At 33.2% G+C, this 72,089-nt stretch overlaps 1 long non-coding RNA gene across 1 annotated transcript; it reads left to right on the forward strand.

Moving 5' to 3' along the window:
- Positions 1 to 1,311: 1,311 nt before the first annotated feature.
- Positions 1,312 to 5,662, forward strand: LOC105377410 (uncharacterized). The gene is made up of 4 exons (XR_939182.3): positions 1,312 to 1,539; positions 1,636 to 1,723; positions 2,443 to 2,648; positions 4,746 to 5,662. It is a non-coding gene; the product is annotated as an uncharacterized LOC105377410 (long non-coding RNA).
- Positions 5,663 to 72,089: the final 66,427 nt, after the last annotated feature.

Raw genomic sequence — 72,089 nt, forward strand, 5'->3', positions numbered from 1 at the left:
GATTTCTTGGTGTAAGGTAAACAAAATAATTCAAAACTTGGTAAGATTGGACTGTTGGAATGCTTATATCAAATCAAAGGTTTTATTTGAAATGCATTTTAAAATTATATTTTATGCAGCTTATATACTTCAGATACATTTCTTTCATTTTTGATATTTGTGAACAAAGACAATTTGTTCTTTTTGATCTGCAGACTTTAGTACTGATCACCATCAAAATATATACCTACTAATGTGATTAAATAAATGACTGTATTCAGTCTACCTAACAAATAGATTCAGTACTAAAATGATTCCTGAATGAGCTGTATAACAGTAGTAAGACCAAATGACAACCACAATTTTGATATTTTTAAAACAAAAATCTCATCATATTACTTTCCACTTAAGATATCTCTGGATCATTCATTGTTCTAGAGATGAATATTTTTAAAATGAACACCAGGATGTATATAAACTACTTTCTGCCTAACCTTAGAATATCTTCATGCTACATTCCCCTCCTTGCTCTTCGTCAGCTGACATTCTTTCCCTTTCTGGAACACGACACCTTTTTCATATCACACAGTATTTGCACATATTATTCTCTGTCTGAAATTTTTTTTCCTCACCCTCCTTTACCTAGTTACCTCTTAATTTATCCTCAGATCATAAGTATTATTTGCTCAATGAAGTTTTTCTTACCACCAATCTAGATACATATCCTTTTGTATTCATTGTCATAGAACTAACCTTTGCAGTATTTAGGCCTTTCATAGTTATATATTTATAATAATTATTATTTATGATATTTAAAAATTACATATTTTTATTAGTAGTCATGTCAGTATTAGAATTCCCCAGAGAAACAGAACCAATAGTGTGTGTGTGTGTGTGTGTGTGTGTGTGTGTGTGTGTTTGCTAGATCTTTATGATGTGTCTATCACAAGAGAAAATTTTAAAAAATCATACATTTGCTAATACGAAGAGTACTGTGATAAACATCCAATGGTAAGAGAGGGGAGAATGATGAAAAATTACTTAGTGGGTACCATGTACACTAAGGCCCAGACTTCACCACTGCTCAATACATCCATGTCACAAAACTGCCCTTGTACCCCTTAAATTTATACGATTTTCTTAAAAGACAGCTTATAAGTTAATAGAGATGTTTATGCAGAATGCTGAGTAAATTACTCATTTATTTGAACTTAAGCCACTCTTTGGAAATCATTAGCAAATGCCATTTTACTTCATTATTGTCATTGTTTTATTATTGTCATTTCTTTTAATATTAATGTGATTCTTATAATTGTATTTTTATATCATTAGAAGAAAAAAAAACCCTGAATTATACGACCAATTTGCATTCTACTAGTGATTTTGATGAGAGATGAGAGGAAAACTCCATTTCCCTTAAGGAGTGCATGTTACTGGGGAGGTATGGTTTGAAAAGGTTCTCAAAGTGATTATGTTGTATTCACCTCTGTGACTCTGTGAAGAGGACATCCCTCTTGAGAATCATTACTTAACGCCAAGGAGATTCCTCTTCTGTTCAAAGTGAGTGATGCTTATGTGTTGGATTAATTTGAGGAATTCAATTGTGTCACTTATTGCCAACTGTGCTTCATATAATGTATTTACTTTTACTTCAAGGACCCTTCCATGTGCTCCTGCAGCCTTAGACATGTGCCATTCATCACTTTAGGGAAAGATTATTGGAGCCAAACCGGAAGACAAAGAGGTGAAAATCTTAGTTTGAAAATTATTAAAGGTGAGGCAAAAGCGCAAAAAAATATGGTAGGATACTTAATGCTGTTCGTTTGCTCACATGGTCATGAAATAGGTAAAGTTTTTATGTGCTGGAGGTATGGCAGATAAATTATTAGTCATATTAGTATTAGTCAGGTATTAGACAGATGGGGCTGATTGAAAAGTGTGAGAATCAGTAGAATCAGTAGAAAGATCTTGTTGAGCTCTATCTGAGCAAGCTCAGCCTACTCTAGTACCCAGAGACCCAGGTGCACCCCTGTGCAATGAGTTGGCACTGAACATCCTCTGTGCTCACACTCCTAATGCTATACTAGATGCCATTCATGTGGCTCTCTGGGGAGAGGTGCACTTCACCCAAAGACCATCAAGCAGGAATGATGTGCTTCTGTGCCCTGACATTTCTCTCAGCATCCAGCTAATTCTCTTACTCTGGATAACCCTCCTTTAGACATCCCAAGAAGATATTCCTAAATGAAATGTGGGGTCTCAGACAATGCAGTATCTAGAAGGGTGTTTGTGGCATAGAAACATTTCCTGTAATTGGCTAATCCAGAAGAAAATGGGATGTCCCATTGTGGTTCGAATAGGGTACTCACCCCACTGTTACCTATTCTTTTCCAATGTTCAATAGTGACCAATGACAAGAAATCTTTGATGCCAATGTAATTTTATAACGATTTTATTCTGCAGCTTCAGTAGTATGGTGATATTTTATCTGTGGTACCAGTGGTGTTTCCTTGATATGTTGGTGATGGTGGTGAGAGGAAGAGTCATGCCTGGAAAGTCTGCAGAACAAAACTGCCAGGTGACAATGAGCAAAAGGAAAAAAAGGAGCCTCAATTGAAAGAGGCCTTCACCAAGGAAAAGCCAGTTGAGGTGTTCAAGCTCCATCCAAGGTATGGCCACAGGTGGGTGATTTGAAGGGAAGTTGAGTGTTAATCACTCAGATTGACCTTAGCTACTTCCTCATAGACTCATGTTTTTTCCTTTCCATTGAATTAGGAGAATGGGTTGCAGAATCAAACAATTTTATTAAGGTATCTGCAATGCATTAGAAGCCCAAGGCTCAAGTATTGAGGTGTTGGTGGAGATGTGTTAAAGCAATTTTGAAAAACAGAATTATATGACAATTGCCATACCAGCTAAGAGCTAGAATATCCAATATTAGTGCCCTGAACAGGCTATGTCAATTTGCTGCCATTGCAGGGTTAATAGCCGTAATTTATTTGCAGTGCCTACACACCATCATTGCCATCTTCAACTTTGGAACAGTAGACATCAGGGAGCATGGAAGGGATAGGGGAATGGCTAACACTACATGTAATCATCTGTATAACAATATAGGAGAATTCAGATGTGTGTGTAATATTAGAGTGTTGGGAGGTCTCACAGAATTGAATGGAGTCAAAGCCAAGGAAATATTCCAACTCTGTGATTTCAAATTCCACTGAAACTCTGTGCTTCTATGGATTATAAAAGGTCATTGCAAATAGCTGCTATTAATTTACTATATTTAATAGAATATAAATCAAGGCATAGTTATTTTGTCACAGAGAAATGAGACATATGTGTTTTTCCTTTCCATTGAATTTTTTTAGACTCAGAAAGTATACTTATATCAACATGTTGTGTATCATAGGTCTTCATAAGGCAAAACATTTTTACAAACATGTTACAGGTGATGATTGTTTGGAATGCAGATTGCTCCAAACTATGTCCCATAAAAAACTAATTAAAGCATATAATCTCATACTATTCTTTTTATATTTTTAAGGCAGACCAAAAGTTTCCATGTGAAAGAAGGAGCTCTAAAAACCATCTCCACTCCTTCACACATGATTTCCTTGTTCATTGTTAACCATATACTGTAGGGTATAACATGATTGTGAAATATTCTTAAAAACTTTTAGTTCATAAAATTTGCCAGAAAAATTTTGATCCCCAAGGATAGAATACATTGATAATGAGAAGAAATTATTAGCATCATCAGGCACCCACATACTCCCCTATCATGTGTAACTGTATTATCCATATGAACCAATGTCTACTGCAGCCGTGAGCTCAGCACTCTTTTTACATGGCATATGCCAGGCAGAATACTTGGAAGCTTCTAATTTCAGAAGAACTGAAGACATGCTGGTAGCACCTATGCTTTCTGATCCTTTGAAAATTTTTTCTTCGTTGTGTTGGTAGATAAACACATCTAGGAAGTATAGAAGGTTGAGACATTATTTTTAATACATACAATGTATACATCTATAAATATACTATTTAACAGTGAGTTTGTGGTAAAACGTTGAATTGAACACTGAATCTTAATTTCTTAGCTCAACATAAACTGCAAACATGGAAACTTTTTAAGCCTTGGTGCCTGTGTCAGGACATGTCTTGAGATAAATATACTAGTCTCACAAAATCCTTGAGAGAATTCAATGAAGTAATGTCTAGAAAAAGATTAACACAATGCCTGACATAGTAAATATTCAATAAATTGTCAGTAGTGTTATCATCATAAATTATTAATAATAAATTATAATTTGAGAATAGATTTACATTAACACTTAAAGATAATAACCTTTTTGAGAACAGACTGTGCTTCATAAGTTTGTATCAGTAAAAAACATTCTCAATGTGACTCACTCTTTTTTCACTCTACTTTTTTCTTTCTCATTCCACTATTACAGTTAGGGTTTTTCTTTAGCTTTTTCATAATTCATTTAGTTTTTCCATCAATTTAATTATTTCAGTAGATAAGCCAACTAGCTCCTTTAAGAGTTTACTCACTTTTTTTTCCAGATAAAAATATGTTTCTCAACTATGGTTTGCTTGCTTAGCTGGTCTAATTTAGTGCATATTTTATAATGCTTACCTCCCCATGATGTTTACATTTTTAAATGTTACATGGAGATTACATGCATGTTGATACAAAAATTTAAATTCATAGTTTAAAGATTTTTATAAGCCTCAAATTCATGATTCTCATTTGTTTTCAGGTTAATCCAACTATTGCTATCTAAAGATTAACCTATTTACTTTATGAAGAAGTATATGAAGTTCATGCATCCCATAGTTCTTCCATATAAATGATGACACAAGAAGTCACCCAGCACATGATAAGCAGAATTGCATTGAGAATTTATACATCCTTAGCTTCTTCTGTGACGTTGATCTGTGGTATAGTAGACATTTAGTCTTACTCGTGTTTAATCCTGATAAAAGAGCCCTGGAACCAAAACAAATTTGAACCTCACTTGGTAAGTTGAGTTTGCTTTGGGCTTGTTCCATTCAATCCTAATAAGTTTAACCTTAATAAAATCTTGAAGTGTATCCTGTACAAGTCTAGCAAATTGACAGCTAAACATGTGTTCCCAATTCCTCTTTCAGTGTATTCTGATTCTCAGCGCTGCTTTTCCTTCTTTTCTAGATGCCTCCTTAACTCTATGTTATTCTCAGCTACCCAATTCTTGTATTAAATTAATTAATTGTATTTAATTTAGATCAATTGTATAGCCAAAGAGAAAAGCTGAAATCTCCCAGTCATTATATTTCTTGGCCACAGGAGTTGCCATGTTCTCTACTAAATGTATTATTCATACATAGCAGGAATAAGTGAAACCATAAAGAGCAAAGTAGCAATGAATAGAAATTTGGAAGATCAGAGAAGATTGCAATAATCCAGAACCACCTTCACAATAACTTTCGTAAGTTTTTTAAGAGTAATCAGAAATTTTTAAAGATAATTTGTTAAAATCTGGAGAATTATGTGACTCAAAGCGTGAAACAATCTGTGCAAATTTTTTTAATCACTTAACTGGAGGATTCTGGGATAGAATGCAGAATGTGAAAAAATTATCTAAATGTATTACAAATGTACAAAACAACCTCAGTCTTAGGGGTGTAGAAAAACTGTGTTGATCTAAATAACTAGAAATGAGTGGAGTCTGTAAGAATAAAGTCCAAAGAAACCACACATAATCTACATAAGCATGTATGTTAGTTGACAAAGTGGTGTCTCATGGAGCACACAGATCAACAATTCTAAAACCACTACACATGTAAACTGGAATTGAACAATTAAGTAAATGTATGGCAAATATTGGGAGTCCAAAAACTCAACTGTTGAAGTGGGAAGTTAGATTTAAGTAAAGGGAGTAAGCTTGAATAATTCACATGGTATTGGATTAGAGGTATAGACATCAGTATGAACTTACCTTCAGCTTAATGTAAATGTAGATGTTTATCTATAGAAATATATATAAATATGTGTATATGCATGGGTGATTATGCGCACACACACATTTCCTTGCTTTGTCAGCTGAGAGAGCCCAAAACAAGGAGTTGCAGCAGCAAAGAGCACGCCTCGCATCCTGCTCTTGACTGTTAATACCATTATCTAATTAAAAGAACCAAGGCTCCTTATAGAAATAGCTGACTCTTGGATTAGGACAGAAAATATGGATTATGAGCCTGGAGTATCTTGTAGTACAAGAAAGTAGGAAAATTTTCAAAACAAACAAACACATTTTTAAAAACAACCTACAATGTTGGAGGTATGTCAAAGGGACACAAGATCCAACCTTTCAAGCTTCCAAATGGCCAAAGCTAGAACAGTTGAGTAACAAAATGTAAAGTATTATTGAATTATATCTCAAAAGATGAAATAAATATCCAGATTCCATACTAATATAAATCGTTGAATAAATAAACACATGAAGGATAAGAGATCTCCCATGCCAAAGAATTCCAATTAATTTATGTCATTACTGTACCCTCAAGGAAGTGGAATGTAACTGCCCATTCCTTAAGTGTGGGCTTCATATGTGGACTTATTTACAAAGAACACAGTATGGAAAGGGTTATACAAGGGTAACTCTAGAATGGAGAACCTGGAAAACACTATCTCAACCAGGATATCAAAATTAGCATCAATAGTGATGAACCATGTTAACTGTATGTACACTTGACATGGTCTAATGAAAAACAGATTGTTACTTTGTGTTCTTCTTTCCCCCAGATTATAACTTCAGTGTAGTCATGAGAAAATCAATGGGCAAATCCCAAATGAGAGACATTCTATAAAATACCTATTTAATATTCCTCAAACCTACCAAGTTAATCAAAACCAAGAAGATAGGATGACTAAATGTAATGTGGTAATGTGGATAGGATGTTAAAACAAAAAAGGGGCATTAGGTAGAAAATAAGGAAGTCTAAAGAAACTATGGACATTACTTAACAATAATGTACCAATATTGGCTCTTCGTGGCAAAAGTACCATACTTAATGTAAGATGTCAATAATGGGGAAAACTGTGTGGTACAAGGGAAATTGCTGTACTATTTTTGCAATATTGCTAAAATAAAAACTTAGTTTTCTAAAATAAAAACTATTTGAGGAATCTACATTGACATTGCGCTGAGTTGACAGGCAGGTTACAAATAAATCTCCACACTGAGTTGAACAATAAATTGATTTTCTCTCTGTAGAAAAAATACTTGGCTTTCTAAAAGCAAGATATATATAATATATATTTAGAGATTGTTTTAGGGGCATTGTCACATACATTTAGAAGTTATTGTGTGCTTTCGACAGAGAAAAAGTAATTTATTTTCAAGTTAAATAAAAATAGAAATGTGCCTTCAAGTTTTAAAATGCTTTGCCACTTACTGAGTGATTTCATATAAGGTTTCTCATTTCTTACAAATGGGTTAGAAAATATGCTGCTATTTATAACTTTATAATGAAAAACTAAGGCTCAGAAGTTAAACAACATGTTTAGTGCCGTAAAAGAGCACATGGGAAAGTCAAACGCAAAAATTATCTCTTCCAGTTCAGTAATGTATTTTTCAACTTTCCTTTGAAAAAAACATCTAATGAGGTTCTTCAGTCTTTTGAAAGGTAAGGGCATGTTGGAGTGCTGGAATTTACTTCAGCTGCCTTTAAAGAGTACAGTGTTAAATAATGTTCAACGACAAGGAAGCTTAAATATGTTTGTACACTTTCTACTTTCCCTTAGTGTCAGAGGCTAATTTTTATTTTAATACAAAATAAAGCAACTTTTCCATGTCAGGAAGAAGATCCACAAATTTTTCGCATCAGGACTGTGGATCAGTACATCTTTGGATCTCCATGTCAGGAACTAAACCGACCTGTCTACAAGACTAACATCCAATGACAAAAAGTCCAAATGCCCTAATCTTCTCCATGCTCCCAATATAAAGATTTCTGATTCTCAGATAACATCTCTACTTCTCTTTACTTCTGATATTGATCTAATAGCTACTGGTATTTTGCCTTCCATTTCAGCCTAATAAAAGTAAATGCAGTTCTCTAGGTATTCACCGAGGATTGTTTCTAGCCCTTCCCCATACCAAAATCCAGAGATATTCAAGTCTATTATATAAGATGGTGTAGTATTTGCATATAACCTACCTACATCCTCTCACGTACTTTAAATCATCTCTAGAGTTCTTAAAGTACCTAATGCAATGTAAATACTGTGTAAATTGTTGTTGTACTAATACTATGTTGTTTAGGGAATGATGGCAAGAAAAAAGGCCTGTACTTGTTCAGTGCAGACAAACAATTCATTTTTCTTGTCTGAATATTTTCAATCTGTAGTTTCTTGAATCCACAGATGTGGAACTCATGGATACAGAGGGCTCATTCTACTTTGCTTCAATTAAAATAGAATTTCACATTCGTTTAAAAGTAGTGGCATTCTTGTTCTTTTTCTTCCTTTTTAGTATTTTTACTGGTAAACTAACTCCTGCATCCTCTCCCTATTAACCAGGAGAGACTGTCCATAGGCTCCAGATCCATTTGGCCCACAATTTATACCTGACTATTGTAAACCCCTTCCCCATAGGTACAGTAATTATTTCATGAGTGGACATGTAATAAAAGTTGATGAGATTAAATTCAATCCTGAAATTTGTAGGTTTTAAATGGCAAACAGAGCTTTTCACTCACCATTATTTTTTCACAGTTTTATTGAGTGATAACTTATAGGTCATAAATTCTGTCTGGAAGTATACAATTCCACAATTTTTAGTATATCTATTCACCTTGTGCAACTTTCACTCAAAATTCACTGTTAGAACATTTCTACTAACCCAAATAGTCGCCTCATACCTGTGTGCAGTTAATTCCTCCTCTAACTACATCCTTAGAGAGCCACTTATCTGCTGTCTGTCTATAAATTTTTCTTTTCTAGACATCTTATGTAATTAGAATCAAGCAACTTGAGGCCGTTTGCATCTGATTTATTTCATTAAGAAGAACGTTGCGGGCTTTTTGCTTGTTTTTTTAGATGAAAGCATGTTGTGGTATGTATCGATAAAAGGAAAAAGTGTGTCTTTCCTATTACTGATTAGTTACTCTATTGTGTGGCTAAGGCACCTTAGTTTATGCATGCAACTATTGATAGACATTTGGATTAGACCCTTCCAGTCTTCAGCTTCTATGAATAATGCTGCTATGAACATTTACTGACAAAAGCTTGTGTGGACATAAATTTTCAATTCTGGTAATTAGATTTTTAGGAGTGGCATTACTGGGTCATATGGAAAGCTTATGCTTAACTTTTTAAGAAACTGAGGAATTATTTTCTAAAGTGGCTGTACCGTTTTATATTACCCTCAGCAATACACAAAGATTCCAGTTTCTCCAAACCCCTGCCAACACTTGGTGTCGCTTATGGTTTTTAATATAGGCATTCTCATATTAAGTGGTACTTCATTGTGGTGTTAAGATTTCTCTAATAACTAAGGATTTTAAGCGATTTTACCTGTGCTTATTAGCTATTTATATGTGCTCTTATTAGCTATTTATATATGCTCTTTAGTAAAATCTGTCTTTAAATAGCATGCCTACTTAAGAAAATTGTTATTTATCTCATTACTGTGTTTAAAGAATTTTTCAGTTACTATATACAAATTCATCATGATATAAAATTTGCAAACATTTTTCCATTTTATTGATTGTTCTTTCTTTTTTAAAGATCTTTTGAAATACAAAAGTTTTTAATTATGAAAAAAATCAATTTTTTCTTTGTACTATGAATTTGCTTTTGTTACCATATCTAAGAGCCCTTGACTGGCCCAGTTTCATGAATATTTTCTCCTGTGTTTTATTCTAAATTCCTACTTTTTCTCATACATTTAGGTTAGACTATTTGTTAATGTTTGTGTTTATATGGGGTGAGGGTCTAGGTTCCTTTTTATGTCCAATATTCCCAGAATCATTTGTTGAATTTAAAGTTTTCCGCATTGGCTTATCTTGAAGAGTTTGTTGAAAATCAATATACTTTAAAAGTAAGCATTTACTTCTGAACTCTTGAGTCGGTTTTATTGCTTTCTCTGTCTATCATTATGCCGGTACCACGCTTTTTTTTTTTTTATTACTGTGGCTTCATCATAAGTTTTAAAATTGGGTAGTGTCAGTCCTTCAATCCTATTATATTTTTTACATATTGTCTTGGCTATTCTATGTCCTTTACATTCTCATGTAAATATTAAAACCAGATTGTAAATTTCTAGAATTTTTATTGGGCTTGCAATGAATTTACAAATTCATTTGAAGAGAATTGTCATCCTGAATGTATTTTTCCTTTAATTAATAATAACAGATTATCTCTCAATTTATGTGGACCTTCTTTATTTTCTCACTGCAAACATTTTATACAATTCTGGGTATAAACCTGAAACTTTGAAAAATGTATTCCTGTATACTTTTACCTTTCTGATGCCATTATGAATGAAACTTTTTCTTAATTTTATTTTTAGATCACTCTTTAATAGGCTTTAGAAATACAAATGATTTTTATATTGATCCAAACTAGGTAAACTGACTTACACATTTTAGGAGATTTGTGTGTGCATGCATGTGTGTGTGTCTTCTTTGGATAATCAGCCTATTAGATCCTGTCATTTGCAAGTAAAGATAGTCTTACTTCTTTCTAGTCTTGATGACATTAATCTTTTTCTCCCTTGCTTTCTTCTTTTGTACCCACATTTACACACCTTATTACAGTACCTGTAACTAGTACTATTTAAATAAAACTGGTGGCATGGACATCTTCGATTTCTTCTTACTTTTAGGGGATTAAAAGCATTTTTGTTTCACCATTAAATGTAGCTTAGCTGTGAGTTTTTCAGATATTTGTTTTTCTTTCAGATTGAGGAAGTCTCTTTCTATTTATAGATTATTGAAGGTTTTTATATACAGTGTTGAATTTTGTCAAATTATTTCTCTGCCTCTGTTGAGATATTTGTGTATGTCTCCTCCCTTTTTTGTTAGTATGACAATTATATTAATTGGTTTTAGTAAGTTAAATACATAACTGGGTTATGATATATGATCCTTTAAAAATGTTTCTGGATCCAAGTACTTTGTAATGATCTTTACGTTTACATTCATGGAGCGTATTAGCCTGTAGCTTACTTTCCTTGTGATGTCTTTTTGTGGCTTTGGTATATGGACAATAATGACCTTATAGAATGAGTTTAGAAGTCCTCCCTCCTCTATATTCTGAAAGAATGCTATATACCCTTGATTTACGATTGGCAACTCAGGTAATAGATGCCTGCCATCCAGGCTCATGAAACTTAATTGTAAAAGTAACAAAGTTATATAAATACTTGATTAACCAAACTAGAATGAATAATTGCATGTTAGTGATATGGTGGTGTCAATAATTATAACAAATTTATCCATAAAAATATTTAAATTTTTATTTCTATTTATTGAAACTAATTGAGACAGGCATTTTAATGCATACACTGGGTCTTAATTAGAACATTTTTGAATTTTGTTTATGATATAATAAGATATAAAAACTCTGAGATGGTTTATTCCAGTTTTATATATACATTTAATAGAGTTGATAATGTATTTATCTTGAAACACAAAAGATGATTAAAATATTGAGGGAATAATTTGAGTGTTACCTCTTTCTTGATGGATGTGTAAAAGCAAATTTCTAGCATTAATTTGCAGTAAAACTTTCCAATTTTGTTTAGATGTCATAGGGGTTTTGAGCAAGAGAAGCATTTGTATAACTTCTTTAACTTTTATTATATTTTATTACTTTTCTGGTAAATTCATTAATATAAGTCATTTACCCTGTTCACAGGTATTACTTATAGTAATTGGTGGTTTCCACTCCTTGGAAATTAAAGCTTGGCTTCATAATGCTGTTGCTGTACATTTATATTTGATGACATTTAATGTACTTGAAATGATGAATAACTGACAAATAAAATGATTTTTGGGGCATTCCTCCATAAATATTTTGACTAACAAAATATTTAAGAAAAATACCCAGCATCATATCCAAGCTTTAAAACTTTTACAAAAAAAAAAGTAAACTACCTACTTTTAACTTTATTGAAATGCAATTAGCATACTATATAATACATCCATGCAAGGACATAATTTAATGGTATTTAATGTAGTCACAGAGTTGTGCAATCCTCATCACAATATTAGAACATTTTATATCTCCAAAATAAAGCCCACGCTCATTCATAGTTACTTCTCATTTATCTCAAGTAATGTCATCCTTAGGAGAACCCTATTCTGCTTTCTCTTTCTATAGATTTTTCTGTTCTAGATATTTTAGTAGAAATCTAATCATATGATATGTAGTCATTTGTGACCAGCTTCGTTCACTTAACATAATGTATTCAAGCTTCATTCATGTTGTAGGGTATTTAAAGACTTCATTTCTTTTAATTTCTAAATGATATTCCTGTGTGTGTGTGTGTGTGTGTGTGTGTGTGTGTAATTGTATTTATCTACTCAGTTGACTGACACTAGGGTTTTCTTTACTTCTTTGACATTCTTAGGAATTATACTGCTATGCACATTCATGTACGAGTTTCTGTGTGGGGATATCTTTTCAGTTCTCTTGGGTATATACCTAGGAATAGAATTGCTGGGTCATATGGTAACTCTATATTTAACATTTTGAGGAACTGCCAAACTGTTTTCTAAAATGGCTTTACCAATTAATATTCTCATTTGCGAGGAATGATGTTTCCAATTTTTTTACAGTGTCACAAACACTTGTTTTCTTTCTTTTTGATTATAACCTTCCTAGTGTGTGTAAAATATCTTATGGTGGATTTTATTTGCATTACTCAAATGGGTAATTATTTCATGTGCTTATTAGACATTTGTATGTATTCTTTAGAGAAATGCCTATTCCAATCCATTGTACTTTTAAAATTTTGATTTATTGTCTTTTTGTTATTGTGTTGCATTATTTAAATATCCTGTATACAAATTCCTTATCAAATAAATTATTTTCAAATGTTCTGCCTCATTCTGAGTTGTATTTTCATATTTCTTTCAGTGTCCCTTGAAGCATAAAAGTTTTTAATTTTGATGAATTTCAGTGTATTTATTTTTCTTTTATTGTGTTTTTGGTGTTAAATCTAATAGGAGCTTCTCAAACCCAAGGTCATAAAGATTTACTTGTATGTTTCCTTTCAACTGTTTAATAATTTTAGCTCTTAGGTTTTGTTCTGTGTTCTGTTTGACGTTATTGTTTCTGTCTGACATAAGCAAGAGATCTAACTTCATTCTTTTGCATGCAGATATACAGTTGTCCTAGAACCATTTGTCCTAGAACTTGTTCTGTGTAATTGAATTGTCTTGGTGTACTTCCCTTGAAAGTCAACTGTTGTATATCATTTACTTTCTTTTATAATCTCAAATGATGACTTTTCAATTGGACTTTATTGTTCTGTTCTATGTTAATATACTTAATGTTGTCAAATGGATCTAATAAATAACATTTGCTTTCTTGTCTCATTTCTTATGTATTTTGCTTCTGGATCTACTATCTTTATAAATGTATATGTCAATTGTGTGCTAAATTTTAAGTCATAAAATATGTACAGTGATTGTCTTCTTTGATAAATCAGGCATCAAACATTTTGAATTGATAAATTTTGGAAGTATTTGACTCGAGCTTTTGCTAACTATAATAAAAATGCAGATTGCTACCGTAACTATAAGGGAACATTTTTAGGTTCAAGATCCTTCTTGATCAAGGTGAAACAGAAAATTCACCAGCTTCCTTGACAGCTAGTACAGAGGCAGGTAAGTTTACACGCAACAGTCAACTGTTAGGGCATTTACGTTCCTAAATGTGTAATTGAAGACATTAAGCACTGGGCCTAATCTATTTTCTTTGTCATGGTGGCAGCAGAAGCATCTGTAATTAATTAGTATCAGAGTTAGCAATGTCTCAGGCCTATGCAGAGATGTTTTCATGAAAAGGCCTGAAAAAAGCATCATTGCTATTTTCTCTAGAGCTTGGCTGCTAACTAGCAGGAGGGCAGTGGTATTTTCATTACGCTATATCTACAGTGGTGTTTATGACATGTTTCCTGAAAGGTTAGCCTTAAACTCATTCTCTAGAAAGTTCAACAATTCTGTAAACTACTTAAATATTCTCTAGTAAATTCCTTTTCTATTTACAGAGATAAAGATATTTTTTCTTGCTTTCAAGTGACAACTTAAAAGATATAATATTCTATACCATCCTGGAGTATATCAATAATAATCCTATATGAAGCCATGATGTCAATTTTGTAATACAATTTAATTCAAAATAGACTTGATTGAAAAATATTATTGAAGTAAGAGATGTCACAGAGATTTCAAAAATAAGAACATCTATCTATAAGTTATATTGTCTCCCTGAAAGATTCATGAATCACGCACAAATACCATTGCAAATTTAATTTTGGCATAACTTTAAAAAGACAGTTTTAAAATATTAACATATCAAACACAAATGATATTAATACATTTGCATATTTAGGTGAGTTGGTACCCATACACCTGGGATAAAAGTTACTAGTTACTCCTGTAGACTCACTGAACAAAATTCAGCTCAGAAATTTGTATTCTTCTGAATTCTTAAACAGTGAATTAGATAAGTATAAACGACTTTAAGTGTTCTCAATCATTTCTGACTCTAGTATAATCTTGCCAAAAATAATACATAGATAAAAAATAGAGATTTTTATTGTTCACTACATGATATCAAACTCTTCAAGAAAAGCCAAATTTCAATCAATATTCCACAAACATTTATTAAATGGCTGTCAAGTATAGTGTAATGTATCATCATTGTACTTATTTGGAACTATAATTTATAGTTTATTGTCTTTGATTTAATTTTTTATTCTCAAACGTAACAGAAGTATTTACAAATTATGATATTCCATTTTGTGTTCTCTGAAGTATAAGTATGTGTTAATGGTTTGTTTGGCAGTATATATGAAAAGCCAACCATGTTTACTGAGGTTTAAAATATTCTTGTAGGCTCTGAAGAATTTTTTTAGGTATAGCTACAAAATTCAATACACTTAAAGATTATCTTGTTTCTTCTTTTCTGCGGCTTGCCACACAACATCTACAGGATGAACTAGAAACCAAAGTCACAGATGGAAACAGTGATTGAATTCCTCAGCCTATGAAGATCACCTCATTGGCAGTCTTAGGCTTCTCTTTTTCTACATGATTTGAAACTGCAGCTAAACTTTAAAGCAAATAGTATATAGAAATGTAATGTCAAGTTTATTGTTAGGGCAATCAGCACCCTTAAAGACAAGCTTCACAGAGAGATCCTAAGATGAATGGTGACATGGTTCAATACTCTTGAAAGTTATCAATTGAAACAGTGGTCATACAAAAATCTCATTTCCATTTCATTCTTGCCTTTTACAGTTCATTATTCTATTAATAAATTTTTGTTGCTTTTTCAAGAAAAAGGGAGGTATACAATAAATTAAAGGGATTAACATTTATAGAATGCAACTATGTTGTAACTGCGTTAAGTTCCTAGACGTTAAGATTACTTTATAAAACACTGAGATTGCTTTGTCATTTTGGGAACTATCAGTATGAGTTGGAGTGAAAAATTGAAATATTTCGAATATATATCTTTTAACTTCTATTTTAAGTTCAGGAAGTACATGTGCAGGTTTGTTATATAGGTAAACTTGTGTTATGGGGGTTTGTTGTTGTTGCATGACACAGGTTTTAAGCCTAGTACTCATTAGTTATTTTTCCTGATCCTCTCCTTCCTCCCAGCATACACCCTCCTATAGATCCCACTATGTGTTGTTCTTCTCTATGTAGCTATGTGTTCTCATTGTTTAGCTCCCACTTATAAGTGAGAATATGTGGTATTTGGTTTTCTGTTCCCGCATTAGTTTGCTAAGGATAATTGCCTCCAGGTCCATCCTTGTGCCTGCAAAGGACATGATCTCATTCTTTTTTATAGCTACAGGGTATTCCATGGTGTATATACACCACATTTTCTTTCTCCAGTCTATTGTTAAGGGGCATTTAGGTTGAGTCCATATCTTTGCTATTGTGAATAGAGATGCAATGAACATACGCGTGCATGTGTCTTTATAGCAGAATGAATTATATTCCTTTGGGTATATACCGAGTAATGGATTGCTAGGTTGAATGGTATTTCTGTCTTTTGAAAATAACAATGAATTAAAATATTACAAACATCTACCACTCAGAAATAACCATTGTTAATATTTGGAGTATAAGCTTTCAGTTTTTTATATCTAGTTTTGTCTATCTATTCATTTATTTATTTGTTCTTCCATGTGTCCATTATTAGTAAACTTAATATATCCCTACCACTGGGAATTAAATTGTCACTTTTGTTTGTTCCCTTATTGAGTTATTTTGCTCTGTTCTGCTATTGTAGAGGACAGAAATAAACATTCCTAGAGCAAAAACTTGGTACACATCCATGAAAATAATTTCTAAATTTTAAATTGTGAATCTAGGGTATGGATATTTTTACGATTTTGTGAAACTGAAGGTTTTTAACCACTCAATAATACAGCATGAGGGTATTATTTTCATAACGGTGTAATTTTCTTAACACTGAATATTATCATGCCTTTTACACCTTACCACGCTTCAAAGATGTCTTAATTTTTGTTCACCTATGTCCAACATAATGCTTAAATTTTGTAGTCTCTCAGACATGTGGCTGTTTTTCCACCTTCCTTACCTCATGGAGTGGTTCTCAAACTCTTTGGCTTCCTTACCATCCATTGACTACTAGCAATCCAAATAAGACTCTGAATGTTTCTCAATGCTTATGGACTCCTGATATCAACTGTTGGTCCCAACTGTTGATTACTTCATACTTCTTCAGTGTTCTTAACAACCAATATGGCTGCAATTGCAACACATTTTAGTAGTGGTTAAAATATTTATCTCTTTTATGATACTTCCCAGGTTCTGTGATTTCAAGATAGATAATCTTGGGGAAACAGGTACATTCTTATGTTATTGTTTAAATGTTCTCATTCAGCTAAAAAGTTTTATTCATATTTCTCAGCGGAATATTGTTTTTTAGGACGTATCAGCAGACAACCCAACTAAGCAGACTTGTGGAAAGGAAGTAAATTAAAATATGGGCAGTAAATTGCTGAAGTTGAATAAAAATTGAAAGCAATAAATCAAATAATTTCCAGTGTCATGCCATGGTTATATTATTTTTTATTATTCTTTCATAAAAATTCAATAGATCTTTCTGTAAATATAAAAATGTAGTAATTGTGTCTTGACCACTTAAAGGAGCATTAATATGCTTTTTAATGAGAACTATGGCTATAGAAAGAAAACAATTAGAAATTATTTTTGCAAACACCAAAGCTTAAGAAGAATAAAACCTATTGGTTTATTGGAGACCTTATAACAGCTGCAACACATAAACATTTCCTTACACATACCCTCTTTAATAGAGTAAATATTCACTGAAGGACTAATAGGTGTCAGGCACTGAGGTAGTGGCTAGAAATAAATGATAATAAAACAGACCATATTCTTACCTTCCAAATACATGTAGTGTGTTAGGAATTACAGATAATAGAATACAAACATGAGAGTGCTATATCAAAGAAGTAAAGTGTCTGGAGGCCACAATGGCTTATAACTTAGTCTAGAAGAATTAATGAAGACTTCCATAAATAAACAATATATAAGACTAGGACTGGCATGGTGACTCACGCCTGTAATCCCAGTACTTTGGGAACCCGAGGTGGGTAGATCACCTGAGGTCAGGAGTTCGAGACCAGACTGGCCAACATGCTGAAACCCTGTCTCTACTAAAACTGCAAAAATTAGATGGGCATAGTGGTGCAACCCTGTAATCCCAGCTACTGGGGAGGCTGAGGTTGGAGAATGGCTTGAACCCGGAGGTGGAGGCTTCGGTGAGCCAAGATCGTGTCACTGCACTCCAGGCTGGGTGGCAGAGCAAGACCCCATCTCAATAATAATAACAATAATAATAATAAAAATACCAGAATGAGAAGTAGGCAGGATAACACAAACAGTGGGCATATTAGGAATGAATGCTCAGAGCTTAAAAAGTTTAGTGCATGGATAAAGTTAAATGGGGATGTAATTTATTGAGTATGGGATGCTAAGTGAAAAACAGAAATGCCAGGAGAAATCAGCCAGGTCCAGTACCTCTGGGGCTGAATAAGACATCATAGTTTTTCTTTTATTCTAATAAAATCGGGAAAAATTTTGCAATGCTTTGCACAGAGTATTTACATGAGCAGATTTGTGTATTTGAAAGATCACTTCCACTAGTGTTGAGTTGTGATTGAAGAAAAACACAGCTTGAGGTGAGGATACCTGTTTGAAATCTGTTTTGTTATTCAAATAACACCAAATATTAGCATAATAATTATACGATTGTGGCTTGGAATAAATGGGAAAGAATGAAAACAGAAACAAGTAAAATGATTTTGAAGACATTTTGAATGTTTAATTATAAAGCTTTGGTGGATTGTGTATGCGCAGATTGGAAAAGAGGTAAAATCCATGGATTTGTCCTAACATTCTGGGTTGGTCATCCAGGTATTTGGCTGCACCAAACATTAGGCACCCATGAAAGAAAGAACCAGCACATTAAAAGAAGAAAAATAATGAGATTTCATGAAGACCTGGAAGTCCTTGATCTCACCTAGAGAGATGACACGGGATGAAAAGGGAAAAGTTTTCTGAATAGAATCATGAAGGAATTCAAACTTGGAGATAAAATTTTCAAACTCAAGTTTCTTCTGGGGCAAGTAAGGTGATATAAATTAATAAAACAATGTAGATTTTAAAAAATAAACAACAGCATATGCTGATTATATGTGGCCACTGACACCATGATTCAGTCAGGATACAAAGCACGTGATGGAGACTATGGTAGACTCCAGAACAAATGCCTTTAATTAGTTGTCACCAGTTTTTCCAATTATAAAATTTATCAAGAAAATGTCAAACTCTGGACATTAGTGTGATGTTTCAATAGGACAACTAATTAATTGTAAAAAACAAAAGCATATGTGAATCACAAACAAAACACAATGGTGGACCAGATTCTACATAGGGCCATTCCATCTCACTTTAGGAAATACAATGAGAAAAATAATTTAAAAAGGAAAGTGGAAATGGATGAACAGAGATGTACAAATGCAGGGATCCTAAAGAGTTAATAGACATCCTTGTTCTCAATCAAGTAGTGATAAGCTATGGGTTAATAAATCCTTGTGCTTGGGAAAGGCTTTGAATATTAAACAGCCTGTATTGATATTATTTACAACATTGCCTTAAAGTCCTCCATCTCCTACCACTCTTCTTCATCAAGCAGGATTTGTTATCCTACCACATGCATAAGTCTCAGTGTTAGATGTTCTACTAGTAAATGGAAGAGATAGTTGATCTTTTTCAGAATATTTTTCATTAGTGATTTAGCACTTTTTATACTTCCTTTATATTATTGCAGGAACACATTTGTCCTAATTCTTTTACATGTAAGATATTTTCTTCTACTTTTCTTTCCTTAAAAAGCACTGCAATGCATTCTTTTTGGATAGTTTTCTTGATATAATTTTGCAAATGCTCCAACTAGAACAGAATATGGTTGCCAAGACCATGTAGCTGGAATGACAGAAGCACATTTATCTGGGGTGGCGGGGAGGATTATTGGATAGAAGTCAAACACTATATTGACTTGGCTCTACCATGCTTTCTCTTAGGCACCCTATAAGATATTATGCTTTCTTGGCATATGAAGTGCTAACTCCTCTCTCTTGGGTTCACCCCTGGCCAAGCAGAAGGGTGAACATGATAACCTAACAGGTATTTTTCCAACCATGACTACTGTGATCAAAGTCCAATAGTAATCTAGAAATTTGTAAGCATTTCATTTTAAATAATCACACTTAAATTATCTTAAAATACATCAAGTGAAATAAATCTTTGCTTTAACACATACTTCAGTGTTCTGAACAATTTCTTTCAGTTTTATTTTGCTTTATCTAAAAGTTTTCAGAAAGGAACTTGGGAAAACAAATATCCTATGTATATCCATGAGCATATTCAGGTTTAGTTCAATTTGAGAAGGATAATATTTTCTAAGGAACCATATTAATGTATGAGTTTCTCAAAATTCATATATTTTCTCATAACTTAATTCCAAAATTTATAAATATAGCATAATCTGGACTTTCCTAGTAAAATTTAATAAAAATATGATGAAAAATCAAACCAGTGTATGTTCCATATTTTTATTTCTACCATATATTGAATCATTTAAATAAATTTGTCATTAAAACCAATTTCTTTTGAACTCTGTGCCCAAGTAAAATACATAATTTTGTGAATTTTTTTTTTAAATGGAGTCTTGCTCTGTCGCCAGGCTGGAGTGTAGTGGTGCAATCTTGGTTCACTGCAACCTCCGCCTCTCAGGTTCAAGCGAATTTCCTGACTCAGCCTCCTGAGTAGCTGAGACTACAGCTGTACACCACCACATCCAGCTAATTTTTGTATTTTTAGTAGAGACGGGACTTCACCATGTTGGCCAGGAGGGTCTCAATCTCTTGAACTCGTGATCCACACACCTCAGCCTCACAAAGTGCTGGGATTACAGGCATGACCCACCATGCCGAGTCTGTGCAAGTTTTTACTACGTATATACTTTAGTTAAATATCAACATAGCTAGGTGTATCAATCTATTCTCATGCTCCTAATAAAGACATGCCTGAGACTGGGTAATTTATAAAGGAAAGATGTTTAATTGACTTACAGTTCAACATGGCTGGGCAGGCCTCAAGAAAATTTTATGTTGGAAGGGGAGCAAACATGTCCTTCTTCACATGGTGGAGGGAGACAAAAGTACAGAGAGAAAAGGGGAAAAGCCCCTTACAAAACCATCAGATCCTATGAGAACTCATTCACTATCATGAGAACAGCATGGGGAAACCGTCCTCACGATCTAATCACCTCCCACGAGGTCTCTCCCCCAACAAGTGGGGATTACAATTTGGATTACAATTCAAGATGAGGTTTGGGTGGGTACACAAGCCAGACCATATTATTCTGCCCCTGTCCCCTCCCAAATCTGGTCTTCCTCACATTTCAAAACATGACTATGCCTTTCCAACAGTTCTTCAAAGTCTTAACTCCTTTCAGCATTAACCCAAAAGTCCAAGTTCATAGTCTCATCTGAGATAAGGCAAATCCATTCTGCCTTTGAGCCTGTAAAATCAAAAGCAAGTTAGTTGCTTCCAAGATATAATGGGATACAAGCATTGGATAAATGCACCCATTCAAAATGGGAGAAATTGGCCAAAACAAAGTGACCATAGGGTCCATGCAAGTCGAAAATATAATAAGGCAGTCATTAAACCATAAAGTTCCAAAATTATCTCCTTTGACTCTATGTCTCACATCCAAGTCATGCTTATGTAAGAGTTAGGCTCCCGTTGCGTTGGTCAGCTCTGCCTCTGTGTCTTTGCAGTGTACAGCCTTCCTTTTGCTTGCTTTCATGGCTGGCATTCAAATCTACCATTCTGGGGTTTGGAGAATGGTGGTCTTCTTCTCACAGCTCCACTAGACAGTGCCCCAGTGGGGACTCTGTGTGGGGGCTCCAACTTCACATTTCCCTTCCACATTGCCCTAGAAGAGGTTCTCCATGAGGGCTCCTCCCCTTCAGCAGACTTTTGACTGGACATCCAGGCATTTCCATACATCCTCTGAAATCTGGGTGGAGGTTCTCAAACCTCAGTTCTTGTCTACTATGCACCTGCAGGACCAATCCACATGCCAAGGCTTGGGGTTTGCACCCTCTAAAGCAAGGACCTGAGCTGTACATCGGGCCTTTTTAGCCATGGCTGAGTAATACAGTACCAAGTCCTGAGACTGCACAGAGTAGGAGGGAGGTGCTGGGCCCAGCCCATGAAACCATGTTTCCCTCCTAAGCCCCTGGGCCAGTGATGGGAGGGTCTGCCTTGAAGTTCTCTCACACGCCCTGGAGACATTTTCCTCATTGTCTTGGTGATTTATATTCATCTCCTCATCACTTATGCAAATTTATGCAGTGGGCTTGAATTTCTCCCCAGAAAATGGGTTTTTCTTTTCTATCTCATCATCAGGCTGCAAGTTTTCCAAACTTTTATGCTCTGCTTCATCTTGAACCTTTGCTGCTTAGAAATTTCTTCCACCAGATATGCTAAATTATCTCTCTCAAGTTCAAAGTTTCACAGATCTCTAGGGAGGGGCAAAATGCTGCCAGTTTCTTTGCTAAAGCATAGCAAGGATCACCTTTGTTTCAATTCCCAACAAGTTCCCCATCTTTATCTGAAACTACCTCAGACTGGACTTCACTGTCCGTATCACTGTCAGAATTTTGGTCAAAGCCATTCAACAAATCTCTAGGAAGTTTCAAACTTTCTCACATCTTCCTGTCTTTTGAGCCCTCCAAACTGTTCTAACCTCTGCCTGTTATCCAGTTCCAAAGTCACTTCCACATTTTCAGGTATCTTAACAGAAGTGCCGCACTCTCTGCGGTACCAATTTACTGTATTACTCCATTCTCACACTGCTAATAAAGACATACCTGAGTCTGGGTAATTTATGAAGGAAAGAGGTTTAATTTACCCCAGTTCAGTATGGCTGGGTATACCTTAGGAAACTTACAACCATGGTGGAAGGGAAAGCAAACACGGCCTTCTTCACAAGACAGCAGGAGAGAGAAGCACAGAGTGAAGTGGGAAAAGCCCCTTATAAAACCATCAGATCTCATAAGAACTCACTCACGATCACAAGAACAGCATGGAGGAAGTGGTCCCATGATTTAATCACCTACCATGAGGTTTGTCTCCAACATGTGGGGATTACAATTCAGATTACGAGTCAAGATAAGATTTGGATGGGGACACAGAACTAGACAGTATCACTAGGTAAGCTGCTATGTTCATATATCAGCTAAGTAGTTTATCCCTTCACACCATGCTTTCAGGCATATGAAATTCATATTTGTACTACAGCAAAATTAATACTATGTTTTATAGATTATTTGTGCTCCTATAAATGGAAAGAGCTGGAGATGAAATCCTAAATGGCAAGGTTTAAGGAATAAATGAGTAGATCAGGGAATAAGTAGTAGAAAAGGCCACAGACATAATTATTATTATTTTATCTTCAGAATGGTTTATGATGTGGTTACCACAAATTACATTTGTCTTTAGTCTCTCTTCATGCCCAAGTGATTCTTCCTCGACTCCCACATATTTCTTAATGTCTTTTTGTATCTCTCTCATTTTATTTTCTTATTTTTAATTCACCCAGACCTTGGGCAAATGTGGGAAAGAAATGGATGAAGCAGAGGAGAATTAACATCATTGAGTACACATTATGTGACAATAACTGTAATATCAGTTTCCTAGCAACCTCTTCTGACTTCACATCAACCTGAAGACCTCAGTGTATCACACATTATTCTTCTTTACCACTTTCCACACTCAGTCTAACACCAGACCCTGAATACTTTTCCTATATCTTATGAATATCTCAGTTTTCATACCGCCTCTATTCAGCCTGTCAAGTCTAGACCACTATCATTTTTCACTAAGAAATTCCTAATTATCTCTCTCTGTAGAATCTTATCTCATCTTATTCTCTTTGCTGTATTATTTTTGAGGGATTGTTAAAGATTCATGTTTGCTGTGTCATTTAAACAGCTTAAACCCTCTAGTGGCTCTTATATAAAACTGATATATTTCCAAATATGTGTCAGATTCCCAAATGATTTGCTCAACTTAGTGTCATTCTATAACATGGTGTCTAGAATTATTCAGTTCCTCAAGTATTCCAAACTCCATTTTCTTGTAGAGCATTTTCACATGTCTCTCCATCTTCATGGAGTACCCTTTGCCTCACTCTCCCAGAATATACCACCGCTATCTCCACACATTCGATGTGTCCTTCAGGGCTTTCTGCTTCTATGACAAGCCTTTCTCCAAGATTCCTTCAGGTCTTTCAGCCTATACTTTAAATGAACTCAATTCTTCTTTCTGAAAATTAGTTAATGGTGTATTTAACTGTTTATATGTGTCTCTCTGTTCCAGATTGTAAGACCCACACATCCCTAGTAGTTATATTGTTTTATATATATGAGACAGTTAACAAATTTTTGATAATGAATGAATTAAATAATAAATTGTCATATTTAAACAACTTAAAATCACATTTCAGGGTATGAGATTTCTAAATGACCTTTCTATGTATGAATCAGGATTAGGTAGCTGGGATTCAAAGCAAAACATGAAATCTATGTTTGAGCTATATATAGTGCTTCAATTTTAGAAATGATTTTAGTCAATTTTAAATATTCTGCATTATTATTTGATGCATCCAAATGGCATGTATCAAATAAGGCAAATCTAACTCCCTTTTCATTTTAATTTAAGCTATGAACAAATGGACTTATACCCCAAATGAAATATCAATACTATGACTCATTTAGTTTTTTATTATGAAGCCATGACTTCCACTGAATCTTCTGACTCTTTGATCAAAAAATGTTTATTTTGGTGTATTTGAGGATGTTTTAAAAATAGAACAAATTCCCAAGCTGTTGATGAAAATCTTTAATTTTAGATTGCAAGAGACAACATCTTAGTTTTATTCACTAACAAAACCTTACACAATTAACTTATGTAAATATTACAAGGGTTGGGAATGAACAGATAAAAATGTGGAAAAGTGAAGTTCATTATCTTTTACGTGCCCAGGTGGTTGCTCATTCAAATAAATTACTATAACACTTTTTGTTAAAAAGCAGCGTATATAGTAAATTGGTAGATTACAAGTGCTGCTGTTGAAATTGAGAAAAAGGAAAGGACAGCTTAGTACTATCAACAACAGGATTATATAATAATTCACACCTATGCCTACGAATTGGAGAAATAACAAAATAAAATTCATTTTTGAATATAAAGATTTGTAAGAATGATAAATGCCTATATGTAAAATGGAAAACAAACTTTCATGATATGAAGTAAAACAAAGAAAGGATAATAATGGAACATAAACTGAATTAATGTGTTCATGCTCATACCAAGCCTAATGCTTAGCAAATGCACACGCCTTTCACCAAGAAGTTACTCACTATACATATATGTTTACATTTTTGAGTATCACATGTGGAAAATCTGGGCTAAGTCTCCTATTAAAAATCTTAATTTCACTTTGTAACTTGGTAGTTCATGACGTTTTAAAACTAAAAAAGCAGACATGTCTAAAGGGAAATTATAAAACATGTAAAGTTTATCTCTAGCATTAAACTATGTATTATGTAACCCCCAATTGAGCTCCATTTGAACACTTTTTATTCGTCCATTTATTACTTACTCCTCCATTTTTTTATCCTCAAGTACCCGCTAACTTTTATTCTTCCTACTATTCTTTCGCTTCTCAGGACTACGGGACTTTGTCAGAATACTCCTCCGATTTTGTTTATCCTAGTGCAGTCAGAGAAGCAATGCTGTATTATCGTTAATTGTGTGGGCTTTGCAGCCAGGCTGCCTGGGCTTAAGGCGTGGTTTAGAAATATTTCCTGAGCCTCAAAACTATGGAGCAATAATCTGATGGCCTTTGGCTCAGAATGCGAGTGCTTATAAAGTTGACACTATGCCTGTAAGCCATGATAAGTAATCTGCCAACCTCAATGCTAACCAAAATCTATGAGAGAAAATATACTAAGACATAGTGTCACCTCAACAATTTCAGACTTTCGGTTTACACCATGATTGTTAAAATTTAAGGCCTATTTCCTTCAGGCATTTCCTTAAAAATGGAAAACTATGCACACACACACACACATGCACACACACACACACACTCACACACAACAAATAAAATTTTGTGCTATGCCATTATACTGATTATTTGGACAATTTTTATCAATGCTTATCTTTTACTATTTTCTCTTAATGTAAATAAAACTAATTTACTTTTTTTAATCTTGAACTTTAAACTAGCGGGGAGTCAATTTATAATTTCAATGTATAATACTACTTTTTCTTGTAACTATAAGGATTAATAATTATCATATAAGTTGCATTAGATTGCAATAGCAATAATAGGCTTACTGAATTAATATGAATACACTTCTATTAATCTTATTTCATTATTTTATTAATATAAATTATTTTATTTTAGATAATATTTTATAGGTAACTAGAAAAGAGGGAAATAAATGAAGTGTATTTGAGCAACATAGTGAAATATTTAGAAACTCCATAGTTATTATAACCTTTAAAAGATCCAAATTATTTGGAGCAAAAAATACAATTTCATTTGATATTTTCCTATAAAATCTGAGTTAACTTTACATAATGAAAAATGACTTATCATTGTTTGGGGGCTAAGATATATATTTCCTGATATAAGTCCTCATGCAAAAAAATCTAAAATGCATTATTTGGCTCTGTGCTCTCCCACCTATATGGTTTATGAAACAGATAACTCAAAATATTGTCAATGGCATGATGATAGTCTAATTTTAGAAGGATATCTCAGCTAGTGCACTATAGCCAAGGTTATTATATACCTAGTTCAAAGAAACATTCAGTAAGCCTATACACTTCTTTGGGTGAATATCAGTCACAAATGATTAAAGTCAAGAAGGCAAGGCCCATGTCAGAGTCAAGAGGATTTTGGTTGTCTGATTTTAAAATGTCACTCTAGTAACATGACGGATAAAGAAGGAATAGAAGCATTTATCTAAGCAGTGTCATTACTGTACAGTAGTTCTTTTCTTTCTCCCACAATGTGGTCATTAAAGGGCTTGTAAATATCTTTGTGTTGATATCACAAAGATATTTAGAGTCCTAATGAACTGGAAGAAAAGAAAAAAACCTAAAATTTGACAATACAACTGGCTTCCTTAAGAAACAATGATTCTGCAAATTTAATGAATTCAGAAGGTAAACAGACAATCTGCCAGATTATAGAAGGATTTATTGCAACCAAGTCTGTCTCCCTGTATGTTTCACTAGCCTATTCTGTTTTCCCTCAACTCCTAACTCGTCCCAGAAAATAAAGAAAATCAATGTCATCACTTATCAACATGAAAGATCTCAAAACATTTTCGGTCAATTTTGGTACCCCATTGCCCAGTTAATTTGGGGCAATACCCATATTCCTATTCCCAAAGAATACTTAATTGTGGGACAAAAGACACAGTATAGAATCTGGTACGTCTAAATGGCAGATACTTGCAAGTATCTTCATTTTCTTCATCACCAGTGGCCCTCTCTCTCCTCAATTAGGAGCAGAGCTCAGGCTGTCTGAGAATTACGTGGCAGTTTCCCAAGTCACTCATAATTCCAGACCAATACATCCTGTATAATAAATGATCAGCTGCTGATTCGAGTCACTTTAAACTAATTCTCTAAATGGCTTCTCTTTGGTGTAGCTAAGAATCACATGTCCCACTCCTCTGGCCTTCTCAGAGTCTGGCACACTCCGTGGAAACTCTGGATATTTCACAATAGAAGTCTGGCAAAATAACTCTCCACCCAAACCAAATAGTGGTGGCTCTGGAAGAAGAGTTTATGGTTGTTTCTGAAAAAAGCATGATTTCAGGAAGCCTTTATAAAATGTCTGTTGCACTATTGTGGCAAAATCAGCCATAACCACTAAAATATGACATACTCCTCTTGTGCCTAATCTTCCCTTGAATTAATTTGGAGGAATCAACCTTCCCAAGTTAATTATTCTTATCAATCAGCCCTCCACTTACTCCCTTGAAACTCATAGTACTCTTCAATTAGGGTACATAATGTCCTTTCAAAGGCCCCTGCCGTATTCTCCTGAGCATTTTCTGAGATTCCTGGAACATGATTGAAATTATGTCCCTATTTTAACATTCACAAACTATTAGTCTACTCTTTTGACTAATGCCAAAAGTAAAGTTGAAAATTACAAAAAAAATTCGCTTTTGTAAATTATAAAACACTGCATTTTTCTTCAATATTCCTTGGTCAGCTACCAATGATGAAGCATGTTTTCATCAAGGTACCGCTTCCTACTTTTCATGCAGGCTTATTTGGAAGATGAGTTAAATGGAATATACACTTCAAATCTAAAGAAAAAATTTTTTTTAACATGGACGGTATGCTGATATATTTTTCTTATGGAATAATTCAAATTGGACACAATTATTTATTGTGAATAAAATAATACTTAAGATTTTGTATAACTTTATCTGAAAGTATAACCATATAACTATAAAGAATATATAAAAAATTATGTAAACAATGGTCCCAAATGTTTAATTTTTAACAATCAATATAATACCTTCCAACCATGTCATTTTATATTATTCCTTACAATATTTGTTTAGCTCTTTATCCACATACTAGTAATCCTAATTAAATGAAAATTCTAGGCCAGGCATCGTGGCTCACACCTGTTACCCCAGCAGTTGGAGAGGCCGAGGTGAGCAGATAACTTGAGGCCAGGAGTTCAAGACCAGACTGATCAACATGGCAAAACCCTGTCTATACTAAAAAAAATTAAAATTAAAATTAAAAAACAAAAAAACCTACAAAACAATTAGCCAGGCTTGGTGGTCCCATGTACTTGGGAGACCTTAGGAGGCTGACGCACAAGAATGGCTTGAACCTGGAAGGCAGAGGTTGCAGTGAGCTGAGATCGTGCCACTGCACTCCAGTCTGGGCATTAGAGTGTGACTCTATCTAAAAAAGAAAATAATAAATAAATAAATAAATAAATAAATAAATAAATAAAATCCGAACTTTTAAGTTCATCAAATTAGCTTATGTTACTATATGGGTTCTTCCATCACATAATATAATATTAGACAGCTCATAATCTGCCATTACTATCAATTGTAGCTGTTTTTCAATAATTTACATTAATTTCTTCTAACATAAGTCATAATAACTATAGCATTCTTTGTAATGTGTAGTCAATCTAGAAATATTGGAAAAATTTGAATGAAATCTGGAAGAATTGGTTTCTTAATACACATCAAAATATAAGACCAGATCTCATGTGAAATTATTTAAACCAATCATTCTTTGGCTCCAAATTATGAGGCATTCCTGGTTTTGAAATATCTATCACATATTATTTGTCCTTAAACTATTGGGATGATTTACTACTGTATAAGTAAATTTAAAATTTATAATCCAATTCTCGAAATTACATGAAACAATATAATCATAAAAATTTATGTTAACAATTTTGGTAAAATTCATGAGATGCCATCCTATGCAAATATGATAGTGGATAGGGAAGGCAGAAAAACAATAAATCACATATTTTTGCAGCCATGATATTTATGTATGTCATATTTTCCTGCTTAAAAATTAAAAATGTTGTGTCTCCATTAAACTGAATCTTTGAAGCAAACAATTCTGTATCCGATCCTATACAAAGATGGGAATTAAATAAATTGAGACCATTCTAATTTCAATTCGAAGAAAGTATTACCATCAATGTTTTGGGCATCATTGGATATCTTCTTCTGAACTTGATTAAATACAGATATTGGCATTTGCAAGTTGCAAAATAAATAGTTTCTAAAACCTCGAATGATTTCAGTTTATTAAAAATTTGTTTATTAAAAAAAGAATTTTTTTATCGACAATATGTGGTTAATTTTAGAGTGTTCATGTGCAGATGAGAGAAATGTATATTCTGTTGTTGGGTGGAGCATTCTGTAGATGTTTGGTGCACTGGGTCAAGTGCTGAGATTATGTTTTGAATATCTTCTTAAATTTTTGCCTCAATAATCTGTCTAATTATGTCAGTGGGATGCTGAAGTCATCTACTGTTTTTGTGTGATTATTTCAGTCTCTTTGTAGATTTCTAAAAACTTGTTATATGAATCTGGGTGCTCCAATGTTGGGTGCATATATATTTTGGATAGTTAAATCTTCTTGTTGAATTGAACCCTTTATCATTATGTAATGCCCTTCTTTGTCCCTTTTGATCATCACTGGTTTAAAGTCAATTTTGTCTGAAATAAGAACAGCAACTCCTGCTCATTTTTGTCTTTTGATTGCTTGATAGATCTTTCTCCATTCCTTACTTTGAGTCTATGGGTGTCCTTGCATGTGAGATGGGTCTCTTGAAAATAGCATAATGTTGGGTCCTGCTCCTTTATAAAACATGTCAACCTAGGCCTTTCAAGTGGGTCATTTAGCCCATTTACATTCAAGGTTAATATTGATATGTGCAGATTTGATCCTGTCATTATGTTGTTAGATGGTTGTTATACAGACTTGATTGTGTAGTTACTTTAGTGTCAGTGGTCTCCCAACATAAGGATGTTTTTGTGGTGGCTGGTAATAGCCTTTTTTGGTTATGTTTATAACTCCCTTGAGGAACACCTGTAAGAGAGGTTGGGAGGTAAGGAATTCCGTTAGCCTAGAGTGCAATAAAAATGGAAATCAATAGCAATAAGTTCTTTCAAAATAATAAAATCTCATGAAAATTTAAAAATCTGCTCCTGAATGAGCTTTTGGGTAAACAAAATTAAGACAAAAAAACAAAAAAAATTTTGAAACTAATAAGAACAAAAATACAACTTATCAAAATTTGTCGGACATAGCTAAAGCAGTGTTAAGAGGAAAGATTATAGCACTAAATGCCCACATCAAAAAGTTAGAAAATTCTCAAATTAATAATCCAGTATCATACCTAGAGGAACTAGAAAAACAAGACCAAAATTACCCCAAAGATAGCAGGAGAAAAGAAATCACCATAATCAGAGCTGAATTGAATGAAATGGAGACAAAAAAACTATATAAAATATCAATGAAATCAAAAGTTTGTTCAGTATAGTAGTTCCATGTACTTAAAACAAAACACAACATTGAAAATAAATAAATTCCCAGAACTGACTGGAAATGTTTCCATTTCACAGGTTGTTATGCAGGACTTTTTCAAAGGTCATTATGTAAGCCGGGGTTAACTGGAAGGCAACAAAACTATGACTAAAAAACTCATGGTTTGATCCAAAGATGAGTTGTTTTCAGTGAGTCTGCTGTTTTGTAACACAGATCTAAGTTCAGCCTGCTGAGTTGAAGGGATACAGAGTCACTTTATGATACTGAATGGGCAAAAGCTGGAAGCATTCCCTTTGAAAATCAGCACAAGACAAGGATGCCTTCTCTCACCACTCCTATTCAACATAATATTGGAAGTTCTGGCTAGGGCAATCAGGCAAGAGAAAGAAATAAAGCGTATTCAAATAGGAAGAGAGGAAGTCACATTATCTCTGTTTGCAGATGACATGATTGTATATTTAGAAAACCCCATTGTCTCAGCCCAAAAACCCTTAAGCTGACAAGCAACTTCAGCAAAGTCTCAGGATACAAAATCCACGTGCAAATATCACAAGCATCACTATACACAAACAATAGACAAGCAGAGATCCAAATCATGAGTGAACTCCCATTCACAATTGCTACAAAGAGAATAAAATTTCTAGGAATACAACTTACAAGGATGTGAAGACCTTTTCAAGGAGAACTACAAATCACTGCTCAAGGAAATAAGAGAGGACACAAACAAATGGAAAAACATTCCATGCTCATGGATAGGAAGAATCAATATTGTCAAAATGGCCATACTGCCCAAAGTAATTTATAGATTCAATGCTATTCCCATCAAGCTATCATGTATATTATAATTTAAAAATCAATATTTTAAAAAATAGATGAGGAAGCATTTGAATTCTTAATAATGTTTTCAGGTATTATGTACATTTATAAATTTCTCTTAACTTTTATGGCCTTTTAACAATAGACTATTGAAGAATTTAAATCAGAGATATCCAAAAAGGAACAAGTTACTTTAACACCATATCAATTTTAAAATAATTTCTATATTATTCTACAACTTTTTATTTGAAAAAGTATTATGACTAAAGTTTGTTCATATGATGCATGAGATAGTAATACTACAAAAAGTAAAAATTGGTCTAAAAAACTCTTAATATTCATGGATATTTGATGAAGTTGAAAGAATGGTCAACAAAATGAGGCCCATAAAACTGGAAAGAGATTTAGTTGTTTATAGCTAATATATGATCCCCAAGACACTTTCACCATATTTGCTACTTTGACAATATCAGAAGGAAATCAAAATATGGACTACAGTGGCAAGATTATAGCTCACTGTATCCTTGAACTATTGCTAAGCTCAAGCAATCCTCCCACCTCAGCCTCCAAAGTATTAGGTTGGTGCAAAAGTAATTGAGGTTTTTGCCATTAAAAGTAATGCCAAAGTAACTGCAGTTTTATCATTAAAAGTACTTAGTTATAATGGCATGAACCCCAAACAATTTTTAAAAATAGAATCATTTTGAGGAGTTAATAATTTATGAATAGCTGATTGTGTTGTGTAATACATAATTTATCTCTAGCTGTACACAATCAAATAAATAATATCTCTCCCTTGCAGATCCTTGTCCCATCTTCTATCTAGTTCTGTAAATATCTTCAGATTAATCTGCCCTTGAATTACACAATTTGAGTAAGTCTTATCTATTTTCTGCTGGGGTGCTGGCTAATACAACCATATAGAAATAATTTTTAAGAGTATGTAGGATATTATCTATGATATTACCGTAAACCAAAAAAAATTAATATTTCCTATATAGTATATACATGTGTAAACATAATAAGCTTTATAAAGGCAAAGGAACTAGAGATGACATCTTGAAACTCAATCCCTCTGCTCTATTTTTAATGCCTCCGTATAATATATTTTAAAATAATTTAGGGAAAATATAATGAATAATAATTCAGCAAAATGTCAGCAAATTTTCTTTTTTTATAATGTTTTCACTGAGAAAATGTTTTGTAGAATTTTTTTTAGTTTTGTAGAACTTTAAAGAGTGAGTTTGATAGGAATTACACTGGATCTGTAGATTGCTTTGGGCAGTATGATCATTTTTAAGTTACCAGTTATTTTGATTCATGAGCATAGGATGTTTTTCCATTTCTTTGTTTCATCTACAATTTCTTCCATCAGTACCAATGACATTTTTCACAGCATTAGGGAAAGGAATCCTAAAATTTACATGGAAACAAAAAAGCCCAAATAGCCAAAGCAATCCTAAGGAAAAACAATGACAACAACAAAGTTGAAAGTGTCACATTGTCAGACTTCAAATTACACCACAAGGCCATAGTAACCAAAACAGTATGGTATTGATATAAAAATAGACATAAAGATTAATGGCACAGAATGGAGAACCCAGAAATAAATCCACATATTTATTGTCAACTGATCTTTACCATAGTTGGCAAGAACACACAATGGAGAAAGAACATCCTTATAAATAAATAGAGCTGGATAAATTGGATTGCTATGAGCAGAAGAATGAAACTGGACCCCTATTTCTCATTGTATACAAAAATCAACTCACAATGGATTAAAGACTTAAATGTAAGCCCTAAGACAATAAAAATTATACTTAAAGAAGAGCTAGAATAGCCAAGCATGGTGGCTCATACCTGTAATCCCAGCACTTGGGGAGGCTAAAGTGGGTGGATCACTTGAGCCTAGGAGTTAGAGACCAGACTGGGCAACATGGCAAAACTGCATCTCTACAAAAATACAAAAATTAGTCAGGTGTGGTGGTGCAAGCTTATAGTCCCAGCTACTCGGGAAGCTGAGGTGGGACTATCACTTAAGCTTGAGAGGCAGGGGTTGAAGTGAGCTGAGATCACACAACTGCACTCCAGCCTGGGTGACAGAGTAAGACCCTGTGTCAAAAACAAACAAACAAGAAAACCTAGGGAAAACTCTTTTAGACATTATTCTTGGCAAAAATTCATGACTAAGACCTCAAAAACACAGGCAACACCAACAAAAAATAGACAAATGTGGCTTGATTAAACTAAAAAGCATCTGCACAGCTGAAGAAATAATCAACAGAGTCAACAGACAACCTGCAAAATGAAAGTAAATATTTGCAAACTATGCATCTGACAGGAGACTAATATCCAGAATTTATGAGGAACTCAAACAACTCAGCAACAACAAAAATAAATAATTCCGTTAAAAAGTGGACAAAGGACGAGTAGACATTTTCAAAAAGAAAACATACGAATGGTCAACAAGCATATGAAAAAATGCTCAACATTACTAATCATCAGAGAAATGCAAATTAAAATCACAATATCATCTTACACCAGTCAGACTAGGTACTACTAAAAAGATGAACAGTAACAGATGTTGATGAAGATTCAGAGAAAAATTAGTCTATTTTAGTCTGTATTACTCTGTTTTTATGCTGCAGAGTCTCTTTTCATGCTGTAAAGACATACCCAAGACTGGGTAATTTGTAGAGGAAAAGAAGTTTAATGGACTCACTGTTCCACATAGCTTGGGAGGCCTCACAACCATGGTGGAAGATGAAAGGCACATCTTACATGGCAACAGATAAGAGAGAATGAGAGCCAAGTGAAAGGGGAGACCCCTTGTTAACATCATCAGATCTTGTGAGACTTATCCACTACCATGAGAACAGTATAGGGGAAACTGCCCCCATGATTCAATTGTCTCCCACTGGGTCCCTCCCAAAACAAATGGGAGTTATGGGAGCTATAATTCAAGATGAGATTTGGGTAGGGATACAACTAAACCATATCAGAACCCTTAAACGCTGTTGTTGGGAATGTAAATTAGTACAACCTCTATGGAAAACAGTATAAAGTTTTTTTTCAGAAAACTAAATATGGAAGTAATCCTTAAATTAGTAGATACCATCGGATCATACTGAAAGTATATATCCACTACTGGCTATATACCAATGAAAATAAATCATTATATCTAAAAGACACCTGCATTGGTATGTTTAAAAAATTGCAGCACTGTTTATCACAGCGCTATTAATGTGTGTCCACCAGTGGAAGGCTAAATAATGTGTCATATATAAACAATGAAATACTATTCAGCCATAAAGCGAATGAAATGATATCTTTTGCAGCAACATGGATGAAACTGGAGGCCACTATCTTAAGTGAAACAACTCAGACATAGAAAGCCAACTAACGCATGTTTTCACTTATAAGTGGGAGCCAAATAATGTGGACATATGGACATAGAGTGTGTAATGATAGACAATAAAGACCAGGAAGATTGAGCAGGTGGGAGTTGAGTGGATGATGAGAAATTACTTAATGGAAACAATGTAGATTATTCTGGTGATAGACATCTTAAAAGCCCTAACTTCACCACTACACATTCAACCTATGTAATAAAATTATACTTTTACACCATAAATGTATAGAAATCTTTAAAAATGTCAAAAAGTGAGTTTCAACATCTATAATCCTTCCGATGTATCAAACACAGTTCTTGTTCTCCATATCATCATTCACTTTATTTTAAAAAAATACAAAGAAGTAGATGTAATCAGCTGAGCAAAGTGAGGCTTTCATGGATTATTTTGGAAGCAATCCCTGAGCTTTGTGTTCAAGGATATTCTATTATTGGTCTTCATACACATTATATAAGGGTGCATTTCTGTGTGTCATTATTAAACTTAATATTATTGAGATAGATTTATGGGTAGAATGATCCATCCTGACAAGTAGAAGCATAGTTTGACATTAAAATGAGCCCAGAGCTAAATATTGTAAATGTCCAGAATAACTGGAGTTAGGGAGATCTGCAACTATAAGATTGCTATAAATAACGATGTTCAATGGCAGAGCAGAGTAGGAGATAAGGGCCTATATATGTTTTGTGTAGGGGTGTGTGGGAATTTGTGGATATATCTATAAACAACCTTTCTTTTATGTTTATTACTGCCTATTGACTATGTAATGATTGATTTTGTTGGTGTTCATACTTTCTTAATGTCACTAATGAAACTGCAGAGAATTACTAAATTGCGGACTCATGCTGATATCCACTTCAATTTCTCAATTCAGAAGTTAAACTGTGTTCAGTTTTGGACATTTTAAAATCTGCTGTATTTTTTAAGTGAAGACAATTAAGATGTATTTTGTCTTGTCCTATTTATGCTCAAAGTTAAATCATATGGCTCTTCCCACTGGACCTATTAGTTTTATGCCTCCTTAAATAGGTTTGTGAAAATCATACAGACAGTAAGAGTCAGAAGTGATAAGTGTACCACAGAATTACTCTAAAACCTAGTTAATCACACTGCTCCTTTGCCTCCTGGTTAATTATCTAATTCTTTTACTGCAAATGGTTACTTGCTTTTGACAGAAGTTAATAATATATCCATTAGAAACCATGTATAAAACTGTGCTTTAGGCCTTATCTCTAGTGGGAAAAAAAAGGCGCTGCCAAATATTCTGAACACTGTGTTTAATATTTTGGCCCAATTATTCTGCTAGATGAGAAAAAGCTCGTGCATTGGCTGTTTTATTCAAGTTCTATGTGTTGATTATGGAGAAAACTCAGAATTCTATGTTGGGCGGGATGTTTCTGTGGGGTTTACAATCTACAACAAGTAAAAAAGACATACAAAAAGACAATTCCCTGGACATATTAGTTTAAATTGTCTACTTCACCTAGTTTCAAGCAGGAATACAAGCTCATCAATCAGTAGATATCATTGGATCATACTCAAAGGTAAAATATAGTCTTAATCTTGACAAAGGCTAAGATCTTTCGCCTAAGCATTTCACGGAAGATGGAAAATTTTAGGTACGATCATATATAGGGTGATGAATCATACATAACCTCATTTTGGGCACAATTTAGGACTTGCCTGAATTTCAAAGGCATATAACTGATTTTATTTGGTTTCTACTGTCAAACATGCATTTCTTATCTTAGTAGTTTTACAACTTGATGTTTGTCTAGCAGTCAACATTTCAATTTTTCTAGTACAGAAAATAAGTAAGCAGTGGCCTGGTTCAGATACATTGTATTACTAAATCTATAAGACAGAAAACTATGATATATGTTGACTTTTTATATAAGCTTTTATATTAGTAATTTCTCTTTCTTTTGATCTTAAGTTACACTGTTTCAAAAAGTTAAAAAACCTTTTTGGAATTAGAAGTATAATAATGTAGAAAAGATAAACCAATCCATTTGTGCAGCATTATATAATTTAGTTAATGTCAAATTAGTCTGCTTGAAGTTAGTTTTTATAAAAATACTAACAAATTGAAACATCAGAAAAAATAGATTGCTCTCTAATAGTAAAGATTTATTATCTATGTCTGTTTTCTTTCTTATGAACTTAAAAAAATCTACAATGATGCTTATGAACTTTTTTTTTAGTCTCGCTCTGTCACCCAGGCTGGAGTGCAATGACACAATCTCAGCTCACTGCATCCTCTGCCTCCTGGGTTCAAGCGATGCTCCTGCCTCAGCCAGCCAAGTAGGTGTGATTACAGGCGTACACCACCATGTCTGGCTAATATTTGTATTTTTAGTAGAGGCGGGGTTTCGCCATGTTGGCCAGGCTTGTCTCAAACTTCTGACCTCAGGTGATCTGCCCGTCTCGGCCTCCCAAAGTGCTGGGATTACAGGCGTGGGCCACCGCACTCGGCCATGAACTTTTAAAATAATATAAAAATTAAATATTCAATTAAGTTAGAATAGTATAACATAGATCAGAAACATAGTTTCTTCATTTCACTCTTATTTTATAATGAACTAAGTCAAACTGGTTTATATAGAGGCTGACTTTAGAAATATCAAAATAGTGTTGCCTTTTAGTGAATGTCAAATCCTTTTGATTAATAGAACCCTACGTTTCTACCTCATATAAATTTCTTAAATTTTAACCTATATAATAATGTGATATTACTGTCATATGTTAGAATCTTGCCTTACTAGACAGTTAACCATTTGAAATATGCAATTAGTTATCTTATTATTCCCAAGTATATAAAAATATTTATTCAATAAGTTGATACCATCATTTACAGAATATTTAGATGTTCAAAAACAAGGAATAATATCCACAGATGATAATATGCCCAGTGCTTAATAAATCCCTAAACCATACCTTTGATGGATATGTAGATAGATAAATACATAGATACGTAGCTCCTCATTTTACAAATGTTTGCATATGCCATAAGGTTAGATATTAATTAAACTTATTCTTTGATCATATAATTGCTAAAAGTTTTATTAAAGTTTAAAACCTTCATTCTCTCAAAGGTTAGCATTTTTGAATGATGCAAGCTAACTATGCAAATTATGAATTTTCAGTTTGAAACTCTTTTATTCTTAGGAGTTATAACTGGAGATGCTAGAAACAGAGTATTTAAAGGTGTATTAATCCATTTCTCAGATAAGTGATCACTTCAATCTACAAGAATATAAATTAATAGTTCATCCATGTTAAGGATAGTTTCCTTTTATACCCTAAATTAGAAGTAAAATTGGATGTTTAAAAATTAATTAAAGATTTTAAACCAAACTAACAAACTATCAAATAAAATTAGTTCTGTACTTTGCCATAAAAATTATGCCTTCACAGCAACCTGGAAAGCTAGGTTTGAATTTAAAGTTCTCAGTCCCTTGGATGTCTGTGTTTGCAAATGCTGACTGAGGAAGAGCTCAGACCCAGCCCTATGTCTTTGGGTCAGAGCTTGCCCCATTATATTCCCATCTCCGGCCTTGTACCTGAAGGGACTTAAGGCTTGCATGTGTAAACATTCCAACTTTTAATTTTAGGGTCCATCTAAACAGCCTTTGTAAAGAGCATCCCCTTGATCATTCCTTGGAATGTTCCCAGAAGTATATACACAACAGTGTGTTCTGCCTTAAGGAAGGCAGACTCAAAGAGGCCCACACAGGAACTGGTAACATGGTCTTGGGCCGTTTGGGCAAGACCTTCTAGGGTCTTGGATAACTGGAACATGATCCAAAAGAGGAACCTGTGAGTTTTGGGTGGTCATGTCTTCTTGGCCCTACTGTCTCCTCCTGGGGCATGGCACCTTTTTCCTTGATCTAAAGATGGTAAAATTTAAACTACATATTAGGCATAATTGTGTTTTCTTATCCTATTTGCTGGCATGGCCCAAATTTCCTAGCTAGTATGGGTAAGCGTTTGGACACATGGTTCATACTCATTATAATAATATTTTAGTAACTAATTCTTCTTCTAGACACATCAACCTATGTATTTTGGGGGACTCTTTATTCTGCCTTTTAACCATTACTTTATAGTGGGGACTGCTCTTTTTACCACATGTGTAAGGATGGACACATAACTCATCCTGCCATAGGATGATTTGAGCTAAAGCTAGGTAAATAGATTAGGTCCCATTGTAGTAGAGAAATGTGAAGAGGGAAGCTATCTGGAAGCCATTATTTCCAACCATATGGACAAAATCTAAGAAAATATGCCAATATGCAGAAGAGAGTAGGACTCACACATGTTAGGACTGAGCAAAGCCACAATTTAGTGCTTTTCTCCAAGGCATAAGGACTTTAAAATGTGATCTCATTGAATTTTTCGGGTCCCTAAATTATATGGAAATTATCAGAACAGTATAGGAACTGCAGAAATAGCCATCAGCCTATTGAAAAAGCTGTTTCTCTTCGCTTTAAATGGGATATCATTTATTTTCCACCAGTTTGAGAGCAGTTCGATTCTTAATAGTGTGACAGATTTTTAATCCCTAACCTGTGAGTGCTGAGGATCCTTGTGAGTGTGTGAGGCCATATGGTGCTTTTCTGCAGTCATATGGAACACCAGCTGGGCCGACTAAAGATTTATGATCAATTATCTATGCTCAAAGGGCATAAACCCATTGAACAATGGCTCTTTCTGGGTTGTTATGTAAGGGGGAACTCTCAGCTATTGTGGAGTTCCTTTGTCAATAGAAAAAGTTATTAACTCAAATTACAAAAGTTTATGCTTACAATAGACTATAGTTTATAATAAAATTAATGAATGTTTTGAAAGTTTTGGTCTTCCTATGTTAAACATCCACAAACAAAAACACACACACAACACATAGTCAAACCCACATGCACAAAAACTATTAAAATTTATTGAATGATTTAAATACTGCTCTAGCACTTATGTATAAAAATCATATCGTTTAAACTTGTTTTCCTTTTATATTTTCATGATCGTTTTATTATAAATGGGACAATCTGGGACAACATTTCATGACTCTAATTCTAATTCATGTCTTGTTATTATCCAGTCCTCCATTGTTGTCTCTAATCTGGTAGCTGACTGCTTTGGGGAAAATATTATAATCTCTCTATGTTGTCCTTAATGTAAAGATAGTTTTGTTTATTAATAATTTGTGTGTGTTTATTGTGACTATTGGCAAATATACATGATTAATAATATCCCCATAGTTCTAGGAATAATTTGAGAAATAATCCCTATAAGCTGTTTGTACTAGTTTGAGTAAAATTCTCATTTATTAGGTATTCGTTTAATAATATTCTTCCTTTATAAAGGAACAGTTCTTCCTTTATAAAAATAATTGAGTATAATGACTCCCAATTCTGCTGAAAAAGGTGCACATAGAATGATGGAAAGACTTAAAATGAGACTAAGACTGAATTGGAAATTAAGCCATTAATCTTCCCATTTTCTAATTTTTTAAGGGTGAAATTCTGGGGTTAAAAAAATCAATCTTTATCTGTTACATTGCTTCAAATGTCACATTTGAATCATTTACTTCTAAATCTTTGATAAATTAGAATGAACTCTGAACTATAATACTTTCATGTGTCTAATATTTTGTATCATGGATTTGTGATATGCAGTCAATTACGTTTATGATCATGCTAATATACTACATTAAACCCTAGCTGATTTTTTATACTGTAAATATAGCTTTGCTTATTTTTTATTTTTGTAATGAATCTCTACAGTTATCCTAAATTATGATTCATTGACAAAGGTCAACTGAATTACAATATAGATGATTTTTTTTGACTAAATTTAAAGCAATCACTAATTATTTATGCCCTGCCAACCTCAACAAAAAAATGAATCAGATTACCACTCTTACAAAGTTAATTTAGTTTATATATGCATATCTCAATACCATTATAGACAGAGAAAATGAATATCTATTTTATAAGTAATTTAAAATCTATTTACTGTCATAACTAGAATCAATGAATTTTTAATTATGATAGCATATCTTTTCAACTAATAGACATTTTTTAGTAATATAATGCCAGTAATCAAATATAAATTTATGTTTTGTCTGTACTCACATTCACATATAACTTTCTGTTTGAGATATAATTAATATTAAAAAATTATTTTTCAACTACAGCCAAAACCAATATTTTCTTTACTAAATTGGTTTATAAAATTATTAAATTTCATGCAACAATCCTTATTTGCTTTCCATAAATAGTAAAAAGGCTGAATGCAAAGAAATTTTTAAAATATATACACAGGTACTAAACATCACTAATATTAATAGGTTATCAAATTTATGAAAGTATTTGGAAATTCAATGAGATCTTTCTCTTAATAATTACTTTACATTTTTAAAGAGTTTTCCAATGTCTTTCATTTTCACATAAGGCAAACACTTTTTTTCTAAAATTTACCTTAGGCATGGGTTTGACCCAGAAAAATATTAAGTATATTACATTTTCTTCCACTGTAGTATAATTTATTATTTACTTATTATTTATGGATTTTTATATTGGAGGAGATTGTTGAATTGGGGAGAGAAGAAAAATGTGAAGGGGTGAATACCAGATAAATATTAATTGAACGATTTATCTGTTAGGACATATATGCTCTTTAACAAAGCCCAGAGCTTCCCTCGGTACATCTGTTATTAAACAAAACAAAACAAAACAAAACAAAAAAACCCTCCTTATCTGCGGAAAATCTATACTATTTTGAATTATAATGGCAGAATTATTCTCTTAGAAAATATATGCTCAATATGACAAAATAAATTTGGTGAGTAAATAGTAAAGTTGTCTTCTACACTAAATTTATCATAATATACACGTAGGCATGCAGTAATATCAAATGCAAATGGGATTCATGAACACTGATTAAGGTGTGTAAAATATTTTGAAATATTCATGCTATAAAATTAATTATTAACTGCGTTATTTAATGAGAATACACAACTTGTATTTTCCTTTAGATTTTCAAAGTACTAAAACTCTATCTACGCAGGTAAGCTTTAATTTGAAAAAGCTTTAGTGTTTATATTAACTGCTGTTCACTTCTCTGCCTTTATTGCCACTGCCAAATTGGTAGAACAAGTTAAAAAATTCAGACTTTGGAGTATAGAAATGTTATAAAAATAACCTTTAAAACTGTAATAACTAAGTATGCACATTTTTTAAACTACAAAATATGATTAGAGAAGATGAAAATAATATTTGAAGTTCATGTCTATTTATACTCCTTCAGTAAAATTAGACATAATTAGCTCCCTATAGTCATTAAAAAATATGAGAGGTGATTTAATTGTTTGGGGGGCTCCCAATCTGATGGTTATCCCAGAACTGCAGCTCAGACAAAGCATATTTATCATGTATCATAACAAGTGAACCTATAAAATCTATAGAGTGAAATGATATAAATCACCAGGCAGTAAATACTCACTGAACCTCTGGAATTTTAGAATTCCCCCTTCTACAGTGAAGCAATATGGACTCTATAAGAATGCTAGGAGAAAATATTTAATGATCTAGAATACAAAATGACAAACTGGTGGATTATGGGAGTACATATTCACTGCACTCATGGGACTTTGAAAATTCTTGTTTCTTTAATGAAGAAAATGAACTCTTTATGTGGCCAAAATATACATATAAGGATGATCTATGTTAGTGGTTGGACACCAGTGGCTTGAGGGATTTGGTATAATAATGTAATAAGTTTGCCCTGAATTGATTCAGTGGGCAGCATCAATTCTAAACTTAATTTAGTAACCAACGTTTAAAAATCCACAGTTTTTCTGTAAGAATCCATTTTCTAACTTATATTATAATTAAGAGAATCTGATAGCATGGGTATCTCATTAACACACAGTGACAACCTATTAAGTTTGAATGGACAGCTGCATCTTAAACAGGGTGCCCATTTTTTCCTTTTTCATAATTCAGACCCCTTCTTCTCTGAGTCATAAAGGTTAGGCTTCATATGGAACTGCCTGAGAGCCTCCCTCACCATTTTCCTACTCAGCTCCATCTCCGTCCTGTTTCTCTCTTCTGTATTCATGGCAATTATCACTAATGGACATTTCTTCTTTGTTTAGATCACTCAAATTTTGGCTGTCAGGTTCTCCAGGACCTAGAATAAAGCCTGTTGAATAGAAGAGTCTAAATAATTTTATTAAATGAATGTCATGTGTCTAAGTGTAGGTTGTCATTTATTTGTATAGTGTTTCTGCTGCTTTGCTCACACAGGAAATGGAAAATTTTTCTTATGGTTAAAATTATATTAAAAGTAAGAAATACAAGATTAACCAAGATCATGATAAGTTTTATATATTAAGGTTGCTTCACGTTTTGTTATATTCCTTTTTGAGGTTTTTAAAAGAGTATTTCTTCTGAAAGTGAACAATTGTACCACTATCATTAATGGTCTCTATTTCTTGGTGATCTGTAAAATTTGTTTATTATACATTGCTCTTTAAAAATATGTGTTTAATTGATTATCATATTCTTGAAACAATACTATTTTAAAATCATTATAGATTTATCATACATTGCTCACATTTGCCACTTTTGTTTTTTTTTTTAAGACACAGTTTCACTCTGTCACCCAGGCTAGAGTGCAGTGGCATGATCTTGGCTCATTGCAACCTCCGCCTCCCGGGCTGAAGCGATTCTCCTGCTTTAGCCTTTCGTGTAGCTGGGATTACAGGCATGCGCCACCATGCCCGGCTAATTTTTGTATCATTAGTAGCGGCTGGATTTCACCATGTTGGCAAGGCTTGTCTCGAACCCCTGACCTCAAATGATCTGCCTGCCTCAACATTTAATACTTTCATCTAGAATTTTTTTATATTACTACCTCTTTATCTTGTTAATTTTTTTCTAAGTGAGTGCAACAATGACTGCCAGAATTGTGAAACATTTACTTATTTATTGGAAACAATTCGTTCTATTTATGTGATATTATAGTATAGTCATGAATGATGCTATCGTGATTAACTGGGTGAAGAATATACAGGATATCGCTATTATTTCTTACAAGTGCATGTAAATCTACAATAATTTCCAAATTAAAATATTAAAAATAAATCTAATTCCTGGAAGAATCTTCTGTATAAATTCAGAAATTATTGCTAAAAGACTAAATTTATAAGTAAATTGATAATTTCTATTCTATTTATTCATTAAAATAACTCTAAATCTAAAACAAATTATATCGAATGCTATATTGATTGGATGACAAGAATAATATGCATAGCCATTGTTTCAATAAAATCTCACTCTCCTGGCCTCTACAGATTCATCTGCCAGAACACAAAAGGAGGCTCTTGTAGATAGTCCACAAGGTCGGGCAAGGCCTCCTTCTTTTCCCTCAACTTTTCCTGTTTCACTAGTATCATCCGTTTAGAAAACAAATCTCTAAAAACATATTTACAATGAGAACTGATAAACCATCTCCAAACAAGATTAAAGCAGAATTAATCTTGTTATAACCTGCATCCCTTTTCACTTATGCTACAATTAGAAGCTAAGACTCAACAGGCTATCTCCCATCTTCTACTCTTTCACAATCAAGCACCCCTGTTTGACCTCACTAACTCTTTCACTGTCATCTTGAGAACACTTCACTAATTATCAGAAAAATTCCCTATAAAAATAATTTTCTTTCTAAGTATTACCTCCATTTTTTTTCTACCCAAAGCAGGTTAATAAAAATGGCTCCACTGGTCAGAGATTAAGATGCATAAATTGCAACTCTATCAGGTATGCATGTGTGAGTGAGTGTGTGTGAGGGTGGAAGGGGTCATTCTTTCCCAAACTCTATTACCATAAGCCTAGAATACAGTATACAACCTCAAGCCTTCTCAAATACCTCTTGTGTAAATATATTCTCTGTGTCTCTTAAAATCTTCAAAACTATGGAGTTGAGAAGAGAGAATCATATGTTTATACATTTTTTTAACTTTAACTTATCTGAATAAAATACAGTCATGAAATTCCAATCAATACCACAAGTCACAACTTTACATTTTTGCATTTCTGCACTACCATACTTAAACAGAATACATCAAATTCATACCTTCTTTTAATGTCCTTCAAAAATGCTACAGTGCATAAAAACAAGGGAGGTGAACTTGATTTTTCACATGTAAACTTTATAAATAATCATTATAATCATCTGTTAAAATGACATTGAAAAAGAAAATACTGTTCAATACTTCATAAGTAAGAATTCACTTTGTATGCTTTGTAAAATTTGTAAAAAGGTCATATTTAATTTAATTCTATTATTTTACAAATTAAAAATTGTCTAAAATTGACACGGAACTAGAAATTGTAAGGTATTTATTTCAGTATTTTGTTTTAAAAGTTGCCATTGTCAAGTGTTTTTGAAAATGTCATAAAATCATGCTAATGCACCTAATAAACTACACTGCAGGGTATGTATTTCTGTAAGCCATCTGGAAAGCAGTTAATGCCCTAAAGCACAAGAACCGATAGCCCCTTTATTTTCATCCTTGCTAGTTGTAGGTCTTTAAACCGTTGTACAGCTTCTAAATTAGATATGTCAATGTTCACATGAGAATTAGAGATTACAAAAAGCCATATTGAAACCTCAAGAACCTACTATTCAACAAAATTTCTCATGCTACATATTGCATACTGTTTTGTGCTGTAATTTATGTGAAGATTAAAACAAAACAACATGAAACAAATTGAAATTTGTATATTTTAATAGAATTTTTACCTGCAGTATTCTACATACCTAAAGGCATACCTTGGAGATATTGTGGCTTCGGTTCCAGACCCCTGATATAAAGGAAGTCACATATATTTTTTGGTTTTCCAGTTTACATCACACTGTAGTCTACTAAATGTGCAATAGCATAATGTCGACAAAAATTATGTACATACCTTAATTAAAAAATACTTCATTGCTAAAAAAATGTTAACAATTATCTGAGCCTTTCGCAAGGGGTCCTCTTTTTGTTAGTGGAAGGTCTTGCCTCAATCTTAGTGGCTGGTGACTGTGGTGGTTGCTGAATGTTGGAATTGCTGCAGCAATTTCTTAAACTAAGATGACAACGAAGTTTGCCACTTTGATCGACTTGCCCTTCTATGAAAAATTTTCTGCAGCATTGATATTGTTTGGCTGTGTCCCCACCCAAATTGCATCGTGAATTGTAGCTCCCATAATTACCACATGTCCTGGGAGGGACCCAGTGGGAGATAACTGAATCATGGGGGCAGTTGCCCCATACTGTTCTCATGGGAGGGTACAAGTCTAAAAAGATCTGATTGTTTTATAAGGGGATTCCCTTTTTCCTTGGTTCTCATTTCTGTGTTGCCTGCTGCCATGTAAGATGTGCCTTTTGCCTTCTGCCATGATTGTGAGGCCTCCCCAGCCACATGAAACTGTGACTCTATTAAACCTCTTTTTCTTTATAAATTACCCAGTCTCAGGTATGTCTTTATTAGCAGCATGAAAATACAAGCATTCAATGTGGTTTGATTACACTGTATCCATAGTAGAACTTCTGTCGAAAATTGGAGTCAATCCTTTTAAACCCTGCCACTGCTTTATCAACATTTATTTGATGTTCTAAATCCTTTGTTGTCATGTCAGCAATGTTCATCAGAATTCAAATCCACCTCAAGAAACTACTTTCTTTGTTTAACCATAAGAAGCAACTCCTTATCTGTTACAATTTTATCATGAGGTTGCAGCAAATCAATCCCATCTCCAGTTTTACTTCTGGTTCTCTAGCTATTTTCACCATATCTGCAATTATTTCCTCCATTGAAGTCTTAAATCCCTCAAAATCATCCATGAGGGTTGGAGTGAACTTCTTCAAAACTCCTATTAATGTTGATATTTTGACCTCCCATGAATCATTAGTGTTCTTAATGACATCTAGAATGGTGAATCCTTTCCAGAAGGTTTTTGTGGAGCAGTCAGAATACACATATTTATCAACTGATTTGGCCATCTTATATGGGGGTGTTTTATTGGGTACCAAAACAATAGTAACATCAAACATCACTGATAATAGAGCATCTTAACAAATATACTAATAATAAAGTTTAAAATATTGGTAGAATCACTGAAATGTGACACAAAGATGCGAAGTGAGCACATATTGTTGGAAAAATGGCACTGACAAATTTGCTCCATGCAGGTTTACCATAAACCTTCAATGTATAAGAAATATAATATCTGCGAAGCATGATAAATTGAAATACAATAACATTACGTGTGCCTATACAAAATCTATGTTGTTAGATGGTTTAAGTTTTTTTTTTTTTTGCATTTTTCTTTGTTATTATTTGACTAAAATCTGTCCTCCCAATAACTAGTATTGGTTTTAATTCTCCTCTTTATAGAAACACATCCGCCTTACATTAACCCTTTTTCAGAAAATCTAAAGAGTGTCACATCTCAAGTTTGTTTACTTCATTTTCTCGAAACTTTCTCATGTTGAGCAGTTCCTAATATCTTTAGTGTTGATCTCAATCATCCTTATGTAGTTCGGTTTACCAGTGTCTCCTATAAATGTGGTGCTTTAAATTGACTAAAATGGTGCCCATGCAGTCAGACCAACATAGCAAGTATTAAACATTTTTACATTTTTATTGGGAACCTTACTGTTAACTTTATTTAGGATTTCAGTGTCTTGTTTCCACTAAATTTTCAAGTATTTCAATGACATTCCCTTCCTAGCTTTTTCAGTAAAATTAATTACCCCATCCTCATGTATTCGCCTCTGAATTATTTTTTGGAAACTGTACATTCCTCTCTCTACTGACAGCATTTTAAATTAATTATCTACCTATTTGACTGTGTCTCTTATAAGACCTTGGGTCTTTGAGTACAAGGACAATCACGTTTGTCTTGATATGTCTGGTGTTTAATGATAGAACAGATTGGCAAATTACTGGATGATAATTCAAATTTTAAAAGTTCAAGACCTAGCCATTTTGCTTCTACATCCGTATGCTTTGTAATAAAATTCCCAGTCATAAAACTCTCTTCAACAATTTATTAAAAATAATTAACCATAAGGTAAAAGGTAGCTACATTATACTTCTATAATACATAAAAAAAGAACATTTTGTTCTTTTAATGTGAGACACAAAATTATTTCAAATATTATTAATATGGTATAGTGCTACACATATTACTATAAATAATATAATCATATTCAAAAATTCATATTTTAATATCTCATTTATAGTGCTACATGAAATAGAAATTATAAAGAATACTTTTTCCAGATCAAATTTTAAGTTACTATGACAAAATAGCTTTTAAGATATATATATGTCTCAATTTCCAGAGCAAAATAACAAATTATTAAAGCAGAAAACTTCCCATCTGTAAATGTATATAAATAAATAATAATTGTATTAATAAGCTAGAGATCCTAGGTGTTTTTTTTTTCAGTTGCATCATGGCATTTACAGATGGGAGAAAAGTTGGACTTTTAAGAGCCATCTGTTGATGAAAATCCCTAATTTGCTATTTGTTGGCACTTTTTCATAATAAATTCTTTCAATTTTTATCTATTTTTAGCGAAATAATTTCATAAAATTCTGCCCATATAAGATGCTTTCAAATGTTAATTTTAAAAAAAGAAAACTTTATTTTCAGTAATATTAGTGCTGGAAAATGTTTTGATGACAGATTTCCACCTAAAATTATTTATTTTTAGTATGTAAATTATCATTTTATTTTTTTCCACACTGAGACTGAGTACATAACGCCAAAGTAACTACCTAATTCAATCAATTTGATAAACTCAAAAAATTTTGAGTTTTTAAAAAACTCAATATATAACTGTATCTTAGAATAAACAAAATAACAACAACAAAAACTAAGCTGATTTAACCAAAGTTTGCATTTTCATAAATATGCAATATTAGTCTCTAAGTTTCAAGGGCATTTAGCCTCCAGATACTCGAGTTTTATTTATAAGATTTCAAATTCTTTAATGACTTTAAGAATACCATCTCAAAATTAAACAATTGAGTTTCCACATTATTTTTAGACTGCTAATGCTTTTTTCCCATTTTATTCTCCTGAATTTGCGGTCTTTTTTTGATATAATGAAAAGTCAAGTGAAACTGGCATGAAAAAGTCTTTGGAAGGCATGTCCAAATAGGTTTCCTAAGTGCTGATTGTAGGCACTGAAAATTTATTGGACCTTTGAAATACCTTCTTTGATCTGTGTAAGAGACTTACTGACTTAGAGATAAGTCTCTTTCAGTACACACTTCTGTTCCTTTATCCCTAACTTGTTTCTGAAACTCAACATTTATAAAGAAATTTAAGATATAGAGATCATTAGGATTTATACCTTCAGAACACTGAGACAGTAGCACTCTGAATAAAATTTTTATGTGACATGACTTTAAATATTAACCATGCAAACACAAGCTAGTATTCCAGTTCTATACTGAGGTAGCAACTCATCCATTGTTTTCTACTCGAGAAGCAGATTTTGTAAAATTTTAAATACTTGCTAAATAATTAAATAAGCCTTTATTAATTCAAAATATTAGAACTGATAAAATGCTTTTCTTACTCTCATATAGTCCAGAGCTTCACACCAGTGTATTCTTTTCTAATTTACAAAAAGAAACCATTTTCTTCATATCATTTTAAAAGGGGGAGCAGTTTCCTTTGCACCTCATACTTTATTCCCATTTTGTACCTCCTCAATGAAGACTTATCTGAACACTTCAGCCATACACATTTTCTCCCACCACTTAACTCATTTCATGTTAATAATCTGCATGTTTTTTGAATCAGAGATCCCCTGATCTTATGCAATAATGAATCTATGAGGTTTTTACAGGTTTTGCCATCCTCCTTCCCTTCCACTAAGCAACTGGAAGTCCTCAGAACCATAGGCCACGTAGTCAATTTCTTCACATGTGTTACAGCACCAGCACTGAATAATGCACAAAACAAGTGACTTAAAAATACTTTCTGAATTAACTTATGGTTTTGATGAGTGTTTATTGAAACTAATTTTATGTCACATGAACAAGTATGTGGGGCAAACAGCATTTAGTCTCTAATAGGGATTGGCATAAGTGGTCATAAGTCTGGCAAACATCATGCTGCCAGTCTAAAAGAAAACAGCTGGCTAACAACCATCAGATTAAAATTTTCAGTTTTTTTTCTCCAAGGGTAAACTTAGGGTGAATTAAAGCTCTGAAGTCTACTAAAACATGTAAATTATACTTTTTTCTCCTGTCAACTAAATAGGCATGGTTTTATAAGCACAGTTTAATCCAAAAAGCAGATGTAGTTTTTCCTTATGATACAAAATAGAGCCAACTGGCATGCTTAGTAGTTTTTTTTCTCTCATGCCATTATTGGAAGGGGCAGGTTGAAAGAACTAAGAATTATAATTTCAGGACATGGCAGTATATGCAAAGAACAAAGTTCCAATTCTTTAGAGGAAATAGAAAAAAAATGGAGAGAGAAAAAAGATGAACTTTTATGGAAAAAAGTAGTGGCATAAAAAATGATGTCAATCAGAAATTACATTACGAAATAAGCAAGTGCAATACTAAAAACAAGTATTATAAGTCCCCAGATAGTCTTTAAACATGTATGTATTTTATGTTTTTAATAGATACATTTCAATTCAACAAATTAGATATTTGCGATCATTTGATTAGCCTCCCCGCAAATAGCTAAGTGCCTTCCTCAATGCACCCAAGAGACACCACATTTTCTGGTGTAATGGCCTGTGAGGCTATACTTGAATCTATATAATTTTCTAGATCGAACTATTGATTTTAGCTTTCACATGAGAAAGATGATTTCTTAATATTTTCTGTACCCTTATCACATAAATGAGTGCTTGCTGCTCCATAAGTATTTTTTGGAGTGCTTATATACAGAATTGTAATAATCAGATGGGTCGACTATATAGTTTTATAGTCAGAAAATAGTTATTCTGAATCCAGTGCTGATACCTGTCAGCTGTATGATTTGGTCAAAGTGGCATCAATTTTAGACTCTTTATTTTTTTAGTTTTTGTATTATTTAAATTAAATTTATGTAAAACACTTCATTCTATACCTGGTGCATATTAGATTAATAAATGGAATCTATGTTATTGATAATAAAAAAGGACGTTACAGAATTTGATCTCATATAGAAGTAGGAAACATGTAAAATGCCAGCTCTCTTCTGAGTCGCATAAGAAAGAGTTTAAAGTCCTGGTAAGCTGAACATTTAAATTTTATTTTGCTTTTCAAGTCCACAGTCTCTAAACAAAACCACAATGTGGAAAGCCAGCAGAGTCCTTAATAGGGGTTTTAAAATTTTAATTAGTGAAAAGAGTGAGACACTTCCTTAGAAAGTTTTAATTATCAATTCTAATTATCAGCCTTACATACTTTTGATTCAGATCACTGTCTAGATCTAATCCAGAACAAGTCATTCAGGTTAGGTAGTCAAGGCACTAGTAAGGAAAATTAGAACTTGAGTATGTATTTAAGAACTCGTGGCTGCAAGCAATAGACTGGGAATGAACTGAAATGTTTCATAACTACTTCTATCCTATGTATTCCATTCTGCATCAGGATTTCCATAGTGTTTAACAAGAAACATGGGGCATTTTTGGTTTTAATTTGGATTTCATTATGTAGCTAAATCTAGTATGGAATGCATAATTACATTTCAGAGTAGAAGCCAGGAAGCCAATGCTCTTTGTGTCTTCTAAGATGTACAGTGTACTGGGAAAAGGAAGCCAAAATATGGGAATCTTAAGTATGCACTGCAGGCTCTTAAAAGGCTCAGTAACAATGACAACAATTAAAAAAGCAACTAAAATGTTGAGTGTTTACCATATATATTACAATCACATTTCTGGGTTATTTTCTATTAACTCATCTTTAATCACAAGAACTTTATACATTAAGTACTCTTATTATACAAATTTTACATATAGGTAAACTGAGGACTGGAGAGGTTAAATAATTTCCCAAAGAGTAACACTTGGTAAGTAAGTATGCCTGAAAGGATTTTACAAATGTGAATACATCTTTTGAGATTGGGGTAGATAACTTGTCTAATCTCTCTGGAGAGAAATGCTCTACTCCTGCCAGAATTAATTATGTGTTTATTTATGTTTGACAGTATTTCAGAGGTCACACTATATTTTAATAGTTAATATCTAATAATCCTAGATTATTTGCTTAATTTTAGATTTTGATTGCTATTTGTACCACATGGTATATCAGAAAAAACACAAAATATTTTCATCTCTTAATTATCTAACTTTGAGAGAGGAGACTTGGGGGCTTCATGTAGTCTCTCACTCAGGAAATGCATATTGCTTAAGAGAAACACAGCACAGCATGTGGCTCATGTCATCTGATGGACAGGACACCTCCCAGCGACTGCCTACTGAGGTCTGATTAAGGTCTCTTATATGGCTGCATCTTGACCTGGGTCACTGCTTATTTCCACAAGGAAGGATCAGATCACTTCTCATTACCAGAAATGTTCTGGTATCCACATTTCTCATCATCTATAGTTTTTCACAGCAAGCACTGAGAGGAAGACATTATTCTATCTCTACAATTCATATTTTCTGCCCCATGATAAATTTATTCCCATAATGATTGACATTGGGAAGGTTAACTCTCTTCTGAGGAAATCCCAAATTTGTAGGGATATAGTCTACTTAGAAGGATATGGTCTGCTCAGTCCCTTAAAAGAAGAATCACATGGCTCTCACACATGGACCTCTTTTCACAATATTGCTTTGAAATGAATAAAATAAAATACATAGAATTATAAGGAAACCCAATTATATTGAAATAGATGGGCTTTCAAGTTTATACTTTAAATAAACAAATACAGTGGTGGCTCTAACTAAAACCATGATTTCAAAGGAGTGACAAGGTAGATAGCATTTCAAGATTTCTACAGCATTTTTAAGATAATAAGAAAGATCAAAGAAATATCTATTGGTGACAGAGTCATAAGTACTACTAATAGTTTTGAGGTTAGTGAATATATAGATAAAATGTTTTTCTGTAAAAGTTCAACAGGATTCTAGAATTTTTATCTGCAAACTCTTTGAGGATGCTTATGACCTAGATTATGACCTAGAACTCTAATCTGGAGGCAAATAAAAGAATCAAGGAACTTACAGAATAAGAGACCTAAGAGGAATTAATATTAAGAGGCAAAAAGTTTTTAAGAAAAAGAAAGTCTGTTTCAAATAATTGAACAAAGTAAATGAACTGAGTTTCTCAAAACCCCAAGGAAGATTACTATTCACACATAAATGTATTTTATTTCATTTTGTTTTATTTTATTTTATTTTATTTTATTTTACCTTTGTGACGAAGTTTTCACTCTTGTCGTGCAGGCTGGAGTGCAATGGTGCAATCTTGACTCACTGCAACCTCCGCCTCCTGGGTTCAAGTGATTTTCCTGCCTCAGCCTCCCGAGTAGCAGGGACTACAGGCGCCTGCCACCATGCCTGGCTAATTTTTGTATTTTTAGCAGAGACGAGGTTTTGACATGTTGGCCAGCTGCTCTCAAACTCCTAACCTCAGGTGATCCACCTATCTCGGCTTCCCAGCATGCTGGGATTACAGGGGTGAGCCACTGCGCCCGGCCTCATAAATGTATTTTAGAAGAAATAAAAATCAAGGAAAATGGCCGTGCGCGGTGGCTCACGCCTGTAATCCCAGCACTTTGGGAGGCCGAGGCGGGCGGATCACAAGGTCAGGTTCTAGATCAAGACCATCCTGGCTAACAAGGTGGAACCCTGTCTCTACTAAAAAAAAAAATACAAAATATTAGCTAGGCGTGGTGGCGGGTGCCTGTAGTCCCAGCTACGTGGGAGGTTGAGGCAGGAGAATGGCGTGAACCCGGGAGGCAGAGCTTGCAGTGAGCCGAGATCCCGCCACTGCACTCCAGCCTGGGGGAAGGAGTGAGACTCTGTCTCAAAAAAAATAAATAAATAAAGGAAAATTAGATCTGGTTTGTTACGGAGTAAAGAGAAAAGACTTATGCACTTGCAACTTAAACTCTATTGGAAGAAGAAACTCAAATCCAACGGGTAAATAGTCAAAAATCTTGAAGAATAAAAAAAATTTATCCATGCAAAACACTGATATTGAAATACATGGGTCCAAACAAAGGAGAAATAGAGGTAATCATTTTTGTAACCTCAAAATACAGAGAAAACATAACTGATAATCTGGGTAACATATACAATGTGGTGATGAACATCTTTGTATAAAGCCTTGTGTACATCTGTGAATAACTTCCTGGGATAGAAGTCTAAAAGGAAAATTTGGGGTTCAAAGAATATACAGGACAGAATGGTAAGTAGCATCATCATTACAAATCTCCCTGTTGTTAAAGAGATGAAGATATCTGTCAAATATTTGCCTGCAAGTAGGCCTTGTCACTAATCCCCCTGTTTGCCAGTGGGCCAGCTTTACCTGTTTTATCCCCAAACCAGTCATGTTTACTAGCTTGGCCATTTCACCTGTTTTTAAAGAGGTAAAACTTATCTGGGACTAAAAGTGAAAATCGGCTCATACTGGAAAAAAAAAAAGTAACCTCACTCTTAACCAGGCTATAAGAACAGACATATAAAGCCAAGCTTCAAAGTTAACAGGAGACATACTTTCTCCCAAAGTCATGCAGCAGCTATAAAACGACATGACTACCTATTTTAGTAACTACCGTTTTCTTACCAATGATGTTCCAAATCCACTTTGCCACACCCATCTCTTACTGGGGATACTCAGTTGCTAAACTACTCTCGCCTCATGACAGCAACCAAACCCTACTTAATTCCTCTTCTCCTAATCTCATCACAGAAACAGCTAATCTGTGCTTCTCTTAGTTCCTTCCTCAAAACCCCTCGGTTGGAAAATGAGAAAACCCAAACCTTACAAAAATACTTTTCCCCTTCCTCTTGTTGAGTGTCATTCCACTGTTTGCCTGGAGTGGCTTTTTACATTGCATAGTCATTAAACTGATTTTTTTTAGACTACAGTCTTCTGCCTGTGATTTTGTCCAAAGCACATTCATGCTTCCCCACTAACTCAGACTACTATTACTGATGAATAGTACTAAGCTAAGTAGCTCCCTGTACTGAAGTAGCTAAGTAGCCTCCTCTCTCCATTCCATCACTGTTTCACCCACTTTTCATTCTTCACTACTGACCACTTGTTTCTACTTACCTCTGACACTCATAACCACATCGGATTATTGAAAGGCTTTTTGGCAAAGCCATTGTTTTTATTCTGTGATATTCTGAGGCTCCTTGGTCTTTTCTGCTGTCAGCCACTTTGAATTACCTACTCAACCTCTAATCTTCAATATGTCTCAAGCACATGAACATATGCCAAAAAGTAAAGTCTCAATTTTCTACCCAGAACATGGTGTTTATTCATTCTCTCTCATTTTAGTTCCAGTCTATACAGTTGGTCAAGCTAGAAACCTGGAATCACAAATTAAACACTCAATGCTTTCCTATACCTCACTCTCCCTTTACTAACTCCAATTTGTCAGAAAGTTCTGCTGATTCTACTTACAAAAGATACAATTTGAAGTACCCTCTGTATCCTTCTTCACTACCATTGACCTTGTCCAAACTACCATAATTTCTCACCTGATCTTCCCCAAAAGGTCCGCAATAATACTTTCAATTTGTTTGATTATTTATGAACATATTTTATTTTATTTATCTAATTTTATATTTTCATAACTCTTTTTATAATTGTCAAAATTATAAACCAGTTTTCTTTATGTTTCAATGAGAGTCTCTGTGCTAGATACTTTGATAGGCACTGAAGATACATAAATAATTATGCATCTTCCTTGTCCAGAGAGTAGTGGAGAAACAGACAAGAAGATCAAGTATCAGAGCAAAGGAAGACAATGAAAATAACCGAAGAAAGTGTGAAAATATATATAAAAATATAATATAGATAGTCATAAGGATATTTCCCATTAAGCCACAGAACTCTCACTTGCTTGAGCCTGGATTTTAAGGTCCTGAGAGAGGACTCCAGGAATGCGTTTGCATGGTCATATGTTTTATTCAGAATGTGCAGAAGTAAGGTATTTTAACCACACTTGTAAAGACCACTGTCATTTTCCACTTAGACCTCCCTCAGACACACATCCTTTCATCTAAGGTAGCATTGCAGTGGCCACAGACGTTTTTGGGGATCTGGTAAAAGGAAGTTGAGTTGGAAATACATTTAGTTTTGGTTTAGCGGGATGTATTTTTGTAGTTCACAGTCATTTCAGTGTACAGTTATATTCTTGCAAGCCAGCATGCAACAGCAATGACTGCAAAGAATGTTCCTCACCTTCACTGTGCCAACTCACCCATCGTCTCGACAAGAAAGACAGGACCAGAGGTTGTATCACATATGTCCTGAAATCTATCAAGTTAAATTTAAAAGAAACTTAAATGCTTTTCCAAATTTCATATGAATCACAAAACTTTGTATGTCACTACAACTTTCAAATTGTGAAGTAGGGAACTTTTCAAAATATCAGCAATAATAATTTGAAAGAAATTCTTAACTCCTTTTTCTATTCTTATTAGAGAAACTTGTATTATCAGATTACTGTCCTATGAAGAAGCAACCAAAGAGACTGAAGCTCATTTTTTTTAAAGTATCACCAAGTTCCATAGGGCAGTTAATAAAATTATTTTATTATTTTTACAGATATTGTGATATTTATGGGATTTGATACCCTGTAAATTTTTGTTTTCATTTCAAGCAATTTTGATTGTACCAAAAATGGCAAGTAATGGGGGAGAAAGCAGGGAATCCAAGGTGTCATTTCAGGAATGTTCCTTAGATACTTATTACTGAAAAGAGAGGTTCCCCACTAGGAAGCACCTAGTGGGGAACAAGGATAGGAGAGGAGTTTGAGGGAGTGTCTTACTTGATGGTCTATGATTTTGAGAGAAATGATAGTTATTTCTATTTACTAAAAATTTGAAGAATTGTTAAGGGTGGGAGGAGAATATAAAAGAAAAAATATGGCATGGCACTATATTGGAATGAGAAATGCCTGAAGAGTCAGGTCTACTATTATACAGGAGTGAGGAACAAAATCTTTCCTGTGCTTGTATGATTTTTCTCTGTGGAGCTTAGAAACTCTGATATAAGACCCTATCAAATATGGGCTAGATAGCAAAAAAGGTAAAGTTTGAGCTGAGAGATAGTGAGAATGCTAAATATTTGAGTCTCAAGATACTTAATTGTAGATACTCAGAATATAAGAATGGGTTAGTAAAAGGAGAAGAGAATGTGCTTAAATAATGAAACCATTTAATTTTCAGAGTTGACTAAATTAAAGTCATTAACATGATTGAAGGCATCCGTAGCCATTAAACAATGGGTAAAAAGTTATTTCACTCAAATATTGATGGTGAGTAAAGAAATGATATATGCCAAGCAGACAAAATAGAATAAACAAAGGCTAATATGAATAAAGGGCTAATATCCAATATATACAAGGAACTCAAACTACTCAATGACAAGAAAACAAAGAACCTATTATAAAATGTACAATTCTCAAAAGAAGATGCACAAATGGCCAACAGATCTATGAAAAAATGTTCAATGTCTTTAATCGCCAGAGAAATGAAAATAAAAGCCACAGTGAGATACTACATTGCACCTATTAGACTGGCTATTATCAAAGAGATGAGGGATAACAATTATTGGCAAGGATGTGGAGAAAAGGGAACACTTGTACACTGTTGGTGGGAATGTAAATTAATAGAGCCATTTTGGAAAATAGTATAAAGGTTCCTCAAAAAACTAAAAATAGAATTACCATATGATCCATCATTTCCACCATTTCCACTTCTGGGTATATAGCTAAAGCAATAGAAATCAGTAAGTTGAGGACATGTGTGCACTACCATGTTTATTGCAGCACTAATCACAATAGCCAAGATGAGGAAACAACCTAAGTGAACATCAATTGATGAATGCGTTAAAAAATGTGGTATATATACAAAATACAATACTATTCATCCTCTAAAAAACAGGAAATTCTGTCATTTGCCACAACATGGATAGACCTAGAGAACATTATGTTGAATGAAGTATGCCAGGCACAGAGAAAGTACCACATGATCTCACTTATATATGAAATCTAACAGGGTGGACAGTATAGAAACAGAGAGTAGAATGTTGTTTACCAGAAGCTGGGAGCCGAGGGATAGATGGGAAAACAATATGTTGATCAAAGCGTATAATCTTTCAGTTAGACAAGGGGAAAAGGTTCTGGTAATCTATTAAATAGCATGGTGACTATGGTAAATAATAATGTATTATCTATTTCAAAATAGCAAAAGGAATGAATTTTAAATCTTCTCTCTACAAAAAAGATAAGTATTTGATATAAAAAATATGTTGATTAGTCTGATTTGGTTATTCTGAAACTAGACCCTTATTGAAACATCACATTATAACCCATAAATATACACAATTATTTGTAAATTAAAAATAAAATGAAGCTTTAAAAAAAGTTGCTCCTTTCATTGGTCTTATTTCATTGCCCACTTGGAAAAGCATAAATTTAAAATATTCTTAAATTGTTTATGTCTTTAGTGAAGAAAGAGTTTAGGCTAATATTTTATTTATTTTTGGAAGATTAAATACAAATAGAATGGTCTATTTCAATAATATTTTTCCAAGAAGCCACAATTTGAATGACTATTTTTACTCTTATTGACTTTGCTCCTATAATTATTGAAATTAGCATTTTTTGCATTTCTATTGTATTAACCAAAAATGAAAATTGCCTTTCTGAGGCCTCTGAGATCCAAAATTCATGAGAATTGCCTACTGCATGCGAAAAATGGATACTTTGTAAGTCAGCCTTCCCAGGTCCAGATGTAAGAGTCAGATCCTAAACTGTGTAATAGTTACAATCAAGTCTGAATGATAAAAGAACTCTAAAAGAGGAAAGGTAGAGATGCTATAAGAATTGAAAACTCAAAATTATTGCATTGTGTTTATTATTATTAAAATTTCCATTAACATCTTATGTTTCAGTTTGGTTGTTTTAAAATGTTAATGTTCCTGCAATTTGCAACTACTTAATATAATAGTAAAAATTTTGTCTAGAAAATTGTTCCAAATCTTAAACTCATACTGTTAAAAAGTTAATGTATATTCTGATCAAGCAGAAAAATAAGTTCTAATGCTGAAAGAATTTAGGGCTGAATAGCCTATATGAATGCAAATTAAGAGGAAAATAGTATATTCAATGCCTTCAGTTTTAGTTTGGAAGTAACGTGAATGACAAACACAAATCTCTGTGGAATTTCTTGTTACATTTCCTGCCAGTTGTCTTAATAAGAGTCTCTCCCATGATGTTAATTTTGTCTTTGAAGAAGTATTAAATATGATTTAATTTCTAATATGTTGCCATGGTCAAGAAGCCTTTGCTGTCTGCCCTTGTGAAGACAGTTAAGCTGAAAGGGTTGTGTAGCCTTCTGATTATTCTTGATTTTGTTTTAAAGTTTGCGGCTGGGAATAAAGTCTTCCTAAAGGAAGTATGATATTTGATTTGGTCAGGAATCAGAACACTTTGAAGTGGCTCCTGAGCCAGTGAAAGGAACCATCTGTCTGTGAAATATCTGTGAATGAAGTCTGACAGTAAATATCAGGGAAGTGAGTGTTACATGGCAACAGATTGCCACACACAGTTACAATACATGCTGAAATTTCCTCTATATGCACACTCATACGGACATCTAATTTTACCAATGAATAGCAATGATTGCTTGGCAGATTTAACTCATCATCAAATGCTTTTTGGCATCTTGGTCAGGATGTCTGTTATTTAACCTCTTTAGAATGAACTAATTGGGATGGACTAGAGGAAATGTGGAGAAATAGAGCCTGCTAGACCAGATTATTGAAGGAATTATCCAGGTCAGCAGCATCTCAAGAGGTCCATTGCTTTTGATCAATAAATTCCTTTACCTAATTCAGCTCCTACACACAGTGATGATCAGAATGCATCTTCATTTCTGGTTTCCTTTCATTTTACTTTAACATTTTTAGCCCGAAATATGGAAAATATCACTATGTTGCAATACAGAGATAAACCCTATTAATATGTTTGTGAAATGTCTTCTAGTTATCTATATACTTATATATTTTATATATATACATATGTATAATATGCACTGTTTTCTGTAGGTAGATTTAAATATCAAGGTACAAGATATATATTGAACAAATATTGGTAACTTTTGTATATGAAATGGCTTAATATTATATACTATTTACTATACTAACATTGTAATACTTAAAAATATAACTGTAATCCCTACAAAATCCACATATGCAGTATTTTATTTAACCATTTATTTCTTTTCCAGTTTTTCAATATTGTAAGTAGTATTTTATCAGATAAACTATTGCATAACAAAAATGATGTAAGTACTTTAACAATTATTGCTTTAGATTCCTAGAAATATAATTTTGAAACAATTGGCACTGGGTGTCAATTTTTAAATAAAATTAAGTTTCCAATATCAATATGGGCTATTATTAATTTACATCTTCATTATCACTGTATTGGTTCGTTTTCATGCTGCTAATAAAGACATATCTGAGACTGTGTAATTTATAAAGGAAAGAGGTTTAATTCACAGTTCCACATGGGTGGGGAGGCCTCAGGAAACTTACAATCGTGGCAGAAGGCACCACTTCACGAGGTGGCAGGAGAGAGAATGAGTGCAAGCAGGGAAAACACCAGACACATAAAACCATCAGAACTCATGTGACTCACTCATTATCACGAGAACAGCATAGAGGAAACTACCCCCTTGATTTAATTACCTCTACCTGGTTCTCCCCTTGACATATGGGGATTATGAGGATTACAGTGTAAAGTGAGATTTGGGTGGGGACACAGAGCCAAACCATATCAATCACCAAGTCTAACTGTATTATAAATGTCCACCAAATTATAAGATAAATAATCATTGATATTATGACTTTCATTACTATGAATATGAATGAGGTTGGATAATCTTGGCTCTTTTAATTTCTTTTCGTGGTTATTAATAAGCCCTTATATTATCACTGTGCATATCATATAATATGTAATACAATACACACAAATATTACACAAAACAGCATTTATTTTCCAAACATTTTTTCTTTTTTATTTTAATACCCTTAAATATTTGTGATGATAACACATCATTTGCTTTTATAGTTATATATTTTAATATCTGGGGATGCAATTTCCGCTCAATACTCTTCTCTTAAAAAATTATCTTGGATAGTTTTACCCATTAACTTTTTTCTAGATTTCATTAAAATTCAATTTTATTTCTTATTTAAACAGATATTTTCATTCATCTTTTGAAAACAGCTTGGTTGTTTACAGTTTGGACAATTATGAATAAAGCTGCTATAAACATTCATGTGCAGATTTTTGTGTAATTCTTATTTCTTTGGGATAAATGTGTAGGAATGTAGAAATTGGTCATATGATGTTTGCATTTTTTTTAATAAACAGCCAAGTGATTTTCTAGAGTGATTGTAATATTCTACATTCACACCAGCAATGTATGAGTAATATATTTTCTCTTTCCCCAGCAGAATTTAGAGTTGTCACTACTTTTAAATTGAACCATTCTTTTAGCTGCGTAGTGATATCTCATTGTGGTTTTAATTTTCAATTATCTAATAGCTAATGATGTTGAAAATCTTTTCATGTGCTCATTTTTCATCTGTCTGTTCCCTTCAGTGAAACTCCTCTTCATGTTTTTGTGCCATTTTCTAATTGGATTGTTTGTCTTAATGTGTTTGAGTTTTGAGATTTCCTCATATATTCTAAATAGTTTTTTTTAAGATATATGACTTGTAAATATTTTCTTTCAGTCTAAAGCTCATTGTTCATACTTTTAATGAGTCTTTTACAGTTTTAAAAAATTAATTTTGATGAAGCATAATGTATCAATTTTTCCTTTTATGAATTGTGCTTTTGGTGTAAATTCTAGGAAATCTTCTCCCAGCCTAAGGTCCCAAATATTTTGTTATGAGTGTTTTTTTCCTGAAAAAGTTATAGTTTTATGATTTACATTTGAATCTGTGATATATTTTGAGTTAATGTTTGTATAAGGTGTGAGTCAGAAGTCTGTTTGTTTTGTCTTAGCATTTTGCCTGAGGATTTCTAATTGCTTGATGTTATTTCTTTAACAGGCAATCTTTCCTCCATTGAATTACTTTTACAGATTTGTCAAAAATCAGGTAGTCATATTGGTGCAGCTCTATCTCTGGGTTCTCTGTTCTGTTCCATTGATGCCACTGTCAATACCACCAAGTATGGATTATTGTAGCTATATAATGTCTTGAAATTGGTTACACTGGTTCCTCCTATTATCTTCTTTTTCAAAACTGTTTTAGCAATTCTGGTTCCTTTCCCCTCCCATATAAATTTTAGAATATTCTTGTATGTATCTACAAAAAATATTATTGGGAGTTTGATAGGAATTATGCTGCATCTGTATGTCAGTTTGAAGACAAATGGCATCTTTATAATGTTGAATCTTCCAACCCAATACATGGCAATTCCCTGCATTTATTCTGATTTTTTTTTTATTTCTTTCTTCAATATGTCGTTTTTGGCATACGGAGCGTATAAACATTTCATTAGATTTGTACCTAGGTTTTTTTTCTGTTTTTTTTTTTTTTTTTGGAGTGAATGTAAATGGTATTTTTCTGTTTTTAACTTTCACATCCATGTATTCATTGCTAATACAGAGAAATGAAATTTGTTTGTAATCTTCTCTTCTGTCTTGTGACCTTCCTCAACTTACTTATTAGTTCTAGAAGGTTTTCTTTGAATATACAATGGAATTCTTTATTTAAACAATCATATTATCTGCAAATAGGGACAGTTTTATTTCTTCCTTTCCAACTGAAATGTCTTTTATCTCTCTTTCTTTCTAATTGCATTGGCTAGAACTTCCATCTTGTTGATAATTTAATTATATGTGTCAACTTGACTGGGCTAAGTAGTGCCAAGATAGCTGATAAAACACTATCTCTGGGTGTGTGTCAGGGTGTTTCTGGAAGAGATTAGCATAGGAATTAACAAACTGAGTACAGAACTGTTCCCTCACCAATGCCATGGGACATCCTCCAATGTTTTGAGAGCCTGAATAGAACCGAAATTAGGAGGAAGGGTGCATTTGCTCTACTTGAGCTGGGGCATCCATCTTCTCCTGCCTTCAGACATCAGTTCTCTTGGTTCTTGAGCCTTCAAACTCAGACTGGAACAAGCACCATTGTCTGCCTTGATTTTCAGGCCTTTGGATTTAGAGTGAATTGTATCACCAACTGTCCAGGTTCTCTAAGACAGACAGCAGATCATGGGATTCACAGTTTCCATCATTGCATAGATCAATTACTACACACACACACACACACACACACACACACACACACACGTATATATATATTCAAATATATGCATATGTATGCAGGCATATAAATTACTGATTTATTAAAATAATAAAAATAATTTATTATTAGAATAATAAACATGCTTATCTTCATTGGTCTATCGATATGATGGATTATACTCATCAGTTTTTATTTGTTAAACCAGGCTTTTATACCTGAAATAAGCACCATTGATTATATTGTACATGAGTTTTATATATTGCTTAATTCTATTTGCTAATATTTTGTTAACATTTTTGCGTCTACTTTAATCAAATATATTTGTAAATTTTTGTATGTGTGCTAAGTTTTCTAGTCTTTGCAGTAGGGTAACAAAAGCTTTGTGTAATAAATTGGAAATGTACTACACAAGAAAAAGTAGAGGCTCAGTAACATACACAAGCATGAGCTATTCTGTACTCACCTTACTTAAAAGCAATTCATCTCAAATTATATAGAGAAGTGGCAGTTGTTTTTTATTTGTTTTTTTTTATAATTTAAATTTGTCAAAAGCTTTCATAAAATAAAATAAAAATTAATTACCAGCAAAATGAAGGAAACAAAATATTAAATCATTATTATTATCATTATCAGTTTTAACAGATGTAAAATTACCTTTTCTGCCACTTTCTTGGTCAAGGTCACCATTATTTATTGGTGTAGTAATACCCTCCCATGTGGTTTCCTTATTTGAAATCTTGTCATCTTCAGTATTTCCTCAATACAACATGTGAATAATTCTCTAGAAACGTTTATCTGGTCATGTAACTGCTCTTCACATGTCATTAAGAATGAAATACAGGCCAGGAGCAGTGGCTCACACCTGTAATCCCAGCACTTTGGGAGGCTGAGGCGGGCAGATCACGAGGTCAGGAGATGGAGACCATCCTGGCTAACACAGTGAAACCCCGTCTCTACTAAAAGTACAAAAAATTATCTAGGCATGGTGGCGGGTGCCTGTAGTCCAAAGCCCTTGTCAGAATTAAAGCAGAAATTTTTTCAATGTCTTAAAGTTACTACACAGTATACCTCCTTCCCTTAACTCTGACCTCATCTCTTACTATTCTCTGCATTTCTCCCTTTGCCACAGCCACACTGGTTGCCTTGCTATTCATCAAACATATTATGCAGGCTTCTGTCTCACAACATTTCTACTGCTCTCTCCTTTGCCTGGAGTCTATAGTCCTTCAAATAGCTAAATCATTCTACCTTTAATTCTCATAAGTACTTGCTCAAATATTGGCTTTTAATGAGGATTTTCCTGTTCACCTATTTAAAATTTAAATCTATACCCATATATCCTCTGAACATCCTCATTAACCTTTCCTTTTACATTTTATCTATAATACTTAAACCATATAAAATGTCATATTATTAACTTATTTTAGATATGTTCCATGTAATTATATGATAATATAAAAGCCTGGTTTCACTATTACCTTCTTAGGGCCTAATATAATGTTTTATACATATCAAAAAATAATAAACATGTGAATGAATCAATAAATAAAAGGATTTTTATAAATACTAATGATGCTACTAATTTTTGTTTTATTTAATAAAAGTTTTTGACAAATTTTACTTTGATTTTATTTTTTCTTTTTAGATGGAGTCTCACTCTGTCCCCCAGGCTGGAGTGCAGTGGCGTAATCTCAGCTCATTGCAACCTCCGCCTCCTGGGTTCAAGGTATTCTCCTGCCTGAGCCTCCCGAGTAGCTGGGACTACAGGCGCACACCTGGCTAATTTCTGTGTTTTTGTTAGAGATGAGGTTTCACTATGTTGGCCAGGTTTGTCTCAACCTCCTGACCTTGTTATCTGCCGGCCTCAGCCTCCCAAAGTGCTGGGATTACAGGCATGAGCCACCTCACCCAGTGACAAATGTAAATTTTAGGATGATGAGCAGTTAAAAATTATCTACATATAAACCTTGTAGTCTAAATACAAATTAAAATTGTTTTTGAAAAATATCACAGATTTGAGTGCTATAGACTAAATGTTTTGAGAGACTTATAAAGGAAGGAAAGAAGGAAGAAAGCAAGGAAAAAGAGAGGGAAGGAGGGGAGGGGAGGAGAAAGGAGGGGAGGGGAGGGGAAAGGAGGGGAGGGGAGGGAAAGGGGAAGAGAGGGGAGGGGCAATATATAATCAGCGATGTTGTTCATGCCATATATGAATGAGGTATTTAAATTTTTATTTAACTAGTAATCAAAAATAACAATAATTACTTTGCATGCCAATTATTATAGGAATACGCGGGAGATATTGTTTCTTTAAAAGACATGTCACTCTTTTGCCTTTTATTATATCGAAAGGTAAACTAAATAGACAATAAACGAATACTGTGTAATTTTACGTCACACTTTCTGCCAGATATTTTTCTAAATACATAATTTCATTTAAATCTTTGTATCAACATATGAGGTAGGTGCTTCTTTATTTCTTTCTGGGGTGCCAAGTTCACCTAGCTGGCAAATTGAGGGACTTGAGTAGAACACATGCAATCTGGCCCCAGAGCCCATGCTCTTATCCACTTATATTGTCTTTTTATACATTAGGGAGCTACTATCAAATACAAATAATAAATATCATTCACTTTGTACTTATTCTTATTGACAATAAAATTAAGAATAAGTTAATTTATTTAAACTAACATGATAACAATAAGCTAAGTAGTCTCCTGTTTTTGTCCAACTATGGACATTTCAATCTGACTCTGTGTGTGTGGGCACGTGTGCCTGTGTTTTGCTTATGTACAGAAAAGCCAGAATTCTACAACGCAGTAGAAGGTGATGAAGTCCAGGAAAAATAGTAGAAAGACTGCAGTCTAAAAGAAGTTTTTTGGAAACTTTCCAAGATGTGTTATAGCTGGGTTAATACAATAAGAATTTCATATATAGTTTTCAATTCCAGTTTTATTTATTGTTATATATACATTTGATTTTTTATCATATAACTTGTGATTTAAACAAATGTATTCACTAGATTTATAGGAGAAACTAAATTTTATTCTTATAACTAATCGTTCTTATATTTTAGTATCCAATTCTTATCATGTACATCATGCGGGGCTGACACATCTTACTCATGCTCTTGGAGTTTCTAAGACAACAAGCTGGCTCTGATAAAATATATTGATCATATATTGATTTACAATTTTCACAGTGCATGGATTTATAATTTTCACAATGCACAATCATTTTATATAATGCATAGGGAAATTTAATAATTGAAATGCACATTTTATCTCTGTGGACATTACATCATATTAAATCAAATCAATATTTTATCATAATGTACTACAAGTAAAAATGTGCTGTTTTTTAAAAGTTATTGTTTTGAAAGGTCTTATGTAAAATACTGAATTGTCAAATTATTCTAACCACCTAGTTTTTTCCACTCCTAATAAAATTCTTCTACCAAAAATTGACAGAGTAAGCCAATGGAAGTTATTCATTCTCTGTATGTATCTATTTCATATACATTCTCTTCACCTTAGTCTTCTACCATTCCAAGGAATCATGACTTTGAATAGCTGTATGTTTCCTTCTTATTAAGACAAACAGTAAATGAAGTATGACACAGATATGATAAAAATGTAACAAACATGAAACATTTTATATCAGTTCTGTAACATTCCATTTAATTATTAAAAGTTACATACATTTTGGTCACTTAGGAAATTTTAAATTCCAAGTATTATTACTCAACACTTTTTATAGATTCCAAAATCTCTGCAGAATATTTCAACCTAGGGAAAACCTGTGATACTAAGAATTTGATATATGTTGCATATATCATATTTTCTATCTCACTACTTCATATTTCTAACCTTGTTTAACAGAGAAATTGAGACAATTTACAGAACACACACATATGAAATGATGACACACTAGAAAAAAAGCAAATACCAAAAGCAACATACTGGTTTGGAAAAAAAAATCACAGCTATGTTTTAAAATATAGAGAAAATTCTTTACATAATTGCTGTAGTGAGCTTTGCATTCAATTCTGAGTTTCTTGGCAATCAGTGCAAAATCAATGACATATTTTATTGTCAAAATAGTTAAAGCATACTAGTATTTCAAAGAAAAAGTGAATTCAAAATACCATTTATTATGTGGGCTCCACATAGGAGAGCACTGCATAAATAGCACGATTGTGCAGCAACTGGAAAACTGAATTGCACTTCACTACAATTTGTTTTGAAAACAGACCTTCAATATAAAACACAGACTGATAACATCAACACTTAGCCCAGGAAAAAGATTATTAGAAGGTTATGGAGTGATGAAGTCATTTTTTCCCATGGAAGTAATTGAGGGAGGCATTACTGGTACCTAACAAAAAGAGGCTAGGAATGGCAGATATGATAATGCATGCAACGGTCTTGCACAATACAGTTATTTAAGACTTATCTGAGTTGCAAATAACCTGCTGGACATTCATCTTGGTAGAAAGGACATTTATGACTATTTGAGCTTAGAAACTAGTTTACATTCAAAAAAACCCAAAACATTTCTTGCATTTTACTATGCAAAAATGGTAATTACTAATAGAGAAGATCTTATTTTGTTTGATTTGGAAATTTATCAGTTTTTTTTCATTTTGGGAAAGTCACATCACCAATACAAAAGTATTTGGATTGCCATTCTCAAATTTGCATAACTCTGGTTCTATAGCTGTTGTAAATATATACCCTAGTTCCTGGTTCAGGGAATAGATTTTCTTCCTTATACCTTCGAAGGTAGTTTCATGCCTGCACATTTCCATATTAAAAATTATTAGTTTATAGTAAGAATTACTTTCTTCTTATACATCTTTACATTAGCATTAGGGTATTTTGTAGGTTACATCTGTTTTTAGATTTAAAGTTTTATATTCGAATAAAATTATGTTTTGTATTAATTTCAGTTGAATGTTTATTACAACATATTTTATTTAAAAAGAAAAGGAAGGTTTTGTTCCGATAAATTTCAGAATCACTGGGTTAATGTAATGTCGGAGTACTATTCACTTATAGGATGCTTAGCTTATAAATGTAGAATATAAAATAAATAGAATTGGAGAAAAGTGCATATTCTTCATATGAATTCCCCAAAGTATCACATCACTTTTTTTTTTTTTTTTTTTTTTTTTTTTTTTTTTGAGATGGAGTCTTGCTCTGTCGCCCAGGCTGGAGTGCAGTGGCGCGATCTCGGCTCACTGCAAGCTCCACCTCCCGGGTTCACGCCATTCTCCTGCCTCAGCCTCCCGAGTGGCTGGGACTACAGGTGCCCGCCACCACGCCCAGCTACACATCTCTCAGTTTCTAATGGGAGTTATGTAATTAACAGTTTAAGCAAATATTTTCTAATAAGTCTAGTGTTCTTTCTTGCAATTGAAGAAAGATTCATCTGATTTGATAACAATAGAATAGTTCTATAAGGGATAATAATCAAATTACTGCAAAATGAAATTCTAATAAATGAAAATATGGTTAACGAGATTGGACCGTGCACAACATATGATGAATTTTAACTATAGACATTTCGATAAAATAAATCACATAATTTGATTGAAAGCTATTTCTTCCCTAAAATTTTCCTTATTCAGAACCAGCATTTTCTCCCTAAAAGTAAGTGATACACTAGAAATAAAATGATAAAGAATCATGGATAGCTGGTAAGTATAGTTAGGAGAGGCACGTTTCATTTCTGAAAATTTTCAGTTCCTTTTACGGAAACATAAGTTTAAATCTTAAAAATTTACTTTGTCATTTTCAATGCAACAATCTTATACAATGTCTTATTTATAGTATTTTTTAAAAAACAGGTTACAAGAATCATTAACAAATGCAAAACAGAATAGCATCAATGCTCACTCATAATGACACCTGTAACAAATTTAATTAATCCTAAAAATACATATTCCATGCTTCCTTTTTCATGTTTTTTCTCAATTGTGGAAAAAGATGGAATTTTCCATATTCAATTTTAAAATTCATTGGAATATTTAATTAGACAATGAAAATAAAGTATAAATCTTTGACCTAGACATGCACAGATGTTTTCAATAGGTGTACTGACATTATTAATGACAAAGAAACTTTCCTTACGGGGAAGGTTTCCTGTGCTGCTGTTTTTATTATTGTTTTATAGTAGTTATGCTTAGGTCCTAGGGCCAGGCAGATATCCAATATGCATTTTGAGTAGTTGAGCCATGCAAAGGTAACTGAGTTTTCATTGAATTTTATTTTTATTTTGCTTTGAGATGTAAAGGTAAATACATATAGTATGCAATCACATATCAAGTGTAATTTTTAATTTTCCAAGTAATGAAAGATGCCATTCTTGAATCAAATCATGAAAAAACACAAGTATATAAATTAAGAAACTTTCTTTCCTCTAAATTCTATTCCTCTTTACCAAGAGAAAGAGGTGGTCACATTCTTTACTTTTGTTTAACATGTTCCTCTCTAATCCTCTACACATAGAGCCAAACTCTCTCTCATACATGTAGACACGTGCACTGATATATTTATAGACAAGTAACTATACTATATGATTTACTGTGAATAACATTTTATAATGTAAATTTAAAGTTATACTCTACAAACGTCCCTATGTCTACACAATATAAGTTGATTATAGTTAATTTATAGTAAAATGTAATTAATAATAAAATAACATTGTTTAGTGTTTCCAAAACATCATTAGTTTTTATAAAATAATAAAGTTTATAATTTCTATCAGAAAATAATAGGTGAAACAATTCCTGGAGCTCCCTTGTGGATAAGAATTGTTTGTGTTCCCACAAACCTGAGTTGAATGGCATCTTAATGCATGCCTGGGATAGAGTCATATAAAAGGCACTATTTAGTAGTGGAGCCAAATTAGTTCTAGAATAATAACTCATCTGAACCTGCCCTAAATAAGTTTTAAGGTAAGTCTTAAAACAAATAAAATGTCTGGGTGCAGTGGCTCACTCCTCTATCCCAGAACTTTGGGAAGCCGAGGCAGGCGGCTCACCGGAGGTCAGGAGTTCGAGACCAGCCTGATCAATGTGCAGAAACCCCGGTCTCTACTAAAAATACAAAATTAGCCGGGCATGGTGGCACATGCCTGTAATCTCAGCTACTCGGGAGGCTGAGGCAGGAGAATCACTTGAACCCAGGAGTCGGAGATTGAGGTGAGCCAAGATCATGCCATTGCATTCCAGCCTGGGCAACAAGAGCGAAACTCTTTCTCAAACAAACAAACAAACAAACAAAAAATAAAAAATAAAAAACAAGTAAACAAATGAAATGATTTGAAGTAATTTAAGTGTATCTTAGAACAACAAAAACATTTAAAATGATGTAACAAAATTCAACAATCAACAATGTGATTCACAATGTCTGGTATTTAATACAAATTACCAGACATGAGGGAAGCAGGAAAAATGGCCCATAGAAAAATAAAATTAACATAGATGAATAGATGATGAAATTGGCAGAAAGAGGCGTTAAAGCAGTTACTATACATACACTACATATGTTCATGGAGGTAGAGGAAATTTTAATATGATGAGAAAAGAAAAAAATATAAAAAAGAGCTAATTAGAAATTCCAAATGAAAACATAATTTCTGAAATAAAAGATATGCTGAATGAAACTAATACCATATTAGAAACTACAGAACATAAATCAGGAATATAAAAGAGAGAACACTAAAATGTCCAAAAAGAAACATAGACAAAAGACTGAAAAAATGAAAAAGAAATTCTGAGAACAATATAAAGCATTCCAATGCTCATTTAGTTGAAATGTCTGAAGAGGAAAAGACAGAAGCAGGACAAGTTAACTCAAAAATTAATGACAAAAACCTCTTTAAATTTAATGAAAATTATTATCCCATAGATCCAACTATTTCAAGTAACTCTAGTTAGAAAAAAAATAAAAAGTATTACATGGTTACAACATAATCAACCTACTAAAAATCTATGATGAAGAGAAAATATTATTTAAAAAACAGTAAAAATAGACCTATTACTTAACAGAACAATGATATGGGCCAGCTGGCACACACATATGCTGATGATGGAACTATTAATGTCACTACTACTTTAAGAAGCAGTTTGATAGTTTCTTAAAATGTTAAATATGCAGACGTCATATAATTCAGCTATTTAACATCCAGGTATTTACTCAAGAGAAAAGAATGTGTGTGCCTATAAAGAGGTTTGTAGATGAAAATTTATGGTAGATGTATTGGCAATTGTCTACAAGTGGAAATAACCCAAATGTCCATCACCAGGTTAATTAATACACAAATTGTGTTATAGTTT

This window comes from Homo sapiens, chromosome 4, assembly GCF_000001405.40.
Source record: "Homo sapiens chromosome 4, GRCh38.p14 Primary Assembly".
Classification (NCBI taxonomy): Eukaryota; Metazoa; Chordata; class Mammalia; order Primates; family Hominidae; genus Homo; species Homo sapiens.